Source organism: Porites lutea, chromosome 11, assembly GCF_958299795.1.
Source record: "Porites lutea chromosome 11, jaPorLute2.1, whole genome shotgun sequence".
Classification (NCBI taxonomy): domain Eukaryota; kingdom Metazoa; phylum Cnidaria; class Anthozoa; order Scleractinia; family Poritidae; genus Porites; species Porites lutea.
In genome coordinates this window covers 22491931-22564019 of record NC_133211.1, presented here as the reverse complement: position 1 = coordinate 22564019, position 72089 = coordinate 22491931, and the positions used below count along the sequence as shown (strand labels likewise).

Below are 72089 nucleotides of genomic sequence, written 5' to 3'. Positions count from 1 at the left end.
AAATGCTGAAAATGGTATTCAGCATCTGTTATTACACAATAAAACCAGTTTTAGCAAGAAGAGTTTGGATGACTAGCTAGATTCCAGCATAGAGTCCCCAATTCTTGGAGTTCGAATGAATAATTTACTATTTAGGTTCCGCGCTTTTAGAATCAGTCAGGGTTTTGCGGAAAGCAATACTTAGCTTTACAGGAAAGTTATTCGGTAGCGACTCAACTTCCAACCTTGCTCAGGCTAGAATTAGTCTTTACAATGGCTGCTAAAACATAGCAAAATTTTTACGCTTTGCCATTAAGAATAATATTAAAATGCTAGTCAAGAAAAAGAAATATTACTCTCTTTCGGGAGCCGATGTAATTGTTCCTCGGTTCACCAACTTTCAATCACTGTTAGTGTTGGTCTTCAGCGATATTCCGTGGTAATATCCGAACTTAAAATTACTTAATAGGTAAAGTATCAAAGTGAAAAAACTTTCGCTTCACCTCGTTTTTGAATTCTCGATAGGTCTCCATGATAACTTCTCTGTTTGCTGCTGGCGAATATGCAGGCGTGAACTCAGAGTTAATGTATTGTAAAGGCTGTCAGTGCCTCAGTGCTTTCAAAGACGCGATTCTTAGAACGGGGGATTATTTTGCAAGTGCGACGCAATTTAACAAAATAATTACATTTCAGGAAAAAAAAGGGACAAAAATTCATTCCGTTCAGGCCGGCAGGTGTTTTCCAGACAGTTTATGAATAATTACAGAAAAGAAATCTGGGCTTTAGTCCAACTGATTCGTCGCATAGAGCCGATTTCAAATGTAAGCCATTTGTGGGTATTGTCTTAATGTGGGCCTTTTTCACCCTGCAAGTGATCGATGGTCTGCTAAAACCGAAGCTTTTAGCAGAACGTTTCATACGCAAGTGTGTACAGCACTTTACTGCCATATACTAACAAGATCAAATTCATTGTTTATTCATTTTTTTGAAGAGTATGCATTCATACTGTTTTAGGGATCCATTATGGAGGGATTCTGCAATTTTATGGAATAAAAATATATTCGAAAGTAATCCTTGTTAAAAAGTTGTTAAAAATTCGTATTTAAACACGCTTTTAATTACAAGTCAGTGATCCAACATTATTTTGCGAATTAAAACCTTGAGAATGGAGGCTATTACTGTAGTTCAAGAGCAACAACGCTTTTATCTTTTGTTTCCTTCCCTTTTTTGGAAGTGTACCAGGGTGATAAAAAGATAAACACATCGCGAATAAACATCATTGACCGTTCGGTTAATAAGGCGGCCTGGGGTCCGTCGGTGGACAATATCCTCCAAAGTGGGATTGACTGGTATAAGTATTCCTTCGTACAGTGCTCCGGCCGTCTGTTTCACTATATCAGACGAAAAGGTACTCTTCAAAGGTTGAAGAACACCAGCAGATGTTAACGAAATAGTGAGAAAAATTGAAACCCAAATCCAGTAAGCAGGTGCTTGTAAAAATATCCACAAGCTAAAGTTGAAAGCTAGAGCTTCAAATACTACGTTTACTTAATTATAACGTACTTTTTACCAGTAAATCGAACTCCCTTAAGCGACCTCTCTTAAAACGTTGATAACCAGCAGGATCCTCGTCCAAGGATTTTGCTGTTAATTTAATACTTTTAAAACAACGCCAAGATTCACTAAACGCTTTTAGATATGGCCGCTTACAGCGTTCAACTGTCTTTTTCTTCTATCAAACCGCTTAGGTATGAAAGATTTTCAAGTGAAAGTTTTTTGAACATTTCTTCTTGTTCGGATTGTGAGGAACTTACTGGGATTTATTTTGCTTATCTAAAAAAAAACAATATAGTGTACGTTGTTCCTTAAGGTAGCAACTGAAAAAGCTCAATATTCATATTCATCTACAGAACTAAGGTACTGTCAATAAACACGGCAGTTACCATGTCAACATTTTGAGTCGCTGCTTGTCACCTACAACGATAAAGTAATTTGCGTCCTTCGTTGTATTAAATTAGTATTTTGAACGACTGGCTATGGTCAGATTGACCACTTCTTTGCCCCTAGAATTCTTTTACTCTTCTTCTTGATCTCATAGGAGACGCTGATTTACACGATAAGTGCCCGTTTATTCATTAAGCCTTCTCGAATTTTAAATCAGGTATTTGCATTATGGCGGTGATTTCTTGATGTCCAATTATTTTTCCCTTTCGCCTTGGCTAGCAAAGTATAAACATTTTCATTTTCCCTCTTAGGAATGTCTTCGTCACAAAATTTTATCTAACTGTACAATTTCGATTCATTCAATCGTTTTCGCTGCATTTGATGAGTTGGGACCGCCGGCTAACATATGGCCGCAGTCCAATCAAAAAGCAAACTAAGATAAAACTTAAAAGTTGTACAGTGACAGTCAGTTAACACGCGCGATCCGAAATTCATTGAAAGATAACGTTGAAATAAATTGAACTTACCAAAATTTGCTTTCAATTCACAGCTGACTACTTGGCACCTACAAACGCTGAAGAAAGACTACCTTAAAAACAGAATTTAGCCACCCCTTACGAAAGAGAGTGGGTAAAAAATGACTCAAATGTGCACCTGAACATTATTTTGTTTTAACACGCCAAAGACTTGAAAAAACGTGTTATATAACCCTTTTGCTTATCACTTGTTAATATATTTACCCTAATGTCACGGATATTTTTGTCGGAACAGCACTTTGAAGGTGGATTTGAATAATGTTTCTTATTTTCGTTGTTTCTTTACACCATCAAAACATGCCAGTTTAATACGAACCCGTTACGGCATTTGTGGTAAGAAAAAAAGGAAACGGCTATAAAAAATTGATAGTACAAAAAAAGCTTGCTTGGACGTTCTTAACATAGTGTCGTGTCTTTAAGCATCGAGACTTTATTTGGCCTCGCGTAGATAATAACTGTGCGCAGTTATTTTTATTCCACTTCGCAGTCTTTTGATTTTTCAATTTAAATCTGGAGTTGACAGATTTATTAGCATTTACGGTCATCAAAGCTTTGTCTTGGCTTTGACTAATGTTTTAGCAGAGCAATAAAACTAAAACTATAATGTCATAACTAATTTAAAAGTTTAAGAATTTAACATAGTGAAATAAAACTGTATATGGAATATTTTGAGGTTGAAAAAAAGTCTTTGAATTCCATTCTTTGGCTGTGACTCGCCAAAATTTCGTTATAGTCTTTGCCTTAATGTTTACAAATAAAACGAAACCAAACCAAACCTTTTCCTTTTTTAAGGATTTTAAACAACTTTTTAATAATTCTGGTTGTCGTCTATAAGCTAAATAGGATAAGACAATCTGATCTTATGATGGTAAAGCGGACCTTTTCCCACTTTAAGTGTTTGTAAGTTAATCCGTTTATTTGGGCCACGTGTGGATGTCTAATCTTCTGGGATGGTGTGTCTAGGGCAATTGTTGGGGGACAAGGGTAAAATGAAAAGGTATGTGTAGCATGGGGTTTGTTAAAACTAGGCATACTAAAATTTTCTGCGTGCAACATTCCGGTTTTGGTGCAAGAAGAGAAGAGTTGTAAGGCGGAAAGCACCCTAATATACCACACTGCGAAAAAACTATCACGTTCACGTATTAGTTGCCGGCGTTTTGGCAGGCGATTTATGTAAGCCTGATTGTTGCAATGTATTCTAGCTGAGCGACAACGACTTTTGATAGGATATGATCACGCGAAGCTGAAGTTAGTTGCTGTCACGATTTTGAAAATGAAGAAATGATCGTCGCAGTAAACGCAATTTATGCAATTGCGTAAAGAAGCCTGAAAAAAAAAATTCAGGACTTCAACGGGATTTGAACCCGTGACCTCGCGATACGGGTGCGATGCTCTACCAACTGAGCTATGAAGCCACTGACGTTGGGAGCAGGTCAATTGTGGGTTCAAATGTTCCCATGAAAGAAATGAGTGTTAATGATATATGAAATATATATATATATATGTCACGATTTTGTTGCAAAAAGTGCTGCTATTCACCTTTATATTTAGTTTCCACAACTTTTCGCAACCTGCAACAGCCTAATTTGCTGCAATAGGTTTGATTCGTGGGTGGTAAAACGCGAAACATCGCTTTTTAACTCGTTTTGCCGCATTGTTGCAAAATTATGGCAAGTTACATGTTTTTGTTGCCCTTAATTTAGCTGGCCGCAGTTTTACAGTGAATATTAGCCTCACGAGCTAGAGGTTAGAAGTTTTACGATAGATAATTTGCATGAGATCTACAGATTCACCTGAGACATCCATTTATTTATTTATTTATTATTTATCATTTATTTATCATTTTGCAAGCTCGTGCAAAAAGGTTTCTATTAGGTGTTTATGTTTTTTTTTACGGCTTTGTTATTCAGGTACTTTCGTCCTCCCCCTTTCTCATCATCTTGCATCATCTTGGTGATAAAATGTGAGAAACTGAGTACGTATCACAACCTCGGAAAATCGTCGGTGGCTAAGTTAGTAGAAAACCTCCGAATATCATAGACGGATATTCAGACCTTTTTAGCCTTTCTCGAGCTTTAGAAATTATTAGGCAATATTTGCTCCTTCGAACAGTTATATTACAGGAAAACGTCGTTTGGTGCCCCTGATTATGAGGTAAAAGTTATTGAGATTCCCTACACGACTGACGCCCCTGATTCCTTTTTGTAACCACAATAATTTATAATGTTGGTCAAAGCATAGATAGATTGAGCCATAACTTGTTACTGAAAGACTCTTAGTCATTTACTGAAACACTTTAGAGGAAAAGCGGACATCGCCTGAGCCAAAAAAAGACAAAAAAAAGTTTGGAACCGTAAATAAAGACAAAATTACATGTTACTATATTACCATAGTAACACGTGACCATTGTGGTTACCAGCTCTTAACGAGCACGTTTTCTTTTCAAAATTCAAGGAAACATAGTTAAATTATATTATACGTTTTTAAAAACAAGTTATTAATGAAATGCTTATTGAAACACTAGTTTTTCTAAGAGCATCTTTTACAAAGTTAACCCCAACACAATCTCTGGAGCATTTTTTTCCTTTATGTATCACCGTCTGAGGTCCAATACTTGTATTTTAAATCTTACTAGTTCATTATCAGATTTGAAAAGTCTTAAAATAATGCTCACAATTTTCAAATTTGTGACGAAATGACTTTCCGTTGCCTGACTCGACAGTTCTATTTCCCTCTCACTTCAATTCTTGGCTGAGTTCGCTATTGTCCACAGTTTAGCTGTTAACACTTTTAAAATAAAATCTGTTTTCGAAGCGAGCGGTTATGTTATGTCTAATTGTGACCACGTACGTGCGGAAAGACTCAGGTGAAAAAGTATGCAACTGTCTCTTATCATTACCTTCCTGTTTTGCTATGTGTTTCCTTGAGAGAAATGTTATGTAATTTCTTAAAGTTCAACTTTATCATTTTAAGATTGAACCTTATTTAATGCGTTTCCTTTCAAAACTCTTTCAGGTCGGTCAGTTCTGTTGGGGTTAGATTTTTCGCATCAATGAGCAAGACCACAGTAAGCTGTTATACAGTGAAAATTATCAATAATTTTTTTCCTCAAGTTTTTCATTAACGTTTCAAAACAGTAGCCTTGTCTAACTTGCGATTTTCTCGTAGAATCGTTCCTTATTTACACAAGATGAGCTTAAAAACGCCTGGAATAATGCAGTTAGGCAACGAAATATATCGATTATTGAATTCTATTTTTGTTTTCATACCTTCAGGATTTTTTGGCTAAGTTTCTTCAACATTTCTCTTCGCATTTCCGTGCCAAATCACGAACGTTGTCAAATCTGTTTAACTTGTACAAGCAAGGACATAATTGCCAAGCTTTTCAGTCGAGTCCAGAAGTCTCGGAGCAACAGTTATGATATTTAGATATGTCTGCAATTAATTAAGTCTTAAAAGAATCGTCCAATAGTATCTTAAATAAGAATATTTTGACCCCCGCGTACCACGCATTGTCCTATCTCCTCTGAGCCTGTAATTTCGCAAGTTCGGGCTAAAAATAGCAAATAAAAGCTGTTTTATTTAGAAAAGAAATAATATTATAATAAGAGATCTGAAAACTAGAACCTAGCTAGATTTCCCGCTGTTTGGCTGATAGACGGTGTAGCAAAACAATTTATCTTTCTAAAGTAATTTTCGCAACTCTGTCGGATCAGTACCTTTTTTTAAACATTATCGGTCAGAGACTATGACGAGAATTTTGAGGAATATACAGAAAATTCAAGTCAAGCCGATTGGAACTAACTAACATATTGCGTTGACAAAAAATTCTGGACGACTAAGCCTAGAACAGCGATCAAAAAGTGATGAACTGCTCGATTGTTTCGTCTTCGAGTGATTAGTAACTTTCACGGGGGATCAAAAAAGACAAAAATATGGGAAAGTAGACAGTGATTGACTTAGCCGGACCGCTATTTGAAATAGTCTTTTTATGGAAGTTTCCTGTCATTCATAGTGATAGTCACGGAAGCGATGAGTATAAAATATTAAAGTCAAACTTTATTATGTCTTCCACTAAATAGAAAACTGCGCGTGAATAAATATGTAATCATCTAAAAATTTGTCAGAACTTAATATATTGATAAAACAAGAACATGCACAGTCGGTTTTTCCTTTCATTTTCCTGGCAGATTACTTTTACATTATTTAACTTGCACGATAGTAGAAGAAAAGAAATTAAGCTGTCTGATTTCTTTGTAGGGCAATTGACTGAGATCGCCGATGAGCATAAATCAAATACATTTTTCATTTTTCATACATAATTAAACATAACATAAATGTATTGAAACGATGCTATTCAAGGTGCTTTACATGAGGTCTTTTTAAATTCCGGTAAAAATTTTGCTCTTTATCCCTTTATTTTTGTTTTTTCAATAACTATAATTTTATTCCGTGCAACACACAAAAAAGTTTCAGTTCAGACTCGATCATGTTCATTTTAAAACATAGTGTCCTTATGGCCGAGCGTTGAAAATGGCAACTGGCAAACGTAATAAATGGCGGAAAATATTGATTTTCTTTCACGTTTAAAGTATAAAAGGTAATGTTTTCCTACTTTAATGATTAAAAGAAATGTGAAAGACTGCGTTCCCATATCGTTCACTAAAATTTCATCCACAGTGCCAATGGACTTCTACTTAATTCCAAAAATAGCCGGTCATAAAAACATTGGAATGTTGCGTCGGTCAAAATAATTGATGCTTACCCAGTACCCATCTCATGGTGCACTTTACGTACGTTCACATGACACTTACATGTGCTTCTATATGTACGGAAGTCCCAATAAACACGTAGTGATAGTCCCCTGCTCAGCGCGATCGGAAGCCCAAGATCGAAACAACGTAGCTTCAAATTTTGAAGAGATTTGGATGCTCTCCGGAAAAAATACCGGCCTAATAGCTAGTATTATCAAAGAATATCAAACAGACACTATCTCAAATATTCTCCCAAGTTTTCGTTTACGAGATAAAATCATTCAGGTCAAGTCTCGGTGATGCCTCAAGTGGTTGGTCAATGGTTTTTGGAGCAATTTACCCCGAAGCAACACCGTCGAACTTTATTCATTCTCCATGGTTTTGGAGTATGATTTTTCCCAAAACAACACTATCGAACGTAAAAACGTCGTGGCAAAGTTTTTGGTTTTTAGCCCACACATTACACAATCCAATTCAACTCAATCGTTACAGCCAAAAACACTTTTCAACAATCTTCTTGTACTAGTGTTCACGCTAGACCACTGAGGCCAGTATTACTGAACTGATCAATATTGTTACAAACTCGAAGCAGCATTTTCGTGACGTACTGACTGTTCTCACCAGCTAGGAATTTTTTGTTCATTTGAAACATGGATCAAAGGCTGCGAATTACGTCACGACTCTGAAGGAGACATACTAAATCAGTCCATGAGAGAAAATGAGCTTATCTTGATTTCTATAATTAATGGAAAGTGCAAAATTCAAATTCAATGCTGTCTGTATAACGGAGATTTTCACTGGATTTTAATTATCCCCTATTCCTACAATGAAATTTTTGAATAATTAAAAGCGTTGAATTCTTAACTGAACAGTTGAATGAAATTGTGCCAGAGATTTTAAACTTAAAGAACAATAGAAGTTCATTCCAGGTTTAAGGTGGATTAAAATTTTCGCTATCTATGGCCAGTTTTATTTATTTATTTATTTATTCAAAATCAGTTTCTCCGTTTCCATAATTGGCTCAAATAGCCCGACAAATTTTTCAGAACCAATGCAACTAGTTTTGACCAACTTTTGGAAGATGTTTCCTGATATCAATACAAGTGTCCTATGCCTGGCATACCGTATGTGCTGGCCGTGCAACGTTCCGTTTTTTGCTTATCAGACCTATTGTTGTTTGTTCATCGTTCTTGTTGTCTTCGCTGCTTAAGGCGATGATGTTATACGGGACGAATCGCAACGACGTTTTTTAGCGCAATACAGCGTTGCAATGTTGAAACGATTTTGCAACCATTCAAAACAATGTCACAACAATGCTGTAATGCTGTGTTGCGCTAAAAATCGTTGTTGCAAATCGTCCCGTGTAACATCTCCTTTAGCATTACACGATTTCATATTTTGTTTGAGCAAACTATAAATATTATCGAGAGCTTCGCCTTGAGCCCTAGCTAAATCTATATATTAATCATAACTGGCAGCGTTACGATGGTACCCTTTCTGGTGACGCATTTTCTAAATATATAATCAAATAACAATAATAACATGAAATAAAGGACTCTTGCCCAAAATTAGCCACATGAGGAACAAAGAAGCTAAATAAAAATTTTAAAATGTACAGTCGCTAAATCAGTGTACTTTCTATGAGGAAAAGTACCGCAAAACATTAGATTTGCCCTGACTATTTTGCGTAAGATAAATTCATTGGCCAAACAAAACTGGTAATTCCTATATTTGATGCATCCATTTTCTTTATTATGATTTAACTTTATTGTGTATTTTCCGGAAAGTAAATTTGGTTGTTAACCAAACATTAGTTCCCAAAATTTTCCAATCCGGATGAGGGTTATTTTTGAATTAAATAATCTGAACGTAGAATTTCCCGGCCAGTTGAATTTTAGAAAAAAGGTTTTTATAGAATCAAAGTACATTAGTCTTAGAATCCCGGCGCTTCCTTGATTAATACCTTGAAGCATTTCCAAGAACTTTAATTCACTTGTGTTTTAGCTTTATGAAACTGATTACAAATTTAAATTTGAGGCGAACAAAAGTCCTTTGCAACATTTTTTACCTTGAAACACAGGCCGATTCATTGAGCGTTTTTCTTCAGGGAGTTTTTTCATCTGTATCTTGGCTTGTTGATCAAGATAAAAAATCATTTCTGCCAAACCTTTTTGATGAACTGGGGCAAACGAAAAAGCAAACTTCAAATGTAGTTTTTAAATTTTCGCAATGATTGAGTTTTATTCATCATTATGGCCTATAAAAACTATGAAGGGATCGGCGGATGCATTTTTATAAAAAATGTCTCGCATGAGTAGCTAATGGCTTTAAAACCGCTGGGTGTTTTTATGTGGCCACTTTTCAACTTGATTCATTTGCGGAAACATCTTGTTTTTTTGTTGTTGGAAAGATATGTATGTCTTATAAGTTACTGTTTACTTTAGTCATAATCCTTTTCATTTTTTATTGTAAAAATTTAGCGACATAGACAACTACGAAACATTTTTTGAATCTAGTCGTCTTGGCCCCCGAGTTATTTCAAGGAATAAGTTATTTCAGTTCTAATTGTCGATACCGTATTTCAAATGTGTCAAGCAGTTTCTTTCTTTAATACATTTTCGTATCGCAACGAAGTACAATAATTCATACGTACGACGCTGCACGACAGTACGTTAAAAATGTAAAAACATATTTTCCCCTTTTTTAACCAAAAAAAGTGATTGAGCATCATAATACCTAAATAACCGAACCTGCAGCAGGACTAGCTCAGTCGGTAGGGAGCGCTCGACTCGCGGGAGGTCACTGACCGGTTCAATCCCCGGAGCTAGACCCATATTCAGGGTCTTTCAAAAAACAACTGAGAAATGAAAGTACTGCGTTTTCCCTGCAATTGCCTAGACCTTCGCGTGGCTCGGATCGGCACCACGTAAAATAGAATTGAAAAAAAAAAAAAAGGAATTGGAATTTCGTACGAAATTCATTGATTTTCAACTAATAAAAGGACGTTTTTTAAGGTGAAAAGTGAGTTTTATGTTCACCTTCCTTCAACGTTTGCAGTTTCGAATTGCCTTTTCGATATTGCTGATCAAAATATTCTTAAAGATCGAGCGCATTTTTTCTTACTTACGTTTAGATGATGAATTTGCTTCCATATCTTATGATAGGTGGCCATTTTAGCGCGTCATGTTTTATATTTCAAGACTGAACTAAATGCACTGATTTCATGGAAGTGTACGCCTTAATATCTCAGCCTTGTTGTGGTACGCACTTCTCTTGCAAATGTACGGCTGCATTGATTGTGCTGTTTGAGTGGCTTCTATTCGATGTGCACAAAATGTTGTCACTTTAATTATTTGAGTTTTGTAATCAGTAAAGTCAGTTTGGCAGCTGCAAGGATTGATTTCATCCGGAAATTTCGACAGGCACTATTGTGAACGTATCTTTCTCTGTTTTCTTAATATTTTTTTTTCCTTGCGCTTGCAGCTGTCCCCAGTATAAGCCTTCTGAGTCCCGGCCCGGGATTTAATTGGGGCTAAAAACAACACCCATAATGAGGACCAAGCTCGGTATCGAGGTCATGTAACCTATCAACAACGTAGAGAGACTGCGCATGCCACAGTATAGGGAGCTTAAGCACCAACGCTGGCGACGGTTACGAAAACTTCACTTAAAAACTGAGTTCGCTCTGCTTCAAACTTTATCGCGCTTATTCCATATCGTTCAGTTTGTTAAATGTTGGCAAATTTTTCGGCAGTTGAATTCTAATAGACTGAATTGAAGTTCAGGAAAAGAAAAAGAAGGTCGTTGGCCTGTGTCCACGTCCTCTTCAAAAGGAGAAATTAAATTAGGCAGTTTCACGTCGTAGTCGTGCAACGACGGCAATGAAATGTACAAAAAAGCCTGCTTTCCGTGCAAAGTTGTTGTGTGGCTTATCTAAACCCCGTTCTCTCTCGTCGCCGTCGTCTTTGCCTGGTTAGAATTAGGTTAGTCTATGAAAAGCTTGTTCTCTTTAATAGTCACCAGGGTTATATGCTTCTGTAGTCACCGTGTGATTGTTGTTTAAGGCTGAGCTTAACTCAGAAGTAAGATGGTGGCTTATATGCCTGCGACGATCAGAGAGAGTTGAGTGCTGCTCAATCCGTACCCGTAGTTGGCTAAAGGGAATAGAAGATCCTTTAACATCTAGTGCGGACATTAAAAAGTTCAATTGATGCATGATGTGTGCGCCGGAGACCTTTGTTTACGTCGCCTTTGTCCACCCTTTCGTACCTACTCCGTTCATTTTCCAAGTAGCTTACCGCCTTCCTGATTGATTATAAGCCTCACCCGCATCATGCTTCAACTGGAATTAGGGAGTTGAAGACTGATGTCACTACGGCTAAGGCAATGAGAACGTCAAAAAGGACTAGGTTAGATTACCAAAACAACAACTTTCAGTGGTGGATCCAGGGGAGGGGCCCGGCGGGGCCGCCCGCCCCCCTTATTTTTAGACGAAAATGAGGCCCGAAGGGCCGAAAAAATTTTTTTTGAGGCCGGGCCCCAACCTTATCTCAGGGTCTGGATGACAGGCCCCCCCCCCCCCCCACTATCTGAAAGTCTGGATCCGCCACTGACTTTGTAAGTGCACAACTCAATGTGTTCCTTTTTTTGCCCTCACTGTACGACCACGACGTAAATTCTCTAATTTCCCATTTTATCGCCATCGTGAACATACGACGACGAATTTCCGCTCTATAAGAGTTCGCCTACTTTCAATCAATCATTTATTTTAACACGTTACTTCTAGGAGCTAAAAAACTCGTTCAAAATACGAACATGTATTAATAAAATCTATAATGATTACTGACAGATGATATTATAAACATATTCTATCTTAAAAACAACGCAATAAATATATAACAAGTTAAAAATAAAAACATAAAACATAAAAAGTAGCTAAAACCTACTAAAAAGCAGCTAAAACCTACTTAAACGCCATAAACTAAAAACGTGACAGGAAGACAATAAGACACGCTCTAAAAAGCTACTTGCAGTTTATACTTTTGAACTCTGCATTTGCATCACTTGAAAAGACGTACTTGAGAGGGCAAACTGTTCCATAACTTAGTAAATAAATAAGTCAAAGAATTCTTTTAAATTTAAGATTAAAATTACCGTAGTTAATTCCAAATTCACGCCCTCGCCTCTTATCCCGTATGGTGTATGGCTATATTTAAAAAGGTTTCCATTATAAGTAGGTCACGTACCACTGAAGCATTTAAAAGGAAGTATTAACGCCTATTATGTAAGGATTTCATGTGAACCGTACTGAGCCCGATTAACGTTCTTAAAATATAACAGTTGCCATCTTCGAGACGGTTACGTTGACCTGTACCCATGCCTGCAGATAAAGGACTGCAGTATTCTAGATGAGGTAATATAATTGCTTTACAAAGTTTTGTCATTGCATCATGGGGAAGAAAACGCCTTATTTTTCTCGGCGCGGAGGCCTTCGCGCGTAGGCTTTCTTTAGTTTATCTGACATGAGTTCTTTATTGGCGAGGTCCTTGTCCAGAGTAAGAATGATCATCATAGTCACAGGGTCCGACGGATAATGCATGAGACAAAGTGAGCCAGTTGGGAAAATCGCGCTGAAGTTTCAAAGAACACGAGGTCCCTCTTTAGGTGACGTTTTCGCTTCCTTTGCGTTCGTGGTATAGTAAACTCCCTATTGACTTTTGTGCTATGGCCACTATGACAAACTCCTTGCCTGGTCCTTAATCATAATTAAACAGTAGGCAAATAGCCTAGAGTTTGGATCATGATGTCGGTTATAACGATGATGATAGTGTAGATGATGATGATGATGATGGTGATGATGATGACGATGACGAGGATGATGATGAAGACAAATGATGATGATGATGAATGAGATAAGTAACTTCCTCAAAAATTGAAGAATCAGGGTTTGTGACTTCGATCAAAGACTAACAAACTACGCTGTACAATACAGACAACAGACAGATAGACCGACCAAGCAATTTGTTGCTTGCAGGACCTTCCTTGACAACGGGACTTTTATGCTGATGAGGTCACCCTGGTAAAATAACATTACTGTTATATTTAAATAAAAATCTCTGGTTTAGGCAGCGTTGAGGGAAAAAGAAAAAAAAAGACTATTCAGTGTAGATAAATAGCTGAAATAGTAATTACGCTGGGTGATGTTGCTAGGAAAGTGGCAAGGCTAGGGAAGGTAAAATGTTATTATGAAGGTACCAATGTACCAGTAAGAGGCGCGTTAAAGCGTATTCAACCTAGATTGGCTTGGCTTTAACACTTGACTCTGATGAGACTCACATGTAGAAATGATGTGTACGTTTTGAATACTGATACGCCATTTCTGCCATTTATTTTGCTAGATTCTGAGTCTCAAAAAAAAAAGAGATTTTCCAGGTTTGTGTAAATGTTGTCAGGTCATGGCATCGTTTTCTTTTACCCCCTTCTTGTTTTCCTCACTACCAAATCTTGAAGGAACGTTTTTGACACTTTGATACTTTTTCGGCCATACCATCTCAACCTCAGAGCTCCTTTTTCCCCTTTGTCGTAAGGAATCTTCAGAACTTACCGGTGAGCCGTTGCATCAAAAATGGCTACTATGTTTACCTTAGAGATGTGGACTGCAGTCGATATGAAGTATTGACGCTACTTTATCTCCAAAGCGCGTATATTTATACTTTGCAGACCACCCTTTCGCAGGCATATAGGAATTTACAAAGTTATGTTTTTGTCTTTCTAGAATCGCGTGAAGCTTACCAGCGCGTTATCTGTTTGCGCAGACCACGCAGAGATTTTTCCTTTTTAAGCATTGTACTTATAATAAATGGCCTCTGGGCGTATTTGTATGTATTATATAGAACGTATTATATATTCCTCATATTTATATCGTAAGATAGCCGTCTGCAGTATCACAGAATTATAGCTTGGTCGGCCCGGTTCAGTTTAGAAGGACCTTAATTATCTTCTGGCGGATGGGCGAATACAGTAACTGCGTTTTTTGGTGAATAAGATACTAAAGGTCAAATAGCCTTTTCCGAAATAATGTAAGAAGTGGACGAAAATTGGAAGATAAAGTGAAAATAAGTGCATTACTGTAAATGTTTAACAGATGAAAGGGAGAGAATGACAGTTCTGTAGGAAACTTGAAAGGAATTAGACAAGAGCAATTATTGAGATTGCCAATAGTTTTTAAAATTGAACTATTCAGTGGATTGAGCAGGACCGTAACAAGACAAAAATTCTTACTGAAGCAATTAACATATACCAACAACTGTTAAAACTTTCAAATTTTTCACATTTTAAATCTGCTTGCTATGGGTCTATTAGTAGACCCTTTTGCAATTTGTTTTACGATATTTTACAAAAAGGTTTTTTAATTTAAAATTTGGACTTCAGACACTTCAAGCAGACTCGGGATGGAACAGCAGGTGCAATTAAAATAATTCATCAAAGTATCATCATCTTGAAGCGACATTTTTAGCCTTCTAAAAAGCGATTTAATAAATCAAATGAAGATGTTAAGTTCACTAAACATGTGTTTAATTTCCTCTAAAACTGATATAAACGTTTCGACTTTCAGAGGCCGGAGAGGAAAAGACAAGTCGAGATGGGACTGATCTGCTCTCTTCCCCGTCTTTTAGACTTCTAGCAACGATCGCCCTCTTACAGCGAATGTTAGATCAAACAAGTCAGCTGGGTTTTATACGCCATGTTTTGCCGAACACTTTCTATTTACACCAAGCTCGACGAGCAGTTTAACTCTAGTCATCATGCTGTCCAGATCTTTGGAGTTATCGCCTTAAAATAATGACATCTCGGACTATTGCTCACACGCGCTTGGAATATACAGATATGTCATTTATTATTTGAACTGTTTCCCCTCCGGCGATATCTGTGTTAAGTGTTAATCCGCGTTTTCGCGATTTATATCGTGATTTAGCTGTCCCATCACACCTGTTCCTCAAAAGTGATTTCCCAAAGTTTATCATTAATTGATGTTATCCACGTTTTAAGCTGAAGTGCTGTCACATAATAAACTAGTAAATATCCTCATTAAGGCGTACTTAAGATTTTAATTGCTGAGCAACGTATAGTAAACGTAGTAATGAAGGAAAGTAAAACAAAGTGTGAAAATAATGATAATTTTGAAATAGTTTCAGCCAGGTGTGATTCACAGGCATGGTTTGAATCCAGAGAAGGCGGCAAGGAGTGGCTGCTTAAGATTGTTCAGGCCTAAAACAGGCACAGATAAGCCTAGTTTAATTACAAAGGACTGATAAAAATCAGTTAAAGAACTTAAGTTTAAGACTTACGATGATTTTCAAAGTCAGAAAAACAAATCAACACGCCGGATATTAATAAGCCATAAGCAGATTTACGGTAAAGACAACCTTACATGTTTCACAACCCTACAAAACCTGTCATAAGAAACCGAGTCATTCAAACCAACTTTTCCGCTCCGATTTCATTATTTCAGAGATTAGGTGCCTGTAACGGTCCAATTAAACCCTTGGCCAGCTCCACACCTTTTCGCGGACTAGAAACTTATTTAATAGCAGGTTATTTGCAAACAAGAGCTCATGCGGTTCTGTTGATTGTTATAAAATATAAGAAATAGCGTCTTAGAATCACACAATTTTTGCCTAAGACTAAAACACCGCTTGTAATTATCACACTCTACCCTGGACCTACTAAGAACATAACCCGTAACAAACAGGAATAAATTGTCCTCGAGAATTTAAGAAAGTCTCGCGACACGAAATTACAGTTCTATGCATGATAATTGCTCCTTCGAATCTATCTGCTTAAAGAAAAAGGTTTTCTTTGAATTTTGTAAACAAATACAATCTAAACGTTAAGGAGAATTTGGCAAATTAATAAGGTCGAAATCTTTTTTTGGTGCGGAGATCTTATGTTCGTGCATTGGTGTAACGATTACCAAGCGCTAGCTTTGTAAATTACTTTTAACCTGCAGATTGTATACTTCAACACAGATGTTCTAATGCATGTTCGCTTTTTTAATATAGAAAGACAGAAGTTACCTGCAGAAGCTGTATTTATCTAAAATTTTTATATTTCCGCTAATCTCAAAGATTTTATATCCCTTTGTTTGTCACCTTGGCAACCCCAAAAATGCCTGACGAGGAAAAAACGTTCTTCCATGATCCACAAGTAAATACCTACGCAAACAGCGGTCTTTTTGTCGTCTTGAATTTAAAATGACAGTGAAATCTGTTTTCTTTTCTTCCTTTTTTAAATCGAAGGCAACGGCAATATTAATATTTAATAGCTATATGTATTTAAACTAACGATTGTGATAAATCTTTGCCGAATTGAATTGAGGAGACGTAAAATGTTGCTGAGGACGTGCCAGTTTTAATTTAGTACATTTTAATGTCCGTTTTTATCACACTGTACCTTCATGTTTTAAAATTCAAGACGCTATGCTTTATTTTAAATGGTTGTTTTATTTTCTCCTCGAATTTGCATTTGGTAAACACCTAATTCGACACGGGAAATATTGCCATTGTGTTCCACAACGCCTCCGCTTTAACATATATGCCTATTCTTCTACCCCAAAAACGAGAGTAATAAATTAAAGCCTCTTTCTCCAAAGTCTCATGCATCGCTTATGGTTGCCGCATCTTTGAAAAGGGCAGTGTATAAATCTCTAACGGCGGAAGGCTCTATATAGCATCGGTGCTCATTATGGAAACATTAAAGAACACGGACATGACATTAGCTTTGAAAGATGGTACTCAAAACTTGCCTCTTTTAAATAAAGTGAATTGGTCATTCGCGTTGTCGCTTCTTTTTTTTTTTTGTAGAAACACAGCGATGAGTCCGTTTTGTATTCCTTCTTTTATCATTATTATTATTATAACTGCGACTTGCTCCTTCAATTAGCTAGTTGTTGTAGCATTAAACATTTGCCGAAAATTAACGAGCAGGCCCACGAAAACTTTATTCACTTTTTTTTTACTTGGGTTTACGGCTGTGATACGCGGGGATGATAAGTGCGAATTTCTGCGAACCGTGGCATGAGCCGCAGATCGAGATACTGGTATCAAGACAATCAGAAATTACCGCGGAAATTGCATTTCTAACGCCATGCATCGCCGCTTTAAATTTGTCATCCTTGCAGACCGCTCATAACAACCACGAGATTCACCCTTTCCTTCAAATCATTGTATTTCCTTTTCAGGTATAAATAACGCACGTTTTATAGCAGGTATCGCTTTATATGAATAAGGCACGGACGAAAGTCGATTTAAACGCAAATTGGTGAGTAGCTCGCGAATATAAACTTACTATGACGGCGATGAGCTAGAAGAGCATCCCTGATAAAATGAATTTTCCAGAATTCTACTTTCGGTAAAATGTCAAATTTTTTCTAGTCTTTACTTACCCCGATTTCAATTCCAATGCGACGGCTTCAAAAAACTTTTGAAATAATAACCTGTCTGTGTATAATCTTCAAGTAAAGTAACATCTCCAGGTTCAGTTCGCGGTGTCAATAAATTCTTGATTTTTGTCTCCTTTAATTCGGTAGCCTTTGTGCAATAGTCTCGATACTTCCTCTTTTCTTAGCTGACTTAAAGAACAGAACACTTGTAAAACAACTACAGTATTTGTCAGTTAGGCGCTCCGTTGCAAAACACCTGAAATACAGAAGAAAATATAATATGGCCTCGCTTGGAAGCCCGGCGTCTTCATAGAATTGCTAATATGTTACCAAGGAAACAGAATTCGTTGTCTTTCTTTTTTTTTTTCCTTTTTATTTCCCGATTATCTCCGCGATGTCAATATGCCACTGTGGAATAATAATAATATCCTGTCGCTGATAAATAACTTTCCTTCTTAGACGTGAGTTATATTAATTTACCAATCTTTAGAAGTCGAAAAACGAAATTCAATGCAATATGAATCATTTCGCAGCTGTCATTTCTTTGATCGCGTTTTAAAATCCCCCTTTAGAGGACTGAAGATGTTAGTTTGAGACTTGACATCACTGTTTGAATTCGCTTATTTACACAGCAGTAACTAAAGGCAAAATAAAAGAAAAATGGTAATTTCCTTTGTTAAGGAAACTACTAGAACAGCATTTGCTGTATGCTTTTTCCTCAGATTGCGAATGCACTCTTTCGATTTTATTATCATCTTGTATGCAAGCGCGTGGACAGGTTTTCAAGTTTTTTTTTTTAATCGAGAGGCAATTATTTATTAATGCCACTATCAGGGGAGTTCCCACAAATATTTAGTTATTAACTAACTCTTTTTCTGTTAGCCGGTAACATTATCATACAGGGTATTTCAGGGACAAAGTTAAAACATTGTTTTAGTATAGATTACTGATTTACGCCTCTCTGTGTGGGAGAGAAGACGAAACGTGATATATATAATTTTTTTAGTGAGAAATTAAACTACAATACTTTAACCTTCCCCGCTCAGAATTTTTTTACTTTTGTTTTGAAAGGCTCCTAAACCATCTACAATATCTTAATGAGAAGTGCACATGCATTTGCCTCTGTTTTCCCGGCCCCATGTAGGGTGATCCAATCCAGTCTTTTTGGAATCTGAATTCCAGGCTGTAAACTCCGGATCCCTGTACAGGACTCCACATTCCAATCGTTAGAAGGATTCCGGATCCCTTGAGCTGAATTCCCTGGATTACGGATTCCACATTCGCTGGACAAATCACTAACCAGCCGATAACGTAATTGGTTCCTCTAAGAAGGAATCATCCACTAGATGGTGGCTTACTCGGTGGATCGATAGCGCTATTCAGCTTCTGAACAACCGGGACTCCGTCCAGGTAATGAAGCTTTGTGACGAGACTAAGAAGTTACACACAGGAATAACTGTTTCCTCTTCAATCCTAAGTACAGGTCGACTAGCATTTGTAGATTGTTTTGTTCCCCGTAGAGGTGTACGCACTCACTAGGGAAGTTTGGGTGGAGTTGTGCCGCCCGGGCCTTCAGGCCCTGTCCTGTTCAAGGCAGACAAAAATTGTTCATTTCCAGGCTAACGTTATCGACGGATCTTTACGAACCCTTATGCAATAAGTAAAGATCGTTTTAACGTAGCTTTACACTACTTTTCTCACGTGTCGTAAAGTGCTCTCTTTAAACATCTTTTACGGCAGCTTTACGGGCAGCTTTACTGGTTCGACTTTACGCACCTTTACATGATAGTGTAAACTTGCGTAAGGCTTTACCTCTGAACTTTACGGAACTTTAAGAAATCAGCTAAAGTTCGGTAAATTTCACTTTTCGTGCTGTGGCCATCCAGACGCTCTGAACTTGGCCTCCCAATGAGGACGCTCGTAGGGTTCCGAAGCGCTTGACGAAGCCCTAAGAACTTCTGGGTGGGAGGCCACTCTGAACTGGGTTTTAACCTATTCTTCACAGAAGCACACGTAACCGCCCGTGCGGATCCACATTTCTGTGTAACGCTTGTGACGTCATCAGTTTAGACGGTCATGGTCAAATTTGTCATTCACCTTTTGCAGGGTGAAAAGATCTTTCAAACCATACCACGATTCAGTCAAGGAGGCCCAAGAGATAGACGAACAAAACATGCAACGTTGACCTGAAAATCTCCATGAAAAGATTGTTCCACCATCCACTTACCTTTCCTTGCATCTAATCCTAAGAACCTAAAAGCTTTGCCTAAAACTTTTCCCACCGAAATGTCTACTAAATGCCTAGCCACAGAAAAAGATGAGGCAAGAAAAGTGAAAGAAGAGGGAAAGAGGGAAAGCGAAAAGAATAAGTCAAAGCTATCTGCGCATGCCCAAACTTAGAAAGCTAACTGATTTTGCATCTGGATCAGAGTGTTGCAAAGTGCACGACATATAAACGGTTTTGTGGTAGGTTTTAGCTCTTTATAGCCAGAGATGGCGATGAAACGATTCTACAAGTTTCAAAACGTATTTTTTTTGCAAAAACAGGGTTAAGGATAAGTAAAAAAGCGCTATGAGGGTCTTTAAATGATGTTAACTGTCAACTAGTTGGTGTCATATTTAAAGAAACAAATCACCGGGCATGAATTTGAGCCATGGGCTGTTGAACGCAATTTCCTTCTCACGGGTGAATAGAGATTGTTATCTAACAAACCGACTGCTTTTGTGAACGTTACAATTTCATATCAGCTGATATCTAGATCTCATCTTGGCGAGTCACAGCGCTGGCTGACATCTCCGGCAGCGTGCATGGCGATTGGTTGAAAATTGCTTCAAGAAACATAACCAGAAGTTGTTAAGAGAAATATTTTGTGAGATAACCTGAGAAGGAGTCTTGACATTTAGTTAAAATGCAGAGTCTGATTATTACATCCTGAGTAAGTTTTTGACGGTGAGTTTTTTCACGAACCGAATTCGGCTTATTATAGAACGGTCCAAGTGAGGTTATAATAGAAAAGGATAGAAATTATAGAGACTATAACTATATAACTATAATTTGGCGGATTGCAGGACATAGGAAGAGCATAAACAGAAGTCTTTTCATTCTCGAGTTGTATAAATTGTACAAAACGTACAGCCTCATATCTCTCACTGCTACAAAGGTTTAGCGCATGTTTGAAGACATAAATTAAAGGAACATCTAATCTAAATTTGAATGGTGTAACTTTCAAAAAAACATCTTGCAGCCATTACCACAATAAGACCCAATAACATACCAATTTCGTTCATTTTCTTAAAGGGTTTCACTTAGGAAAAAAAGTTATTTTTCGTGCCCCAAGACAAATTGAGTTGACCCTAGCTAATAATACTGCGTTGTATACACGATGATTTTTTATTTCTTAGATATTGTCAGTACTAATTATCTACTAGCACTGCTCCGCAAGAACCTAAGCAATTGGTTTGCAGTCTAACAACAATGCCGACAGAATACGGAGAGATTAGGTACCACGCTGTATTTAACTTTTTCTTACACAAATCGCTCGACAGGTCAGTAAAGTAAAATCTTTCAAGAAAAGGAGACTCGGAAAAGGGCCAGAAATTAATATCGTCGGGAAGTGTCTTCGAAGTTTCCCAGTAAACATTGTTTACTATAGAAGCAAATATATGATAAAATTATGTTGGCTATGTTGAAGAACACATTCAATTCCATTTCAGATAGATTCAACACAATGCGAATTTAAACAGCTGCTTGAGTATTGTCTGATTCGTCTTCTTTTAAACTTGCATGCAACCTTAAACTTAATATGACAAGTTATGTTCTTCATTAACGACCTTAACGGTTCTTCTTTTCGTTATATCCCATATTGTCCTGCCTTATGATTGCAGTTAAATGGTACTTCAATTCTTTTAAAGCTCTCGGAAATGTTGGAACGATCGACGCAATTACTATGAAAAAACGGTGTCCATTTTCATCTAAACGCCTTTCAATAGATTCCCTTGATTTAGTGTACAGAGGCAAATGGGCCGGGGACATCTGCAGAGCGGACGTCAAAAGACAAACATGCCGTATTTCTATAGATTACAAAATTTTAATTCGGCGGGAATACTATCTGGCTGTCCTGTAATTTCGATCTTATTTACGTTAACCAACTCTTAGTGATTATTATTAATTATTATTCTGATTCTTTTTACTACAGGGATAGTTTTTGTTTTCGCTGATGGTCACTATCTGAAAGTTTTATAGTTATCTTTTGATTGACGTCGCCTCTATTATGCCACCTTCTGCTCAGTCAATAAGGGTTTTGTCGACTTTTGAAATCTTCTTCTACGCACTGTAAAGTGGTCCATTTTCAGCTAATTTAGTTAAAAGGCATCTTTCATTTGAGGTAAACCTTTTAATTCACATTGTTCTCGTTTTTAAGAAATTTACTAAAAGAATTAAACTCTCAAAATCTGTTCTTAGCTGGGACGAGTTTCATCTCTTCCTCCTATATTTAAGGCTCATTTCTGAGCCGTAACGTGTCGCTTTCAAAACTGCATGACATTACTCAAGTAACTGCATCAAACTAACCTCAGTTAACTTGAGTTTATCAAAGACTGTTAGTCCGAACGTTGATTCTTTTGCTAGCAAAGTGTAATTAAAAACAATTTATTATTCGCTCAACCTTAACTAGAATTCTGTTTATCAATAAAACCATATACCGTCGACTATAAGACGAACACTTAGTGCCGGTCCCAAAGGTGTCCGTGTTAGAGAGAGTTGACTGTGTAGCCTCGTGTATACATTATCATTTTATCATGCTGATCTCTATTGGCTTTCAACGATGTTCTACATGCGTGTTTCCGTTCTTCTGTCCTACACTGCAACCAGCCTCCTACAAATGAAAAGATCATCGACTTGTCCTAAGCTGGTCAGCTCCGGCAATCATGCAATGGTTTCCAAGTCATAACGTGAAATTTCCTTTTTCTGGTTGGCAGGTAGCACTGTAACCAGCAAATTTAAGCCTCGGGTACCTTATAACTTCAAGGTACCCTGAGCGGAAGGTTTTCCATAGACTATGGGGGTCGACTAAGAGTTAAGTACCGTCCAGTAGTTCACAGCTATTTTCATGTGGGAGTAGACGGCTGTAGCCATATGTAAAATAGCTCTCAATTCAGTGTATCTTATAGACGAACGTGAAGGATTAAAGAACGTTTCACTCCCGAAAAGAAATTTTCTCCGTGATTTTATTTCTTAATTTTTCTACACAGAAAAAGAGCGGAATCCAAATAGGTGACGACTTCAAGAGAAAGGAGTGGCTGAAATAATATGATTATTGGCTCTTAAAATGATGTTTAATCTTAAAAATAAAATAAAAAAGATCAAAATCTAGCCTACTGCTAACAGGTTGTCTGCATAACGTACCCGTAATCATGTGTAATATGTCAGCTGTCGTTAAGCCCTATTTTATTGAAATTGTTAATTTTTCCCAGAAAACAGGAAATGATTAGAAGGTTTTAATTTTGTGGTTTTCATGACAATCTGAGTATTATGACGAGAACTGTATTATTACTAAAGCAAACTATAATATTATTAATGCATTTTTTTCTCAATATCAACATTTTGTTGTTTCAGTTTGGCTTATGATGAGGAATGCTTGGGACTGGTCTTGCATAATTATCGTTGTACTCTTCTCAGCTCTAAATGGTTAGTAGGGACCGATATGCTCTTGGGTTTACCTTTGGAAAATTATTTATTGGCTCTCTCTAACTTTGGCACAGAGGATAATGAGCTGAATCAAAATTTTGCACAAATAAATCACTCATCGTCTTTAACAGTTTAAAGTAATAATTTTGTGTTTATAAGTCACTTGATATGTCACGAGACCATTTTTCAAAAAAATCTTAAATGATTGGCAAATTGGTGGCAGGTGTAAGAAAAGAAATCAAGCAATAACATTTTTCTCATTGCAATTAAATATTTCGAACTCTTCACGTTTGGAATGACTGTCCATTGCAGCTCAGAAAAAATCATGAGGGAAAAAAATATTTGAAATACTAATTGAACATTAACTGCAAAGGACCGCAAACGAATATGCTGCAGAACGTATGATCAGAAGACCTGATCAGCAAAAATATACCAAGCCGTGAGACAATTGAGAATGCGGCCACGCTGATCGTACTACGTGAAACTTAACTTTGCAAGACATCAACACGACACCAAAAGAACCCAAAACAGAACGGGGCTGGAGCCGCTGACAGCTTTCGGTGTCGTGTTTATTGTTTGTGAAGATAATTTTCACATAGTACGATCAGCATTGCAGAATTCTCAATTGTCTATCATATCAAATTCCCTAATTTAATCTTGAATTTAATATTTAAAGCTTTAATTTTAAACTTCGTGTACATTCATTCCGGACGTAGAAAGTAAGGTATACTCACCCTCTTTCAGAAACGCCAATTTATTTATCCAAACAAAGTAATTCGCCACCAATTCGCCAATTTGCTTCATTTTCAATATTTGGTCACGTAACATGTCACGTGACCATAAATAAACTTTTAAGGCACAAGAAGACCTCAAGATTTACTTTTGGAGAACTAGGTATCCTAACGACAGCTATTGCCAATCAATCGTATGCTCCGAACGCCCCTTTTATTACAGTTGATCCATTTACAACAGCAATAAAACATGCTAAAGAATGGAAACTTATAAATTTTCCTCGCTAAACGTCTTAGTCCTTTCTCAAGGTATGTTTTTCGTGTTTGTTAGGATGGCCGATTATTCTGACGAGGAATACAGATTATTCAACCAATCTGCACAATTCCACTTCATTGCAATGCACGACAAACTCCTCGTCAAACATCACGTGGTATCACGACAATCACACCGTCCAAAGCAGTGCGTATTACACAATCAACAGTGATGACAAAATGAGTATGCTGATAGTTAAAGACATCAACTGCCAACAGGCAGGAAATTACACATGTGTGGCGACGAATAAGTATGGTAGTGACCAGCGACAATTCACCATTACCATATTTGGTAAGAATATGATAGCTGGGTATTATCCACTGATCATGACACATAATTATTCACAATATTTCAGCAAAGGATCTCAAACTGTGATGTTCTTTAGAACAAGAAGGCTATGTCGCTATGACTATTCACCACTTGCACATCTCACATAACACACCCTGTTTGCTCCCTCAAATTTTGCATAACCTTTGTTTTTCATTTCTCCTGGGTATTACGGCCCTCCCAAGAGAAATTGAAAACAATGCTTCTATAAAATTTCGTGGGGGAAAAAAAGGTGCATTTTGGGAGATGTGCAAGTGGCGAATGAGTTCTGACTTTTTTACAACCAGATTTACCACGGCCTCCCTCAAATCTTGTGGTGGATCCGCAAACAAAACAAATCACATGGAAGAACGTCCCTGGTTATAAGTGCCTTCCAGAATCACACTTCGTTGTACAATACAAGAAGTATTCTTCGACAAAGTGGAATAACGCTGGCTATTTTGACAACAGAACATTCGACCTCAAGAATGCTACCAAAGGGGAGAAGTATCATGTCCAGATATACGCCATCAACGTTGTTGGAAAAAGCCAAATAAAGAGTGTTGTCTTCTGGACAAACAGTAAGCTTAATTGATTTAGGTTTTTCCTTGTCCCAAGTTGTCACTGCAATTACTTAGCAATGCCGACATTAAAACTGAATAACGATTTACATTCTTCAAAAACTGAATGAGTGAATAGTCTTTTCCAATAAAATGTTTTCAAAATACCGTTGGACGATTTGGGGGCAGAACAAAATAGCATCGACAAACACCTACGATGCGATTCAGGCCCGTTGAGGGCTTAGTATCCAGCCTTTGACTGGACGTGAGGCTGAGTTGACCTTATTTTGATACAAACATCTTTCCTTTTATTACGGAAATTATGCTTTAAAAAAAAGTTGGCATAAAGAAAAACAACGTGATTTACATAATAAAGCAGATAGGGCTGTATCAAAACGAGGTCAACTCCAACCTCGTTTTCACTTGTAACTGTGCTAGGCCATTGTGAATTGCTCGAGTCTGATCGGACAATAGGAGCCATCGTGAAAGTTAGAGATCATAATTATGTAACATATGAAACCCCGATCAGCCTAACTTCGCTTCGGCTTCTCCGATCGCTGTATTTTTAATTGTTCATAGATCAGGCCCTGACCTTTTGGAAATGGAATTTTTTTTCTTATACAAGTTCACATGTAACGTTTTTGAGTCGTTTTCTCCCGTCCACATGAAACGCTAAAACGGTGGAAATACGATAGCACCCCTTACAGAGCATGCGTAATACTAGTCGAATAGTGTTAGCATTAGGTAACATCGGCTAAAGCCAGATTGTTTCTTTCAGTAAAATTAAATGAGGAACAACTTAAAGCCAACTTTACTGTGTAATATAAAATAAAATAGATAAATAGAACTGGGATGTTTTGAACCCGAGACACTAGCTTCAAAACTTACATCCATATTCGCTACACCATCGAGGACAACTTCGTTCCCAGGGTTCTCTCCTACCCGCCCTACGGAGCGAGAGAGAGAGAGAGAGAGAGAGAGAGAGAGACTAGACGGGAAGGAGAAAGAACCTGGGAACGAGGTTGCATCGAGGACTATCTACCTATTCCAGTAATTTTTAAAATATACATGTACTTGTGGCGTATCCCATCATCATATTTGAAACCTCGCCGTTTTCAGTTGAGTGCTTAACCCTGGACACTACAGATCAGTGTTTAATTCCTTTTCAGTAATTCTACAAGGTTAGTGGGGTTCTGCTATGCTATTGGATCGTTACGTTAAGAGAATAATGTGTTGTGTAAATCTCATAAGGTGTCCAATCTGGTTTCAACTGATGTTACGTAAGGCTAACCGTCGTATACGATTAGTACGACATCATCGTTTTCAAAAATCTCCATTTCTATATCAAACATGGTTTAAATTGTTCAAAAAAAAAAAAAGAAAGTCAGAATTCACATTCTTTTAAGCCAATGTTTGATGATTTTGATAAGAAAATCACATAATTTATTTGTTCTCATTTTTCTAACTAGTTAAGCCAACAGATACTTATCTAGAAGTCAATGGTACAGCCGTCCAAGACGCACAAAAGATATTTGTAAGCAAAGGGCAACGAGTGAGGGTGCGTTGCCTCGTAACAGCAGAACCAAAGCCTAGATTCGTATGGCGCATTCCCGGCTCTGTGTTTAAGCTAATATTCTATAGAAACCTCCTGGTCAGTGGCATAAAATGGCAGGCGTCGCTCGGCATCAATAGCATGAGCTGCAGTTTGTCTGGTACATATTCCTGTATGCCGTACAATGCACTAGGATATGGGTCGAGACCAACCATTACGTTTGAAGTCTTAGGTTGGTTTTTCTTAGTTTTTTTGCTCTTGTTGTCAATTTTGCGCCTTATATCTATCATCATCATCAATTATTTTCACACAAATTAAATGCCCACAGTACCTACGCCTTTAAAACTTTTAGTATATCATACGATAAAAAAAATACAAACAAGCATCACTTAATACATTTAAAGTTGAACGTTTAAGACCGCCTCAAAGGCAAAATAACAGAAAAAAATTACTTGAATGAAGTTAACATTAAGTTAAACATCACAGGCTCGTTTACGCGATTCGATTTGTCGGGTGTTCTATTGGCGGCCAATTCACGGGTCGATCTTTCGACCATAAGGAAAAAGACAAACTGAAGACCAAAAATTGATCCAATTCTTGCGTCTGCCTTATTTTATTTCGTATTACGATAAGGCGAAAAATTTTTAGTGTACTGTGTAAATTGGCTTTAAAGTACATTTCTTGACTTAATATCTCCTGTTTACAGAGCCTGATCCACCGAAAACGTTTGTTGTTGTTTTCGCGAACATCACCACGGTACAAATTTCATGGTCAGCTGACAAGTGCAACGGAATTAGAAAGCCTAGCAGTCTTTTCGTTCGATATAGAAAAGAGGGTTACAGTGCATGGATTGAAGATCATTACAACAATCCTCCGCAGTCAATATTTCTTACTGGAAAGTTTCAGTACGAAACAGTGTACGAGTTTAGTTCTCGCCTGGGGTACAAAAACAGGATCGGTGTGTACAGTCGCCCCCTAAAACTTCGATCTCCAGGTAAAGTCATCAAATTTCGAGGTCAGCTATTATCATTCTAATTGTTGTCTGAGTGCGGTAAGACCCTTACTGAATTTTGTTTTGTACTCAGGGGATCGACCGCCGCCTGGTTAGCTCAGTTGGGAGAGCGCAGGTCTGCCGAGCGGGAGGTCGCGGGTTCAAACACCGGCCGGACCAACACTCAGGGTCTTTAAATAACTGAGAACAAAGTGCTGCCTTTGTAATGATATCTGCAAATGGTTAGACTTTCAAGTCTTCTCGGATAAGGACGAAAAACCGTAGGTCCGGTCTCACAGCACTTTCACTGATCTGTTCTTGTGGGACGTAAAAGAACCTACATCACTATTCGAAAAGATTAGGGGTCGTAGACCCCGGTGGTGTGGCCAACCACCGGTTGTGGGTGTGGGATTGGGCAGGGATGGCACCTTGCATGGGACCTATGAGTCCCGTTCGTGCACATTCCCTCTGGGCAGGCCTGTGTCCAGAAAAGCTGGTAAATAGATAAATAAATAAATAAATAGATAAACGAACGTCCGCAGTTGTCTGGGATGCTTTACTTTTCCAAATGCTCATCTCGAACAAGCTCTCCCCCGGGGGTACTCACTCAAAAGGCCTTTACGGGAAGGCTTTGCCTAAAAAGGTACCTTTTTCAGGCTTCAGGTATAAAAAAGGGTAGGGAATCAAATCAAATCAAATCACTGGTTTATTGTCCCTTTTGCAGTCGGAAGACTGAATTGTAAAATACCTTACAAGTTGTGATAGATATATAGAGGATATTACACGGTGGCGCGAAGATATGAATTTTATTTTCGAGTGGCAAAACAATATTTTACGAACGAGCGCAGCGAGTGGGTAAAATATTGTTTTTGCCGCGAGAAAATAAAATTCATGCCTTTAAGCCGCCGTGTAATGTTCTTTTTATTATATAGACAAAAAGACATCGATAAAATCATAGAAGGAAATGACCGAAATTATGTCATCGATAAACTCACGTGTGAGATTATGGAAAACAAACCACTCGGGTCCCGGATGTTGTTTTTATGAATTTTACAAGTGGTATATTTTCCAGTAAAACACTTGTGTCAATATAATAAATACTAATACGCTACATTGATTGACAAGATTAATATTTAACACTAACCAAAATTTGAGAAACGTTCAGTCCTTGTGGCCATGGGCCTGCTAGAACTCCCTGATCTTAGACACACTGGTAGATATAGGTGCCACTCTGTTGTGTATTAGTGGGTAAAGCGGGTTACCTGGCCGAACCTTACCTATAAATTTGATACAGATAATAGACTGTCCGACGGTCAGAAAGAGTGGATAATGCAGCTCTGTCAAGTGCTGTTCCATACGATAATGGAAAGGGCCCTTTTTTGAATTAGTTAAGGTATATGAAAGGTTAGGGAAATCTGTAACTTCGGTCTGTAAAAATACCCAAAAGGACAAACAGATGCACTTTATGGCTGTGAAAAGATCGTGGAAACGCTCTGATTTTGTGATTTATTCATATCTCAAACTGACAGTGCGTATACAGCAGCCTCCCTGAATAAAACTTTGTTTAGTACCCCCACTTCGGGTACAAGCCACCAGAAGCCGACTGTAGATGTCTACAAGTCAAAGAGTAGATCACTTAATCAGCTGAACACAATGCTTTGTTTGTTTTTAAATAGAGCTGAAGGAATCCTTCTATATGGTGACAATAAAGATACTCAGCGAAGCTTACAGGGAGCAACTGAGAGACCAGCGGTCGATGGAATTTATAAAGTTGCGCAAACAAATCAGTGAACTGGTATGATACTATTTAATAAATAGGGTACAAATGCTGATTCAGTCTATTTACGAATTCCTATGGTGACGGTCCCTTAAAGAGCGGCTCCGACGATTATTTACCACTTATACAAACCCACTGCACCGAGGTGGAAATTTTTTTGCATAAACATATTAAAAACTATGAAATTTGATGTGGTTGGGAGGACGACCCGCTACGATGTACATCCAAATCAGCTGAACAGACTAAAAAGAGTAGAAAAATTGCAAAAAAAAAAAAAAACTACAACAAATTACGGCCCATATTTTCTGAAACGCCCCAAACGGAATGGCTCGAATTAAACATTAACTTTCAGACCAGAACTTCCGGATTTCCCATGTAAATGCATGGTAAGTACGTACGTATCCGTCCCCGCGAGATTCGCCGGGAATTTCGTCGGAAAAGGGGAGCAACACTCATCCCGGGGAATGAGATTGTGAAAACGAAACGGAATTTGTTGATCTTAGGAAGTGGGTTTGTATAATTTTTGTTTTAGTGAACCAACATCAAGTAAGAAATGTAAAAAAAAAACTTTTAAAAGTAACATATTTTCGGGACCACGATATGCGATAGGCAGCGGATCAAAGCTGACGAAATTACGGAATTGAGGTAAAAATTTGGTTAGGATGACTGGTTCAGCGAACTCTGTTGGCGTGGCGTGGCTTTTAAGCCTTGGAAATGTGTACGGTACATTTTTCTTTAAATGATGTAAAAAAACAAACAAACAATTACTGAACACACATCACTTTTAAGATTTGAACTCAGTTTTAATTTGGTAGCTCTTGGAAGGATCAGTTAAACCCTTGTCTTGGCAAGAACATGAAAAATACAGACAACAGGGCCGCTGTTAAACGTTTTTATTATATAGACGCGAGTGTTTTACTGGAAAATATACCACTCGTAAAATTCATAAAAACTACATCCGGGACCCGAGTGGTTTATTTTCCATAATCTCACACGTGAGTTTATCGATGACATAATTTCGGTCATTTCCATCCATTATTTTATCGATGTTTTTTTGTCTATATAATAAAAAGTACATTACACGGCGGCTTGAAGCTATGAATTTTATTTTCTCGTGGCAAAAACAATATTTCACTCACTCGCTGCGCTCGTTCGTAAAATATTGTTTTGCCACTCGAAAATAAAACTCATATCTTCGCGCCACCGTGTAATATCCTCTATATATTAAATTTCAGCGGCCCTCTGTAAGTCAAGTACGGCCCGCCTGCATGGAAAAAATGCCCGGTGTAAATTTCAAAGAAAAAAGGGGTGAGCCCTATTTAGTCTATTTAGCAACTGGCTTCAGGTCACAAGCACCTGGGGGTCTTAACCATTACATGAAAAAAAAAAAGGAAATTAACGTTGGAAAATTAAATTTTTCGCGTCTTTTTGTTTAGGAAGCTTTAGAAGTTATGGAGTCAGTGCTCTTTTTATTTTAGTCTCTTCAGAAGACTTGTCTACACTCGTGGGTCGATCGTTCCATTAAGAGATCATATTTAATTGCTAAATGTTTGTGGATGGAATTTTCAGCCGAATGTTTGACTATATAAATTGTAAGCATGGTCCACCATTGATGGTCAACTCCGAGACAGAAGCCCCAGAGCCTTTATAGCCATCTTGGGAAAACGAATTGGAAAGATCGTGCCATACAATACAATAACTTTATTACCTCTCCTGAGATAATTTACAAAGGAATAATAACCATTTATTTGCAAGATTTTCACGGTTAAATCTAGTAAGCAACAAGGAACGCATTTTTAAGTACAATATACCATTCTAAACTTCGTACGTGAAAAGTTCGAGGGGCTCAAGTCAAGATTGCATGGTTTAACCCGATCTAAAGTGACTTTCAATCCCAAAACTGGGATTTCGATCAGCCAGGAGGAATGTTAAAAGGTGGCGGCTATCTATTTCCCTTGATGTAACTGTAACTGTGATTTTTGAAATAGGTGCCAACAACACTTTAATTGGATATCCCTGCTGACTGCACTTGATTTCGTCGTAACCGTAGGACTCTTTTAAAAGCTGCGCGATACTCGCGGTTTCTTATACAGTAAATCAACGGATTAAATAAAGAGTTGCAGAACACAATAGACAGAGATATCGCTTCCTGTAAAAATACCATCACAGATGTGCCGATGCGAGGTGACAAAACAACTCTCATAAACATATGAGGGAGAGTGGTGGACAACGCTGCCCCAAGAACGAGCCTTGTAGTCTTCAAAGCTTTGTTTTCTCTTAAAAACGTTTCCTTGGCTTTCGGAGAAAGTTGCTGTGCCCTAATTTTCCGTATTTGCTTTTGGGCCTCATGATAAACAGCAACGTGGCAAAAGACTAAAATACATAAACTTAAAATTAAAACTAGGATGCGAAAAATTGAAAAACTCACACTAAGACTTGAATTTTGTGGAAATATCAAATTCAATTGTGTTACACCAAGTGCATAAAACCAAGCTGCCAGTATCCCTCCGAATAATCGGTGTTTGGTAAAGATATCATTGTAATTATAGGGATATTTTATTGCTATATAACGCTCTATGCTCATTAACGTCAAAATCTGCGTTGATGCGATGACTGGTGGAACGTAGAAGAATATATCGTTATTTTCGATGAAGCAGTTCATCTTGGTTGTTAGTCGATATGTCTGCTTGATAATGAAGACTGGCTGCCCCAATGCACCTGTCAAAATGTCAGCTCCGGCCAAATTGGCCAACAAAGTGTTGTACTTATTTCTCAGACGAGGTGTTTTTATGACAACGATTATCACCAGAACGTTTAAACATATGCTAAATGGAAGCACGAGTGAATTGGCAATAATCACTGATATAAATGCAGCTGATGTTTCGCTGTTAAGATAGCTTGGTTGCCATCCTTGCATACCCAGCTTTTTATGTGAATCACAACCGCTGTGTACTTTTGATGACTCGACGGAAAAGTTCATTTCTAATTCCAAACAAGATGTTGTTTCTAACAGACTGGTTTGCAAGGATCTTTGTTTTAGCCGGTGGCAGCAAAACCATAAACCCAAGAAATCGACGCGAAGACGATCGATAATTCGACTGAACGAGTTAAGTTGGAGTCTGTCACTTTTATCGCATTTTAACAAAACCTGGTAATAAAAGAACTCATTATCGTCTCCTTGGTAACTAGAACAGCTGCAATATGAAGAGAAATGACAATCATGTAGCTATAAAAAAGTGACTGGAAAGAGTTTACATTTGAACAAAGTAGTTTCAAATGGCTTTCTCTTAAAATTGTATTTCCACTAATATTTCGTAAGTTATATTAAGGGATTAGTGTACGTTTTGCTTCTAATCACAACCATTTCCACAGATTATAATCCAGCAAACCTGGAAAACCAACAAATTTATTAAATCAATAATTATTCGCAATTAACTGCACTCTTGAATTTTCAATGAAGAAAACCCAATGTCATCTGCCATGCATGTGCAATTAAATCAAAAGCCAATTGACGTATCTGACCTTTATGTTAAATTTCACTCTTTTTTCAGCTTTACTGTCTGCGTTGTAAGTTAATCAAAATTTAAAAAATTGTCAAGGCACTTCTGTTGGTAATTGTTGTGATATTATTGCGTTCAACGAAGGAGAACACAGTCTATTCTTCAAGGCGCGGTTACCAATTTCGTAGCGCGGCTACAGAGCATCAGTAGAGGCGCTGTCTGTCAGATTCTTCACACTCCTTTGGTTGGTCACATATTTGTACCGTTTTCGTCGCCATTTTGAACTTCACGCTATGACGTAATGCGCACGCACAAACTCATTGCCACGGGGTCAATTGCTTCTCCAACGCAAAGTGCTCCAAAGCAAAGTGTGACGAGGACCACAGCTGTTTCTCTTGATTTCGAGGTCCAGAGTTTTTGATGTAAGATTATGAATCATTTTGTACATTTCACAGGACGATAAGATAGTCATATGGACTCTGGACTCTCTTTTAACTTTTCTCAGCACACGACTCCCAATCTCATGGTTTGTAGCGAAATATCATTCTGAAATGAAATGTTTCTTTGGTCAGTAAAAACGGAAATGTTTACTCACTGTTGCTGAATCGTAATTGATTCTCCCCATGTGAAACCCCGAGAATTGCAGTGTAAAACCTTCAGCAAGAGACTTCGCGACGGTTTTGCGAGACACCTGTCGGCCATAATGTTCTTCAAATGCGACGAAGTGAGTTAACGTACAGATTTTACTGCCAATTAAAACCCTGCTTGTTTTCCTCGAATATATCTATCAATTCTTCATAAAGTTTAAACAGCGTCCACCGGCATAGTAGGCCATTTGTACTAAGAGGTCATGTGACATCGTTTTAATGAAAATGCCGGAAAGTTAGTAACGATTTTGCTTTCGAAAAATGATTAGTGGGTCATGTCTTAAACAAAATAATAGTGATTTGGTTTTTCAAACCCGCACCATTTTCTTAAAATGATTAACATCGTAGCAGGTCACCAAAATGTGATTTTTAAAATTATGAATTATGCTCTACTTTCGAGATCGGCGCGGCACAGCCATTCTTGTGTTTGAACAGAGGCCTTATGCCGATAGCTCTTTATGGCGCCCCAAAAACTATATATTGTGTGAATATAGCCTTAATAACTACTTGATAGCAAAAAAAACAAACAAACCAGCAGACAAGCAGACAAACAGACAATCCACTTCAACCTAAAACCTTCAGAAGTAAACGCCGGCTTAATATTGTGATTCCCACATAAGTTCAGTAACATCTGTAAACCTGGAGAAGAATGGTATGGCCAGCCGAAATATTGTCAGTATAAAAAACAAGACACGTTGTTTTAAATCAGCTTTGCAGTAGTCTTTGGACTTCTCGTTCTTGGTTCCGGCTTAAACCCTTTTTGTGCTTGTTGAGTGACATAAAGTACTCTTAAAACGTTTTTAGTACTCCTCACTCGATATGTAAATGTTTTATACTTATTATTGTTTCAGTTTTTGAGAGCTATTTCCCATCTTCCTGAACCCAAGGAGGTAGCTTTAGTTTCATTTCAGGGGTAAGTCTGCTTTATATTGTTTTACGTTAAGTTATCGATAAGATAACCTCTTTATATTTGTGGTAAACTTAGACATCGCCGGCGGTTGAGAACGATTTTTTGCCGTCTTCTGGTAACCATTAAAACAATTGGGTGATTCTCTTATGGTTGAATACAGTTGATCATGGTATGTTGCGCCGCTGTGGCTTGCAGGGTAAATTTCTAGACTGGTTTAATGCCTACCTAGAAAACCGTACCCAGGCTGTAATCGATGATGGTGCATCTGGGTCACGCCCTTAGATTGTAAAGTTCCCCGGGGATCTATCCTGGCCCCGCTACTGTATTTGATGAATGCCCCACTTGGGGGAATCTCTACGCAAGCATGAGTTGACAATTCATCTATATACAGATAGCAAATCTGTGTACACTACTTTTTAGTTGTCAGGGCAAGTGATCGGGGAAATATGATAACATCATCCCGATCACTCTGTTTTAAAAGAACTGTACTGGCTGCTGGCAAGTACTATCTCATCATTTAAATGTAAACAAAATTTATCAACTGCTTTCTTGATTGAGTTATAAAGTAAAGAGTTATATTAAGCTGGCAAGTACACTGGGCTCTTCTTTTTTTGTTTTTTGTTGTTTGTTTTCTCTTTTTTGTACAATGGTTATCATATTTATTATAAGTAGTAATGGAAAAATTATCAGCATTAATTGAAAAGAGTATCAGTATTTAGTAAAATTAACTTTTAACAGCTTAGAACTCCCAAGTATAAGAGCTATGGAATACAATATTTTTTCTTATTAATGACGAAAGCAGAAGATCTACGTTGAAATGTGGCTTGAATTTACCTGAAATGAAATATAAAGAGAAATGTCAAATTTCATTGGTTGGAAAGATTGTACTACGATATTGAAAAGATTCTGCTGTTAAGAAGTCAAATTGCCTCGTTCATTTTCTCTAGGTTTGGAACTCTCTCAGTACCAACGAGAGGAACAGTTAATCGCTATCAAGTTTTAAGCGAATTATGTACCAGACTGCGAGTTTTATTTTGACCGATTTATGTTTGATTTTTAAAAAGATAATTTTGGATATTGTTGTAGAATAAGTATATATACGTATGATTATATCTTTTACCTAATAACACCGTCCGTCAGTTTGTTTTTTTTTTCCCCTTTTTCGTTATCATTTGTAAATCAACTCTGAAATCAGTAACGCAGACTGTTAGCACTGTTCTTAAGATGACAACTGACTGTGAAACCTCGTTTTAGACCGCAAAACCTTGTTGCACGCTTCCAGCTCAGAATTCCTTACTTCGAAAACTTACAGCTTCAAGTGAGACTACGAACATTTATAACCGGAAACAACAGGCAGAATAGATCTCTGCTTATAGACCTTGACTCCTTTACAGTAATCCAAGAACCAGGTAAAGTTAAACTAAACTTTTATTGTTAGTTACATTTTTTTAAAAGTTTTGGCATTGTGAGACTCTTTTGAATCGAAACACAGGCTAACAGCGGGAGTCGTCCAGGAAGGAATATACCTGGGATAGAAAATCATCGGCAAAAATTTTGAAGACCACAACGGGTTTATTGTGCTACGCTCGTCATACAGTGAATACTAAATCATTATCACAAAAACGCTCGCTGCCTGCTTTGTTAGCTATGAGACTCTTAGATAACACGTGGAGTGTAGAGGGAGAACAAATACGAGCCTCATGGCTTGCCACACGAGTTAATCAGATAATATTTGGCATTTTTCTACAAAATGTGGAGGGTTTGCCTGTGAAGGGTTTCTAGTTAAATTTTGGTGAACTGAGTGGACAGTTATATATGTCTCGAAGTAATCACATCAACTAAAATTCATGCAAATGAAACGTCTATTTTGTCTTCCAATAGACCTTACCAACGTCACTATAACAACACATTTTTCGGAACAAGCTGGTACTAAGATGGCTGCCTACTGCTCGGCGATCGGACCTTCTGCTTTGACATTTTCATGGAAATGGAACCACGTGACCTTGAAGTCTTCCTACTGGGTGAAAATCGAACAGCATAACAGTACATGCTCAGTATTAACAATAAGAATGATGGGAAAGGCAGACTCTGGAAGTTACACTTGCAATGTCAGGTTGGAAGATAAATTTGTATCATCGTCAGCATCACATAATTATTATCATCATCGTCATCACCATTCTTGCATTAACATGAACTTGTTGCTTAGTTGTCACGGTAGGACTGTTAAACATTGTTCAGTTTAAGCTTGTTAATGCGCAAGTGATACAAAATGTTGCATTTGCACCTTTCGATGAAATTTCAATCAATTATAGCCACCCGAGTGACTCGTAAAGTGAGAATATTCTGAAAACAACGAGACGAGCAAATCAAAGCACTGTCGCTCGTGTGGTAACCAGCAACATTTTTCTTAGATGTCAGACGAAACATAAAAATAGCACCTCGCTATCCGTTATTTTTTGCCTCAGTGCATTTGTGTTAAGCATGGTCGTTGCGCACTTCGGGACACGTTGATCACACGACAAAAATTACATCATCTGTCCAAGCTAAAGAAATTGCACGTGTACCCTGCCTTATATGCTCCATTTATAAATCAAGGCAGCTTCAATTGACTCAAATTTGGGGTGCTTTAATTATAATTTGTCGTACTTACTGACTCTCTCTCTTTTACTTATACAAGTGTGAGAACTGTGCGACTAGGCTAACTCTTCTCCACTAGGCAGTACATTCATATGTGTTTTTTGTGGCTAAAATCGACACCGAACTGATTGGAAATGACTTAAGGGAGCAAAGTCAAGAAATGTATCAAAATTCAATCAGTGGACACTGCCATCAAACTGAGTCAAACAAGAATAACCGTTCAGAACCTTAAAAGAAAGTATGAATAACACAGCCTGGAAAACATGGATGGATGGATGGATGGACGGTCCATCCGCGCCAGCTAGCTTAATGTATGTAAAGTCTGGCAAACTTGGAGAAGATTGAAACGGATTGCAATTGTGGTTTTTGAAAACGACTTGGCCTAAACGTTTTCCATAGTTCGTTTTTATTGTTTGTAACATGTGAAATAATGAATGGGAGACATATTTTTTAACACGACGCTGTGATCTTGTCATTCATAAGGGGGTGAAGTTATCACTTTGAAATGATGCCTGCTTAAAATTATGAACAAAATGAACTGGCCAGACGTGAAACAGCCCCTTCAATGATGGACCACCATTTCATCCAGGAATCACTGTTAGGTTCTTAGATGTTTGAAAACAGTGTCAAGCTCCGGGCGCGCTGGTATGGGGCTCCTACTGCTACTTTGAATTCCTGATTTCCTTAACAACCTTAACCTTCCTTTACGGAATAACGAATAAAAAGCTAATAATTCTCGACGTCTTTGGAAAATTTTTTAAAGTGATAACTTTCCTTATTTCAGTATATCTAAGTCAAGTCGACACGAAACGGTATTCGTGAATGTTTCTGAGCCACCTGAAGTAAGAATCAGACCTCTTGTAAGGACATCGTTTCAAGGTAGGTTAATGTATCAACGACAACGGACGTGGATGAAATAATCAGATTCTAGCCTGCAGTGCAGGCGTTTTCTTTGAGCGCGCAATTTGCTCGCGAAAGCGCCATGTTGAAACTTCCCGCAGAGAGGAGGAGATGGGGCAAGTCAAAGGGAGCGGAAAGAGGGCGTTTTCTCCCCTCCAACTCCCCCTCCCCCTCCCCCTATCCTTCTTTCGCCCTCGCACCTACCGTAAGGGTTACTATTTCTACTCTCCCCAATCTTCCACCGTCATAAAATTAAAGATGGCGGCTACAACAATATTACGAACACGAACACGTTATTCTAGAAATAAAATTTGTTGACAAAGTGAAAGAAAAAGAATAGATAGCAACATTTATTTGCAACATAGCTCTGTTCATTCTTTTAAAAAATAGTTTCTCTTATTTGGCTCTAAGCAGATGTCATTTTTATCGGCCCAGTGATGCAACGGTCATGGAGCCGCCAAAAATGGTGGTTGCCGGAAGAAAGCGAATATTCACTTTTTTAAAACCAAGAGAGCTAGGATAATATTTTTTTGTTGCTTAAACGACCACAAGTTGGCAGCCAGTACCCTGTTGATGAATTTGATGTAAAGAAAAAAATAGATACAAGACTATCCGTAAAGCTACACTAAAATCAGGATAGATCCAAGATCGGAGGCGTCAACAGCAACTTTTTTGTTCACCCAAATAACTAAAGCCCGATTTATTAATTTTTACGGTACGGTAGCCGTGAAGGTTGATGATTAGCAACTTGATAGTTTGCGCGCAGTAAATGGAAGTAACAGTTGCACTGAATTGCTGAAAGTTTAGGAATAAATTATCATCTGCTTTCTCCTTAGGAGAAAGTTACACATTTCATTGTTATTTGTTACGTGGTAACATCTCAAGTCTTAAGGTCTTCTGGTACGAAAGGAAGAAAAACAGTCAAGAAAAACTCATCAGCGGCAACAATGATTCACTAACGCTTACAGTTCAAGGAAACATGCCAGAGGATGAACGGAGTCACGTGTTGTACTACAGATGCGATGTCAGAAACTCCGATGGAACTAGTTCCAGTCCTTCAGCAAAACTTGTTATACTACGTAAAGGTAAAATAAAAAGAAAGTTTCGCAGTTTCAGGATTAAGGTGACCAAAATAGAAATTCAATACATGAAATTCCCTTCTTTCATCAGTTTATAGAATATTACAAGACAAATAACAGAGAGAATGTGAGAATGTTGCAAAATAATGAAGTTTCATTTTACTTGGCAGACCATCGATTTAAAGCCAAGAGGCGATGGAGGGGCTTTCTTATTACGTTTCTGGTTTTCATTGGGGAGATGAAAGGGTACTTTCAAGGAAACCACCCGAAATGCAACCAAACAAGCTAGATGATATTTTTCAACTTTGCTGAAACGTTAACTATAAACTCACAAAACGCCTTGCTATTTTTAACCTTAATATTTTGTAAAGATGAACGTGATTCGACTTTGGTGCTTACTTGCGTATTCTCTTCTAAACACAAGTGAATACGGAGCCTCGGTTTTATTAAGTGTAGCACAGATTGGTTGACTGCACAAGGTATTACTAATTAAAACGAAATTTGTACTGGAGTTAAAGTTTGTTCGATCGGAGTTTTTTTTTTTTTTTTTTTCAGTTTCGAAATAGAATCAGTAAGTAAAATAAGAGATGCCCTCCATGGTTTCTCGTGGTTTGATGCTTTGTGTATTTGTCTTTGTGTTTGTTGTTGTTTTTGATTATTTGTTTGTTTGTTTGTTTTTTTTGTCATACCCAAGGAGCAGTATTTTGTCCTAGTGAATCATTTTCTGGAATCACTTGGTCAATGACGGCCCCTGGAATGAGTGACATTCAAAGATGTCCTAATGCTACTGGTAAGGTAACAGTACAATACAAGAAACTGTAATGAGATGTGATGAACTGTGATGAACTGTAATGTAATGAGATGCCTTGATCTTTATTTACCTTATCTTTATTTATGCTAGATTTTTATAAGAAAAGCTTAAAATTCTTTTGAAAGGTAATTTATATAGAGGACCAACTTGCAACAAAAATCTTCCTTTAGTTTGTTATCTTTCCTAAAAGTTTTTTGTTTCCTTGGTTTTCTTTCCAATACAGGTCTTTCGGTAAGATCTTGTGTCATCACCGACTCTAAAAAAGCCGTATGGGGCCAAGTCGACTTCTCAGATTGCATGAACCTTGAAATCAGGAAAATATATGCTGACGTGAGTAGAAACGTAAACTATTTATTCATTTATTTATTTATTTATCTATAAACTTCGCCAAAAGGCCTGAATCACTCATAGAGCAAGCTCCACTACGAGGTCCAGAAAAAAGAGAAAAGAAAATTAGTAATACAACTAACAAGAATGACAATACTTTAGAAACGACAAAAAAAACGGAAATGCAAAACCAGAATTGGGGAGGACATCGATAAAAAATGAACAACACATACGATCGAGCAAGCTGTTCAGTAGCCGACTAGTGTCATCGACATCACAAACAGACTTAGTGAGATACAAGTAGTTACTAAAAAGATCTTTCTTAAAGTAGGCTACTGAACAGTCAGTGTTCCAGAGGTGGGCTGGTAAGGTATTCCATCAGATTCTTGGGGCTCTACAGTAAAAACTGTTCTCAAAGGTGACGGTGTCGGCCCTAATCGGATTCAACATCTCTTACTTTTTTTATACAAGGTTTCATAAATTGAGCTTTATAGTCAAGCACGTAGCCTGTTCATGGACCTCTTGTTTTCTTTTTAGAGATTGTTGAGCGCGCTTATGAGATAAAAATCGTTGGAAAGAGAAACGTCTGTGGACAGACTAGATTGTCAGCAAGAGGGATAAGTTTATTTCATAGCGGGAGGAGTCCCTAACGAGATGCTCATAAAAATCCATGTAATTTTCACTACTTAAAATGAAATCATGCTTGCCAATCCGTGGGTGTAATCATGCTTGTTGCTTACGATTTTTTTTCCTTGTCTTCTCCAAAGGTTGTAGCATTTACAGATGGATACGCAGTGAACACGACATTGAGTTCCATACTCCAGGACTTAGAAAACATAACGGCAACCTACAGTGTTCCTAAAGGAAATAAATCAAGTCAGATGTACCAAAGAGATATGAAGACTTCTGTAGATGCTTTGACGAGGCTGATAAAATACAACGCTGTAAACAAAGACAAAGCCCTCAGCAATCAAAAAGATATCAACAACCTGGTGAAGGCTTCTAGCAATCTGCTGAGAATAAGCAATTTACCCGCTTGGAAAAATTCGCTTGAGGTAAAGACAATTCATTTTCATTGACTTTTAGGAGCTATGTCACGATTTTTTGGTATATTTTAAAACCCTAAAAACATATTTTGATTTAAGGATGTCCGAAGCTATTTATAATCGCTTTGGTTATGTTTTTGGAGCGCGTTTTTCGGCACGAACGATTTAACCGATTTCTAATATTTTTGGCATCCTTAGTAAAGAATGGGGGTGTGACTTTAAGAAAATGTTATTTTACATTTTCTTGTAGGTTACAAAACGCGCGAGATATCGGCATCTTTTTAAAACCGCATTTTTACAAAGAATGTCATTCAATAACTTCGAAATCCCACGACAGATTTTTCTCCAACTTCAGCAAATAAGTCTCAGAGCTGTCTAGTTTTATAACTGCAAGTTTCAAGTCAATCGAGACTGTACAAAATGCTGGTCAAATTTAACCTTAAAATGCAACGCTAACACATTTTATGAAAATTGACGCACAAATAGGGGATGCGTGCCGACAGACTATCTTCTATCTGCATGCAAGGATATTCTTACCCAAAGCCTTATTGCAAGAAACTGAGTAATCAGAAATTCACGGCAAATACAGTTCGCAATACAAGAAGAACAACTTTATGCTGAAACTCCTGTGACCAAAAACCAGTCATGCCTTTTTTTCCCTTTGATATAATTATCTTTTATCTCTCTTTTAAAGTTTCAGTTATGAAAAAGATGAGTGAGAATACTTACTCACAACTCAGCTTTGACTAAACAATAGGGAACTAACCATGACAGTATAGAGCCCCTTTAACAACAAGACTGATATATTGTTTGAAACGAAGTATGAAAGCAGTTATACTCATGTTTTATGAGAACAATTAAGAGAGAGAAGTTCCCTTATTCTACTTGCGCTGTTCTTGGGAAAAATAATCCAAAAATTCGTAGCAAATAGTGATGATCGTCGCTAATTGCCTTTGTGTTGTGAGATGTCAATCATATCACGGATTAAAAATTGTAACCATTAAAATTTCAGACGTTTTCCCTTTTTATGTCAATAAATTTCCCGCTTTTATATTTTCATAAGCGCTCGACAATGTCTAAAAAACTAAAAAAACACACATTATACATACTCAAGGCTGCACTTGAAAAAGGCACAGTTATAACCGTCTTTAAAGGGGACGTTTAGAAAACACAGTAGCAAAATTTCATGGACACATGATTTCAGTAGTAAGCTTTTGTGGTTTCTACTTTTTTCTCATTACGTCGTAGGTTGAAGGTGACTTAGCGTACCAGATGGTATCGGCACTTGATGAATACGGACACCATTCTACGAGCAAGATAACAGAAATTCACATAAATACTGAAAACATTGCTTTGTTGGCAGTCAAGGTTCCTGCAAACAGTTCTGTGAGTTGAAAATGCACAGTAGATCTAATACAATTTAAAAACCTCATAAAAAAGACCATGAAACACTGACAAGTTTGAATTTCCTGTTTCAGCAAGCGTCGTTTAAATAAAGTTTTGATATTGTATTAGTTCAACCACTGAGTTTTTTAAAGCATGTAACATATCGTTCCTTTCAATATTTGTCAATATAATCTATGCCAGCACTATCTCCTTGATTTAACTTATATAGGTTGCTCGTATGATTTCGTTCTTATGTTTAGTACTTGTTTTCATGACTGGTTTATATCCTGTAGGCGTCTACAAAAGGCCTGAAGATGACCCATGGACAAAGTTCCATTGATCTTCCGCCGACTCTCTTCGGCCAAACAAATTACTCGGTCACAGTAGTGGGTGTGTACTTTAATACTCTGGATCAGGTTCTGAAAAGCTCAGATACATGTGTTACCATTACGTCTGGTACTTCTTTGATAAATGACTCTAACTGGTCATTTGACTCAAGAGTGGCATCAATCACAATGAGGCCCCGCCCACCTGAAGTTATCGCACCACTATTTAAATTGGTTCTAGAGAAACGCAAGGTACTGGAATATTAACTTTGTTTCTAGGGGAAAAAGTCAAAGATGATGAAGCTTTTGATATAGTAGTGAGGATCAGATAAACTGAGAATACTCTATTTTTGCTGGCCTATATAGTTTGAGAATCTGGTCTCTGTGTTCCTTCTATGTTTTGAAGCGTTCACAATTTTCTGTTAATTTTGATTTGAGATATATTTGGTGATCCCCAATGAAACATTACATAAAAGAAAGTCGTGCTTAGGGTGGTTAGAGCTCGATATACATGCATACACTTTTTGGAAAATGTGCAAAACATAAGCTAGACAAAGTGTTTAGAATACCAAGGCAAAAATGGACTAGCGTTTCCCCCAAGAAGAGTTCAAAATGTTCCTCATCCTTGAATTTTCCATTGCAACTGTCTGCTTAAAAATTATTAGAAACTGCAATTAATAGATATTCGTGATAATTTTGTTCTCTTCCAGGTTACTTATACTGAAGGGGAGAAAATATGCGTATTCATTAATATTAGCGAATCAAACATAAAAGCACAAAAGAACGTTTGGTCGTCACGTGGGTGCGCATTGGTGACCTCGCAAACAAGCAGAACAACTACAACTTGCGCCTGCAATCACATGACGTTATTCGCAGTGCTGATGGACAGCGGCGGGAACAAGGTAAGTCCCAAGTTAGTCAGGATGCCGCAGCTTTCTTAAAAAGAAAGTCAATTAGTCTCGGTGATACTGCAGGGAAATCAAGTTGGCAACTAATGAAATGGATTCGAGTAAACCATCAAATCTGAAGTCATTGTAAACAAAAGCATTTAGTCTCAATAAATTTGAGAACTCTTTGCCCCGTACATTGCCCAGTTCGTAGAAGGCCGATTAGTACAAACTCACAGAGCTAAAATTTTAACCCCAAAATGTTTTTTTTAGGACTTAAAGGCTGCTTATAGCCTGTCATCCTTGATTAACATATAACAGCGTTAGTCTTAGAAAAGGCTCAGAGATATTTCGTCAAATGTATACGTGTTTATGTTCCTTTCCTAAATTAACCTTCAGTTAAAGTTACCCCCACTCAGGCCAGATATATGCGTTCAAACGGTAATCCATACATCAACATCTTATTCTGTCCTTTCATCACTTTCCCTTCTTCTTTGATCTTTGGTGATTACTATTCAATTCTAGATAACAGATGCCAGCCACCGAACCGCTCTCTCCTGGATCTCTGTAGTTGGCTGTTTTTTGTCTTTGGTAGGAATAATGGTCACCTTGTTTGTCACGTTCCTTTTCTGGAAGAAGTTGCGCTCTCCAAGAACCGTTGTTCTTGTCAATCTCTGCGTTGCCATAGCGGTAACAGACGTGCTCATCATTACCATGGAGACTGCCGAAATAGAAAACCAGGTTGGTTTTGCAAAGCTAGTAATCACTGATTGGCATTGCCTTGTCTTTTGAAAAGGTTGGAAATAAACTTGCTTCTAGACTAAAAGCCGGGATCATTTCTGGCAGGACTTTTACCAATTGCAAACTCTTGAAAGCCTAACCTGAGGGTCTCCGATAGGGTTCTTCAATCCCGCGAGAATCCCGATGGTTACTTTCGGGATCCCGCATCCCATGTACACTTTCATTTCCGAATATCGGCCTTCAAATGGCAAATTCCGCAACCAGAAAAACTTATTGCGGACCCTCTAGCCAGCCCAGACGGGGAAGGGAAAATCGAGAGGGTGCGAATGCTAAGGGTACACAAGGAAGGCTGAACGAGGGCAGGGAAACTTTGCTTCCAATTCCTTTCTCGTGTCCCTCTTCCCTCTCGTACTCGTACGTTGTTGCTCAGTTCCGTCTCTACCCTTCTCTTTAGAAACATTTGCCACGAAGTTTAAGATAACGCTTGTACGTTGTACATAGAGTCTGTACAGTTACACAGGCCAGTAACCTAACAGATTTTTTTCACACAGTAAGCAAATTAAGCCAGATTTTTCTTCTTTTAATGTTAAATCATGTTGCAGTTAGTTAGTTTGCTTGTTTGTTTGTTTGTTTTCTTTTTTTTTTCACTCTAAGGGACCAAGAATCCGGTTTGCTTTAACGCCCAAACTACTGAATTTTTTCTTACAGACCAGTTGTACGGTGCTAGCAGTATTCCTTCACTTCTTTATTCTGTCCATTTTCTGTTGGATGTTATCTGAGGGCATACAGCTGTATTTCTCCCTAGTCAAAGTTATTGGAGTCACATACTTTATAAACATCAAATTTTTCTACAGTCTGGGCTGGGGTAAGCTTTATTGTTTAGTTAATGTTTCAGTACAGGTCCAACAAAAACTTTCTTTTTTAATCAATATTTTGATTTCAAAAAGTCTTAAACTCAAGTGAATTGTTCAATAATATTAAAACCGTTCTATGCGCTAAAAAGCAAAAAGAAAAACTTGATTCAATATTAGCTTATACTTATGGTTAAAGTTTGAAGAAAACTCAAAACCTGTTCTCAGTTTCCAAGTCCATTATTAATCATTTTTCCAGGTTTTCCAGCTCTAGTCGTGTCAGCTTCCTTGGCAGCTACACAAGGTCGAGGGTACGCTGATATAAACACGTGCTGGCTGAGTCCACACAATCACGTGCTTTGGGCATTTGTGGCGCCGGCACTTCTCATTGTCAGCGTAAGTTAAAACAATTTTAAGAATTTTTGACAAATGGATATAGGATACAGAACATGGATGTTCTAATATTCCTCCCGAAATTCTCTATAAACAGCCGGAATATTGAAAAGCTTTATTTCGACAGTCCTCTCAAGCAACACGAAAATAATCACAAAGAACAAAAGTCGAACTCGAAGTGCGAGGTCAAGTCCGGAAAGGTCATTTTTTTTTCAATTACAAATAAAGGCTAATTGTAACAAAAATCTCCTCCAAAACTTCTCACATAAACTCAGAGCCATAGGGAGCCATGCTTAGCGGCCTGGCCTTATAGGTTACGTTATTCTACCTGACCTCAAATGGCCGGGAGCTATTGCAAAAGAACGCTTAACAGAACAGTGGCTAAAAAAAGTAATGTCATGTTTCTATTCCTGATTAAGAAATAATGCATTTTCATTTCCGACTTGTCCCTAAGGCAGTATTTTTTGTTGACAGTAGCAATCTAATAATTTGTCTTATTCTAGGGAAACATGGTGGTCTTTGCACTAGTTATCCACAGTATGCTATCAACCCATCGACTGAGAAACGAACCCCTGGCAAGAAGATTCCAGCGCGGGCTCAAAGCATCTTTTGTGCTTTTACCTCTCCTAGGAATTTCCTGGTCATTTGGTGTTTTGACAATGTCGTCAGACAAAATCATCTTCAATTACTTATTTACGATCTTTAACTCATTGCAAGGACTTCTTATATTTGTTTTCCATTGCATCTTAAACAAGCAGGTACTTGTCATGTTCTCGTCAAGACTTACGCGAAAACTCCCAAATAAACCATAGGAAAAAACAAGGATCTCTAATATAAGAAGGTAGCTTCACCTGATATTTAGGCTGATCTCGAGATTGGTTTAAAAAACCCCGATGTGCTTCGTCTTTTCAATTCGCTTTTCTTGGTGTTTGGATAAAGGATGAAACACTCCAGCTCGTGTTTAATATAATGTTTTTCGTCCTTTCTAAAATTTCGAACCTGTCGTGGCATCATATTTGTTTTATAGAACATTTTTAGTAATCTATGATCGGCTTCGTTGTAAGGCAATCCTTATTGATCGCGGTTACATGCATAGGGACTAATTTGAACGAAAAGGAGCCATTATTCGGAGGCCGCAAGTAAGAGAAGCGAAAAGAGGGCTGTGTGTTTTGAAAATAACCTACATGTAGAATATAAGCGAAGCGCACTGTCTTTTCTATCCTGTGAATTCCCCTAATTGTCTTAATTTGGATTTTAGATTAGAGATGCTATATCTGAGCGTAAAAGGAAGCGAGCATGGTTCGTAACAGAAGCTATGACGGCTCCTACGAACAGGAAACTCAGTGCTACAGCAGACTCTACATATGGTAACAGTTATTTTGCTGCCTGCCGAGATTTTGCTGCGCGATGTAGCCTTCTGAGCCTTGTCGTACTGAAACATGGTGCCTTCTAGGGGCGGTTTCTTTTTTCATGATCACTGCAAGTAAAACTTGATTACTTGTAAATCAGGAAGACTTTTTAGGCAGGGTTAAGTTGCACAGCCATTGTCAGTCTTTTGTCTATGTAGCTAACCTATTCATCATTAAGAAAAAACAGCTTGCAATGGCTCAGAATGGCTTACAGTCTCTCATGTTTAAACATCATCATTACACTTATTCACTCGCATCATTCCTGGTTGTGATATTTCATAGGCACCAGCAGTCGAGTCAGTAGCGCAACTGGTCTCAGGCTTTTTACCCTTCAACTCTTTAAATCGGAAATTTGTCCCTCGCCTCAACCTTCACCAGTGATGACCAGCACTCACAACGAGACATCCCTTACATCAGCCCAGGTAACCCCGGACAAACTACGAACAGGACGCGCCTTGTTAATACGAAAGGAAGACAGGCAAAGTGTGCAGGAAAATCAAGGTACGAGGAAGACATTAAAACACGACATGAAATAAGGAAGAAATTAAAATTTATAGTTTTCAGAGAATAAATATAATAATGCACTCTTAAGGTTCCTGCATATAAATAGGGTAAATGTTTTTGCCATTTACTTGTTTGTTGCATTGCGGTATTGAGGTATTTTTACCAAATTTGAAGTAAAAAGTAAAAGCATAAATTTTGCGTATTTTGCTAAAATGGGTATAATTTACAAAAACATGGCATGATTTTAGGAATATACGAGCACTGCTAGCAGCATATAATGCCACAATTTTTCGAGCTCAATCTATCAAAGTCTAATCATGATGGATAAGACGCACGTATTGCGGTCTACTATAGTGCCTAAACTATAGACTTACCGAATTGTTGTATATTAACCAACAGGCGAGAAGAAGGAGGCGGGGAGCACGAAAGACGAAGAAAGCCGGGAAGTGTTCGATGACAAGGCCGCATCAGGCTTTAATACGCATGCGGCTTATACTGACGATAAAGACCTAACAAGCTCAGAGTCGTCACTAGAATCTATTGAATTTAGAACATTGAAGAACTCCGTAGTAAGTTCTGGCTTGTTGTAGTTGCTATATAGCTCAGTCGGTAGAGCGCTTAACTGCCGAGCGGGAGATCGCGGGTTCGATTCCCGGGGTTGGACCAATACTCAGGGTCTTAAAGTAACTGAAAACCTTTGCCCTGCAAACGGGTAGACCTTCGCATGGCTCCGAGGACCACGTAAAATGGTGGTGCCCTCTCCACTAGGAGACGTTAAAAATAGTGTCCCCAATTAGTACTTTCGTGCTTATACATTGACACTCAAATGAAGTGCTTTTTCTGCGGAATTACTTGTTCGTTATATTTCTCCCAGAATAGAAAGAATAGAAATCTGGTGCCTGCACAACATGAGGCACTGGAAATTACTTCATGTGAACTTTTAAGCTTAGTCAGTGGGAAATAGAGACCGATATTGTCTTTCTCTTTAATTTTTGGCGCGAATTTTCAGCGTTACTTCGAGTGAACGTTATATTTCTTTACATTTCAAATTAAAAATCTTCTAGTGCCAGATCTCAGTGCCTAAATGGCTGCCGCGGTTTAAAGATATTCCGATAGAAGAAGAAAGGGAACTAAAAGACACTGCATTAAAACTAAACACGCAATAGAGCGCGATTATTATAGTCAGGTATCTTAGTGCAAAATATAGGCCGGATCGTTACAGACGTGACAAAAGTGTCAAATTTGGCATAGAGCTTCCTTAGCACCTGCCGATCAATACTTGAGGGGGGTGCCCGTTACAAATGGTCCTAAGTACAGATAAAAGGGGGGGGGGGGTTAACTTTCACCTATAATAACAGATTGGGTTCCCTGTGGTGAGTACTCTTCTTGTTTTATTTGGCTAAAAAATATTTATTTCAAATTTTTAAGTTTTTTATCTGGTAATGTTTAGTTGTTGTTACACTATTCAAAATAGTTTTTACATGTACATAATACTGATTAGTACCCAGTCTCCACACGGTAAGTGTGGCCATGTTCACTGTGCGGACTGTGCGGCTATCAGTGTCACTTTTAAGACTTGCCAGTGATAATATCATTACATATCAATTTAAACAGATCACAAAACCAGCTTTCAAAGATGTCATACAATAACATAAAACCCAAATGTATCACATCCTAAACGACAGAATCGTTAGATTTTGACATGCCACGTGAACGACCTCATGAACCATAACTGACAACGCGCCCACTTTGTAATTGTGCAGCTAAGATTAGTTTATAATTTGCTGTCCTGTCCTTGAGATAATGATTAAAACATATTAACCTCGTCCTCAGGGGGAAAAGGAGGAGCAAGGGTGGCACAGTTGGTTAGTGAGCAGCCTTCGGTGCGCGAGGTCCCGAGTTCGATCCCCGGTGTCAAAACGTCCTTATTTCAACTTCTCTCCTTTATGTGTAGCTTTGACTAGCTTTAAATACCCTTAAAACGGAGCAAAAAAAGGAGCAAAAGGAGCGCACCGTCGACCTCAAGTTTATCAGTTATTACTACTGTCACGAGTTATTGACGTAAAATAGGGTCGCTTAACCTTTTTCTACCTTTTTATTAAGCCCTGGGGACGAGGTTGTAAAACATGCCTCTCCAGGAATTTTTAACACTCTTTAGTTTTTACACATTTGCATTTACAAAGCAGTGTATGAGGTCCCTGCATGCCTAGACACCTGTAAGGAGCTCACTCACTTCAGAGCCCTCGCACCAGAGTGTTAATGGTAGGTCTATACGATCTTTCAAAAAAAGGAAGGTCGTCGAGTGCGTTACAATTTACAAACAAACTAACTTCAGAGGAGCTGAAAGTTACAGGAACATGGCCTCTTTTAGCCAACCAACGATGCATCATTTATGAAAATCAATGTAATTTGTTTCATGCAATTAGGCAAATACCCCGTGGTTACGAAATCTTCCTCAAGAGCAATTCAGTTACCAACTTTTCACAAAATAATGCTGTGGAAAATTATAGAAAATACCAAAAAAAGCAAGGTTCAACAATAATTATGGCCTGGTCCATTATAATAATGGAGTGGTCATGATAAAGAAGCCCATCAGCCCCAACTTTGACCACTCAAACAGATTTCTGACAGATTACATACCGCAAAACCTTACATTCACTTATGCCTAGTTGCCGCACCAGGAGCCTAGAAATCAGCTCCTGGTCACACCTTGTTTTTATTGCTGAATATCAGTCTAAAGAGCTTCACGAAATATTTTGTTAGTAGCGGTGTTTTGAACATGATTGAAATTTAGGAGATGGTGACAAAAACGAACACAAAGAAAGTCATCACAAAACGAGACGCATGAAGCAACCGCAATGTAATGCACCTATCAATGTAATGCCGGCGGGGGGGAGGCTGGGCATAGGGCGGGGATTTGACTTTTTTCAAAAATTTGCAATCAAATTCCCTGCCCACGGGCAAATCATTCCAGTCAAATGCAACCAAATTTCCCCACCCCAGGCTGGACATTGCTGTCAATCCCAAGGCAGAACCTACGAAAGACACAATAAAAATATCTCCAAATAAAACTCTGCAATCTTTTATAAACGTTGCTGTATCACCAAAGATACCTGTTCCTGTTACAGCTGCAATTATACGTTTTAACCATAACCCGTGTTACACTGCGTAGAATACATAAACCTTTAGGAGAAAGTCCACATTTTGTAAGTCTAAATTTACCGTTCTTAGTGAAGGGTACAAAGAAAGTCAGTTTTATAAGTTTACAGTGATTGTAGCGAATGAGCCATACACTAATCAATTGTACTTGCAAAAATCGACTTGGCTTCTCTTTACTTCCGTTTACTTTGATAGCACAGTATATTAAGAGGTTCAATTGATCAAAAACACGCTAAAACAAACAAAATTTGAAGACAAAACAGTGAAATCCACTCAGCCTTCGCTTGTTCTCATTGGCCTCCATGACTTCCTGATATTTTCAAACCGTATGGCGCAAGTGTGAAGCGTGGAAGCGGGAAACATATGTTCGGTCTCAGTCTTTTTCGTCCAACTCGGCAGTCAAATATCTCCACGTCGGGCGAAGAAAGATTCAAATATCCCTTTCCCCGAGAGAACAAGATCAGTCAAATGCCCCACCCCAGGGACAACAAAGACAATCAAATCCCCACCCCATGCCCTGCCTCCCACCCCGCCGGCATTAAATTGATAGGTGCATAATATTGGTGTTACACCGATATAATGGCTCCTTTGGCTGCTATGCTGACGTTGTTGACGATAGAAGTAGTATTACAGCTTGTCCCGGGTTAGGTATACCGTTCATTACCAGTTTCACGGTTCCTGAGACTTAGGGCCTGTTAACATAAAGGTGGGGGACCCCAGGTAGGTAAGGTAACCTGCTTAGGTGGGGTAAAAAAAATAACCCTCCTTTACGTGTAATCTTACAACCCCGCCATCCTGGGGTGCACTTACTCAAGATTATTAAATGGTCGCTAAGCACATAAACAAGAAAAATGCTGGCAAACCACGTCTACGCTCACTTGCTGCTCTTGCTGCAACCTTCAGTGTTGTGGCTTTCTACCTTTAATAATTATGTGAAGCCACCCGGCGCCAAAGTGAATTTTGCGCGAATTTGATGTATCACGAATCCAACCCCGACTAGCCTGGGTTACCTCACCTTGAAACGTCCACATGGCAAAATTTGACCTCAGCTGAGAGGGTTACCTATTGTGGAAGACCGGGCTACCCACCTTCAAGGGTCACCCCACCTATCATGTAAACGTGATCAAATTAAAATGAGAGATTATATGGACAGGCGGGTTACCCCACCTAAGTGGGTTACCATGCTTGCCTGGGGTCCCCCTCCTCCATGTAAACAGGCCCTAAGAGTTGGCCCGGCCCCCTTTCTACAGTTTCAGCAGTTAAACCATTCACCATTTATCATTTGAGTCAATCTTGTACCACTTGAGTCTCACTTTTAGGACTTGATAAGCTGTTATTATTTTTGGACATGAGTGCTTCAGTACCAAATGTAGAGGCTTCATGATAAACTGTGCTGTTTTTTGAAGCTTGGGCTAACTTGTTTCTTTTTTTCGTTTATGAGACCAGATTATTTTTTGTTTGTTTTTGCTTTGTAAAGCTTAGACAAACGGCGGGAATTGTAAATGATATGACTTGTGCCACGATGCTTGCTTCTCTGTCAAAACATGCACGTGCGTCCAACAGATAAAGAGAGACTGAAGGCATCCAGGCCTATGTTAAAATTGTTAAGCTGAAAAATTAATTACCTCCTTTGGAAAGAACCATTTTGGGTTCGGTCATTTCGTTATTTTCTCTTCATGAACAGCTGTCATAAATCCCTGATAATATGTGATGCAACAGACTCTTTAACAATTTCTTTTTTTCTGAAATTCTGTGTGTGAATCGCTATCCCATACACTTTCTTTAGCTTAAAGTGACATGTAATGACAAGTAATACTTGATAAATAAGGCTTAAGCCAGACAATAAGGCCTCCTCTGATTGAAATACATTAGAAAAGGAGAAGAGAACCCCAGAAGCTGAGTACTTGCAAGTTATGAAGCAAAGACGAGGCCATCTTAGAAATGACTTATGAAAATGTGGGCGGACTGTGGACTTGCTTTCAGGGCACAGTAATAATCAACTTAATTATACAATCAATGAGCTAATAATGGATGGGAATGCCAGATGTTCGAGTGAAATTGTTGTTTACAACATGAGAAGAGCATTCTGAGTGATTTAAGGTATTAAATAACAATTTTCAATCAAAACACCACAGGGACCCCAGCAGGTGAAATTTACAATAATTCAATTCTGTTTAGCACGCTTCAGTGGCATATTTGCATTGGGCACCCCCTCTAATATTCATGGTACTGCAATAAGCTATCGCTGTGCAAAGTTTGGTGCTTTTGTCAACTCTGTAACGATCCTGACCTTAAGAGACCTAACTATTAACAGCAAAAAGGATTCTATGATTTTTCGATTCAACAAACAAGTCAATAACCTAAGACTGTAGCCTGGGCAGCTGGCGAGTTCACTCCGGTTCCCTCTCATGGCTCTACATTTGTTTACATGATACCACCACAAAATGTCATGCCCTCGCGAGTCACCCCGGCGTGAGTTCACCCCGGTTGTTGTACCGGGGCGGGAATTTCACTCCGGTACGAGATCTTGCAACAGTATCGTGTAAACGCGAAACGACCACACGTTTCGGTTTGAAATCGGTCTGCCGGTGGACTGGATCGGGTAGCGCATGCGTAGTGTTTGCGATTTTGAATCACACGTATACTTTATTTACATGAAGTGTACCTTCAAATAATGAGATATGAAATGACCCAGTTATCATGTAAACGGGATATAAAATCAAAAAGTCATCCCGGTATGAGACTCGCGCCGATGCGAGTTTTCTCATGTAAACACCCCCTAACTATAGGCTTTTATAAGCCTATGTTTTCCGCCAACAAGGATTTATCATGCCTGTGGACATGTTTTTATTGCATGAAAGTGACACCGGTCCTCCTGTTGTCACTATTTTTCCAATTCTAAATTAATTAATGAAATCTCTGTGCAAATATTGATTTCTTCAAACTGCATGTCAAATGTTTTGATCCCTTATCGTTACTTTAATTGAGGTGGGTGCAAAAAAAAAAACAACTGATAAACGTGGAAGTCGAAGCTGCGTTTTGCTGTGATTAACGAACATAAATTCGTGTTTGATGACACTGAACTCATTTACGTTTTCATTAATTGCCTTAGACCTGTTAGTGATTAATTTCGTGGGAATATTTTGCAAAGAGGAGTTTACTTTAAGTTTACGTTTTAAGTTTGTTCAATACATTTTGCGAACGTTCGTTTTTAAATATAAAAAATATTCCCTGTGCTGCATAAACCACGAGCCAAGTGTTCAAAATCATGCAATCCACTAGTTTTATTAGCACGGACTATCAAGAGAAGTAGATCTGGCTTTTTTCGCCCGGTGTGAAAAGAAGTATATAACGTGCATACTATGTAGGAAAGATGACGCAGTCTGTTTTTCTCGAAGCGTCGTGAGCATATTAAGGACAACAACAACTCGCCACATGGTAAGTTTCATCGATTTTTATTTCCTTTCAGTTTCTAGCAAATGTCCAGACGTAAACTTCGACCCATATGTTCTAGATATTCAGTATGAAACCCGTACGTGACGCAAACAGTGAGCCTGGGTAAACTGTGCGGCACGGTATAGTGCAAATTGCTTTAGAGTACTACATATTATTTTGAAAAACATGAACTTAACAGACGCCAACCGTGAAAAGAGTTTAAAAAAATAAAATCCGAAATGCTGGTGACGTACTCTAGATTTTTAATCTTTGCGTCTCAGCCTTAACTTCAGGGACACTGCGGTCGAGTGAGGAAAAAACCACGACAAGCGTCGTACCTTACACAAAAACTTGGGTTGAAACCAAATTTAGCCAGAAGCGCAATGTGTCAATGTGTCGATCCCTTATGAAAAGTTCATTTGTCCGTAATTCTGTAGTTAAGAATCTGAAGATTTTTCCTTAATCTAAACTTCGGATTATGTTTCATCACAGTTTAAATCATATCCGCAATACGTCACAGCTCACGATCATACGATCGTGACTATTTCTTGCGTGTTCATTCGAGTTAATAATCGAAGTATTTTCCGGGCAAAACTTTCCAAACTTTTCCACGAAATCAAACAAGCACCGAAGTTTTCTTCTTTTACGACTGTGTTTACTACTTCCGCAAACAACATCGACGTGCATGGCTGCAGCGCTCTAATTTTTAATGACTGGACAATAAAACTCTTTGTTGAAGTGACAGAACAGCCATATGACATTTCAGCGTTTAATTTCCAATTTCTTTCAATTATATTCTTTACCTTTACTCATCCAAGAGAGAGTCATTCATCACAACTATACGCAGCAAAAAGTACCAAAAATACCTGACAGAGAGATTTAATAAGGAAAGAAAGAGTAAATGATCCTTAGGACTGCCCAGAATTCCTGCTCTGACACAGTAGAATAGTTTTTTCGAAATATCGGTGTAAGCCAAATTCTTCCCAATTGATTTCCGTTACATATTATGCCTGATTTCAGTTCTGGTCTTTGAATGGCGTCTAGACCTTAGTGGTGTGAGGACTCCATTCTTGAAGGGGAACCAAAGAGAAGCCACGAAATTCATGGCAGCGTTGAGAGGTCCTCTTTAATTTTAAATTTGTCACATACGAAGACCGTTTATGAAAGTTTAAGCTAGGCTTCATGAGCGACGCCAAACTACGATCTCAATGAACAGTTCATTTCTTCCTGCATTGATAAACTGCCGTCCACGGTTTACGTTGGATCCGGAATACTCTGACTTACGCTTGCTCTTGTGACGGTTAAAACCAAGTTTGAGAACAATCAAACCGGAAGAAATCTTTAAACTGTTAAGTAGGGACTCCTTTAATCTTCAGATTTCCGTTGATCAATTTGCAATTTGCAATTTTTCTTTTGTTGATCAACCAATTTGCACTAACTTAGATTTAATTTAGCTCCGGAATCAAAACTGATTCAGTCATAAAATCCAGTCAAAAACAAATAAGGGTAAAAGCGTGTGTCAGTGTCATAAGCTACAAATTTTTGGTATTCTTGACATTTTTTGCGTCTTGATATTTGCACAAGAGCGGTCATCAATCTCCTGTTATACAAGGACGTGCAGAAGACGTCATACACGATCGCCGGTCACGATACCCCTTTCAGTAACTGGCTTTTCTTTTGAGTCACTTTAAAATTTGTTCGCGGTTTGGCATTGTATTTCCTTTTGACCTCTGGCCTTCTTGAGGAATTTAAAAAAACAATAAGCACAGAAAATCCATCAAAACAAAAGTAATTGACTCATCAATATATTGCTCACGGAAATAATCAGCCACATTTTTCCCTTGTCTGATATTGGGGAATTACAAAGTCGTCACAAACAAACTGTACACTGTTCGAACTGACAAATGCAAAGGGCGAGCGTTTAGACAATTCATGAATTGTTCACTTTGATTTTAAAAAGCTTTAAGGATAAAAAGAAAACAGCAGAGGGGTTAATCCTCTCTTGAAAAACATATGATAAGGCCTGGCAGGTAGTCCATGAACAGTATTTTTTTCGTCGTAACAAACACTGTTCGAGAACTCAGCCGAACAAGACAGTGAAAACGATCAAAAACAGAAAACTGCAGAGCTTTTAATAATAAGTATATATAGTCACGATTGTACAAAGACATAAGTGTTCATACTCTGGTTTCTAAATTCTTTTTAATATTGCGGCGTTAATCCCTTCTTTGAGTAATTGTTTCAGTCAGTAATAAAAGATCAAAGGGTACTAACTAAACAAATTACTTCATTAACTGGTTTTACTTGGAGCATTAAACATGACGCAAGGTATAGCGTCCCTGTAGTTCAGGTTTGTTCACGCAAAACTCATTCACAGCGAAGGTGTTCTGTGAAGATTTCGTACTTGAGATCGACCGCACGGAAGCTGACCTTGGTTTTGTCATCTTTTTGTGGTCTTTGCTGAAGCAACAGCAGATCAAATCCTTGAAGGAGAATCGAAACTGCTTGCTGTAGAAGCAGTAAATGATAGGATTCATACCTGCCTGCATGAAAATCATCATTTGACTTAATCTCCAGATCATGTCTCCATTGTAAACGTAGAAGTATCGCAGAGCGCGTATAACCATGAAGGGGCCGTAGCAGACAAAAAACACGAGTGTTACCACCGCTAACATCTTGGTAATTTTACGCTGCTTAAGTCCTTCTCTGTTGTCTGACATAATAGAGTTTCTCGTCTTGACGTGCTTCGACAAAAGTCGAAATATTTGGGAGTGCGCCCAGATCATAAACGTCAGAGGCAAAATAAAGAGGAACCCCGCTTGGACAGCATAATAGGTCTGCCTTCCTAGGTCTCCAATGTTTTCATTGACGCATAATGACTTTCCCGTATCCTCCTCTTTCTTTATGTAGTAAGCGTGCAGCAGTGGTGTGCAAGTAGCTATTCCGAGTACCCAAATTATTATTGGTATAACAATTCGGTGCGTAGTCCGTTGTGCCCGCGCTAGAACGGGCGAGGAGACAGCCTTTAACCTCTCACGACTAATGGCCACCAGTGTCAAAATGGACACTGTATAGCTAGCCTCGATGAGAAAACTTTGAATCTTGCACACTGGATTCCCACCAAACCAGTCTCCATCGTGTATAAAGGCAATCAAGTCAAATATCGAAAGCAGCGTAAACATGAGATCCGCACTAGCAAGGCTGGCGATAAAGCACAAGAGAACCGATGTCGTGACTTTGTAAGTCTTATAGCACGTTATTAGCGCTAAGGTGTTGCCCACGAAAGCTAGGGAAAAGACGGTCGCGTAAAGGCAGTAGAAAACGTTTTTCATAAGAGGAGACATGTTGCTATTTTCTTCTGTAGGTCCACCATCGGAGGAGTTTGCTCCTCCGCCAAAAGTTTCGTTCGGAGCGTTCATCGCTGTGTCCTCGCTTCGAGTACGTGATAGTTTCTAACCTGTCACGCTTTTGAAAACACTTTTATATCACACGATATCCGGAAGTGACTGATATATGTAAATTTGTTCCAAGGAATGTTTCTGAAACGTGCGCTTGTGCTTCCTTTCTGGTTATTACAAACCCACATCTGTTAAGCCTCTTACTGTGTGAACAAGATAACTGCTTGGATCTTGATTAACCAGTTGTTCCCAAATAGCGCTGATCAACTCAGATTATACATTTCCAAATAAACTCCTAACCTACACTTTTAAATTTATTTAATAAATTTGCAATTAACAAAATTTTGACAACAGTATGTCAATGAAAGTAAGAAACGCACCTTCCGTTTTAGCTGTTGTTCATCTCAATTTTCTGATAAGGAAACACGTTCGAGGACGAGAATTGTCGCTTGACTGGAAAGGAAAACAAATTGTTTTAGTAGCAATTAATTTGAAGTCGATGACAGCTGTTTAATTAACAAACTCAGCAAGGTGTACGTGCGGTCCGAGTAGTTAAATTTCGCCTTTGAAAAGAAACTGACAAACATTTCCACATGAAGGTACACATTGTCAATTAAAATATTTACATTGAATAATAATAGGAAGTCATAACTGCGTTTTAAAATTTGAAAACGCTGACGCCATATTTAGACGAAATCAGTGCGAAACCAACAAGGGATCTTTGCGCTCTTTTAGTCAAAATGAAGGTATCTATAAGTTTAAGAGTTGGTCGTTCATTCTGGTATTTTCGTCGTCAGTGATTCGACATTCATGTTAGGGCAACGGTATTCTATATGTCATTGACAAGTGTTCGTCGATTATCTCAGTTGAGTCCAAGAACTGAGCAGATTACCAATTACCTTGCTTGAAACTCGCTACGAATACAGCCTCTCTCGTCCCTCCGTGTCGATAGAGACGTTTCAGCAAAGACGACGAGCTAAGCCCAAGAGACGACTGTAATCTCAAACTAAAAGCAAGCTAAAAAAAAACTTTTTTATTTCAGCTAATTAAACTTGGCAGCCTCGTCCAGAGGTGATTTGATTCACTTAAAGAATGAAAATAGAAAACAGATGCCCCTTTCAAGCAATTAAGTCAGTAAAAAATCTGTTCACATAGATCAACAGCCGAAAATCGAGTTTTTAATTCCCCTCCTTCAGTTTTATGTTCAGTTTTATGTTAAGGACGGACCATTAGAAAAGTTACGGGTGGGGGTGGGGACTTTTTGAGCCTCAGGAATTTTTTTTGTTAATTAATTCCTTGTATGAATTTTTTAGGCGTTAGCATGAATTTTTTTTAGGGTTAATTGGCGTGCATGAATTTTTTTCATTTAATTTTCCCTTCCGCGAATATTTTTTTTGTACTTCACCGCCCCCCCCCCTCCCCCCCATAAGTTTTCTAATGGTCCGTCCCCTATCTTCTTGTCCTGGTATTAGCGCCATACAGATCCCTTTGATTCGCTCATTTTTGACGTCAGTAATAAGATGACTGCTTTGAATTACAATTTTCCGCAAGTTTGATAAATAACGCGCATGGAGAGATGCCTACCAGAGAAGTCGTTGTTTATAGGAAATTCTGTACTTATTTAGTCATTACTCAGTTCGTGTCTTCAAGTTCACCCTACACCGGCAAAATGCTTTTAGTGTAGAGTTTTGAAGAAGAGATCAAACAAATCCGGCACCAGGAAGCACTAAAACATAATAACTTTTTGGTGATTTTTGCTTGCATAGCAAATTCAAAAACCAAGGTTTAATCTATGGCCACCCCTGCCATCCGTTGCAACCGGCCCGACAGGAAACAGTTTCGATGCCAAGATATAATCTTAAGTTACAAAACTGGACGTTATTTTTGGAATTCAGTTGATGGAAAGTCACGTTTTAGCCTTTCAAAAAGATAGCAGATAGTGTGAATAGACTGTCCCTTCAGTAAATCGTATTGGCTACGCGTACGTTAAAACAGTGAGATATCAATTTAAAGAGCATCACTTAATTAAAAGTGAGTTTAAAGCACAGGTATAATCACTTACCGTTGTCGAATGAGCAGTAAAACTCAGACCGTATAAAACCTAGGGAAAATAAAGCAGACAGCTAGTGTGGCATTTTAGGGTTTTATTTTCACCCTGAAAAAGTTGATAAGCGCATAGCTTGTATAAAGCTTCCTCGGTTTCTCTTCACTGCACTTTCAAGTTTCGTTCAGAAATAGTACATGCTCTCAAAGCTTGGGTAGTGACAGAAGAAACCCAATCTATTATTAAACCCAACAGGCTCGTACTTAAACGGAAAAAGTGTTTAACAAGTGGAAAGATGCTCCATGTTGGTGTCCTTCACATTTTGCCTTTGATTTACCTTTTCATCGGTCTTTTAACATCAGTATTTAATAATCTCACGTCGTGTAAAAGTCGCTTTCTTGTACAATCTCAAAGTATACTTAAACTAAACTAGTCTTACTAGACTAAACATGCAGACGAATATGTGCCTTTAGAATCCAAAACTAAGAAAATGTGAATGTTCTCCTGTCTATAATCTAGAATTTGAGATAAGAAACTAGCGCCTCTAAAATAACAATAACAACTACAACTACTGTCACTAATAACCAACGATTAGCCCTTTACGAACAAATTACCGGCAAAAAGTTTACAACAAAAGAATAAATTAACTAGACTAGGCAAAAACCTATATAGGAGAAACAAAACGACTTCCAATAATTAATTTCAAAATTGCATCCTCTGGGAGACTGCAGGATGCCCAAGGATAACAGGTTAGCACCCAGATACTCAGGACTTCCGTTCAAATTATTTGTGTATCACGTACTCAATTCATACTGGATACTCTTTCAGCTGAAGGAAGTACAAAGTGAAGACTCTCCTCAGTGCTGAACTTCATACCAAGTGCTACGACACTTTCTGTCAATAACAAAAGTATCATAACAAGCTCTCTTCGACAAAGTAGAAATATCGACAGGGGCACCCAACGAGAATATAGCTCAAAACCACCTAAACATAGCATTGGTGAACGTATTTTAGTATTTAAACGGTAGATATAGGCATATTTTTATCCCCTAAAATTTTTTTATCTGTTTGGATTTCCTAGCTGAAAGTCTAGTGATCCGAAAACTATAGGGATCAAACGGCTTACCTTTTCGAAAATTTCAGCCAGAAAAAAGACTCCCGAAAATTCTAGGTTACCTTTTTAGGGTAAAAATCCGTTAAAAATGTGCAATTATATCATTTTTTAGATGTTCGAAAATCCTAGGATGGCCGTTTTCACACTAGAGAAGGATTAGGGTGCTTAAGCAACAACGACGACGAGAGCTACGGGAGCAGCAAAATTAAAAAGGTCAAAAAGCGAACTTAAGGGAAAACTCTTTGAAATTCTGGAAAAAAGAGGACGATTATATTAGAATTTCTGATATTAGAGTGCAATTCTCAAAATCTTAACATTGTGTATACTTCGGGTTTTTAACTACAGTCTGCCTTCCGTCTTACTCTGGCTATATATAAACCTTACGGCAAACTAGATTGCTTATTTATTTAATAGCCCTCGCTAATTGCGGGCTCAAGCTTTGTAGCGCGCGCAGCGGAGCACCATGGGTAAGAAAATTTGGTAATCTATGCATCCAAGAAGTTTTGGTTCTTAGAAAATCGTCCGTACGGGGAACAGAGGTCTTTTTTGCATGAACATGCGCGACCGCTGAACAAGCGATGTGCATGGAGGCTCACCACAGGGTCTGCCTTCATCAAAATGGCGCGTCTCAAAGCTATCACTGACCGTCGGTGGCAATGGTTACTTTTCTACAGACCAGGACGATTTTATGACTGCCAAATCACGAGAGTTTGTTACACAACTCATAATTTCAAAGCCCTTGCCCTCTTTGAGCTGAGGGAAGCCGATTGGATGGCCATCGTCGCCTGGCATATCACTAGTAAGCTTCTCCACGACTTCCTCCTCGTTTTCATCAACACAAAATTTGATCTTTTTTAGGCCAAGGCCAGCCTGCTGCAAGATCTGGTTTTCCGAGGAAGACGGCACTCTGCATGCTTGTCGATCTGCTAAACACACAAATTGAACTGTCCATGTGCGTCGGGATGGGTTTTTCCTCTTAGCAGACTTTGAGGTTCCAGAACCTTTTTCACGGCGGCTGCTGTACAACTGAAAAAGCCTCCTTCTTTCCTAGATCAACTGCTGAGCTTGAGAAGAGCCGACAAAGCTCGTGGAAGCCACATTTGTTTGCCTTTCTCCATCAGCGAACTGTTTGCAATTTTCTTTGAGGCGGACGCGGTCCGCTAAAGTCTCTACACCCAGACGCATCAGACAGCTGTCTGACATCGCCAGAATAACGTGTGGGTCGATTTTCTCATCTGCAAATCGCTTGGAAAGCGTTGAAAGCCCAAATTCTTGAAGGATGGACTCCATTTTGTTCCAAAATGGCGGGATCAAAGAAAACGAGGGAACTTGGAAACTAACATTCCTGCGATGCATTGTGGGTGTATCAATACGCATTGCATTGCTCATCAAACTTTTTGTACTGCTCATAACATTACTGCTGAAGGTCAATGCCGCATTAAGGTCCACAAGCAGTCAACCGTAGTGAACGTAATGCCAAACGATAAGAAAATGAACCACATATAACGAAGTTTTGACAACACATAGTAAAACGTGCACTGTACATATCGACAAAAGCACACGATATAATGAAAAATACACTACGTATATCACAGTAGGCACGCAATATATTTGTTAATGGACTCCGTATATAAGGAAAATATGTCAATATATTCTTTGATGGACCGCTCATAAAGCTATGAGTACTAGATATAATGGTGTCTCGAAAGCATATAATACTCATCGGAAGACATGTGACAGTGTCGGCGTTCCATAATTTTATATCAGTTTTGTTTAGTAAACCATAGATATTAACTAGAGCTTCGCTTTTAGCCATGGCTAAATCTATATATTACTTTACTAAAAATAAACTTGTTTTTGTTGTTTGTTGTTGTTAAGGTGATGTTACACGAAACGATTCGCAACGACTATTTTTAGCGGAACACAGGGTTGTAACATTGTTTCGAATGGTTACAACGTTGCTGCAACATTGCAACGCTGTGTTTCGCCAAAAATCGTCGTTGCGAATCGTCCCGTGTAACATCACCTTTAAAGGCAATAGGTTACATAAGCAAAACAACAACTTTGCACGTACATCACTCTTTTTGAACATTTCTTAGCCGTCAATGCACGACTACAACGTGAAAGTGTCTAATTTCGCGTTCTGTTGAGGACGGGAACACAAAAACACAACGTTCTTTTTCTTTTCATGAACTTTTATAAAAATCCTTCAGTATTCAACTCCAAAAAAGTTTACCCACATATGACAAATTAAACGAGATGGAATAAGCGCTATAAAGTTTGAGGCAGCGCGAATTCACTTTTTTATTGGTGTTTTCGTGGCAGTCGCCGTCATTGTTTCCTAAACTCCCTTTTATCCGTCTGAGACGGATAGTCCATCTTCAAAATCCGTCAGGATAAAGGCGGACTGCCTATCCAAAATTAAGACCGTTCCATTTTCAAATTAAGACGCATTCTCTGTCTGACGCAAATTATGCCGCCAATGAGAGATTTCAATCATACGTTTAGTAGCATATTAACACTTGTTTTTATTTTTCTTAGGCAAGAATATATGATGAATTAGGGTACACTATTGAGAGGAACGCATGTGCCGCGGAGTGCTGTGAACCTCTTCAACGACATCCTACTCACTGCACAAAATCTTCTCTTATATGTAAGAAAAGCTCTAGGATTTGACGAAGAGAGCGGCTACAAAAAAGAACAGGCTATAGCTGATCTATCAAGAAAGGCAGACCAGGTGATTACCATATTAGCTTCATGTCACAAAGACAGAACGTTTACATCTCTGTCAAATGGCACGTCCATAAGACCATCGATTTCTGGACAGCACAAGAAATCAATGCCTAGTCACCCTAGTAACCCAAGTCTAGTCACCCTAGTCACCTTTGTCGCCCAAGTCACCATATTCACCCTAGTGGCGAAGAAATTTATGACCGCTCGAAGAGAGAGAACTTTTTAATCTTTGGAAGGTTAAGATAAAAGGACATTAAGCCCGCACTACGCACTGGCGACACAAAGTCGTTAAACGGACACAGTCAGCTGATGCACTTGCGCATTACATACCACTTCTTGGCTGATTTGCATGTCACAAGACGCTCTCACGGGAAATTAGATCGCTTTGACAGCAAAAACAGCTAAGAGTATCAAAGTTAGGATATATCTTGCCGTCGACGTCGGAGCTATGTGTGCAAAAGAATACAGTCAACTCCCTTTATAGCGGACACTGTGGTGACCTTAAGTTAGTGTCCTCTGTAGCGAGAGTCCGTAATAGCGAGAGTTTATTTCAGTCAAACGTCTGTAATTTATTTTTGCCCGGAATTTATCTGCTGTCCGTTATAGCGGGGTGTCCGCAAGGCGTGAGTTGACTGTATCCAGATTATCAAAAAAACCAAATGTGCGCAAATGGCTCTCATTACGAGTTCACGAACAACAATTATGTGTTTCACAAGTCACGAAACAGATATTTACGTTTTCAGGCTCCTCAAAAATAGAGGTCGTACAAAAACGTTACGTTAGTCCCATTTTGTAAAACAGAGTGCTTTGATTATATTTTAGGAAGTTAGCTAGAGTTTTATCAACCTTATGAAAAACACTGCGCGGCTATACATTTCTTAGGGAAGCCAGCTGTAGGTGGGTCTGAGCGCAGCTGAAGTGTGAAGATACATCAAAAGACTCCAAAGTGAAGTTAAATCAAGCCACCAGATGCTAGTTAAGGTCGTTTGGCTAAATCCATGATTTAGTATTTTCTTCGATTGATCTTCAGTGTAAGTGTAAACAATCGAGGATTTTGTCAGTTCAGGTTTCATGGAGTGCACTTCAATCATGATTCACGGAACAGGTTTTCTGTACAACAAAATTCACGGACACGAAAAGTGGTCGATCACGGCGTCACGAAAATAAGCTTGCCCCCCCCCCCCCCCCCTTCCTTCTTGGATATGTACATCTTCAACCCATTGTCATCATTATATGACGTCATAGTGCTGATTAAATGAATTAGTTTACCTTATTATAGGAAATTAACGCTTTATGAAATTAACGCGAATATTTTCGAGTTAATTTCCGCGCTGTTAAATAAGTTGCCCGTTAATTTCAGCGACGTTCATTACAATTATTTTTCCCCCAAATCTGTGACACACTCCAGACATTCTTGACGCAGCCAAACTCTCCCTTTTTGTCCAACTGGTGTGTAGGAATTTTCCTGAACTATACGTTTAGGGACAAGTGGGCGATCCTTGTTTGTATTTCCAGGTTTACAGTGTTAAAACAAAATTTGTTCCTGTTCTCATCAAATTCTTGGCATTTTTGGGGGATAGCATACGCGTTTAGCATTTCGCGTTAATTTGCTTTATTGGGAAGTAAATTTACCTTCAAGTCGCGTTAATTTAAGTTGCGTTAATTTGAAATACGTAAATGAACTCGTCAACGAAGAAGAAAAGTCTACAAGTGTTTGGATACAAAACAAACAAATGCTGCTATTCGAAGTGACTCACTGTAGTCTGAAATACTTAAATATGGATCTTACAACATCCACAACAAATCAAGTAAGTAGTTAGATACATTTGGCAAAGATTATAAATACAAAAAAACACTTCATAAACACTTCTCGCTAGTTACGAAGTGTTCGAATCGACTCAATCTAGTCTGAAATACCTTACTATGGATCTTAAAATATCCTCAAAAACTTAGGTAGGTGATGAGAGAACACAGCAAAGACAATACAAACAAAAAATACTCCTTACTACTTGCTTAGTGTTCGAGTTGACTACCTCTCGTCTAACATACTTAGTTGTGGATTTCAAAAGATCTACAGAAACTCAAGTAATTAAACACTCATCCAAAAACGTTTCAATCTATTCAGCAAGGCCTATAGATACAAAAAAATACTACTAACTAATTATTAAATTTCTTAAAAGTCTCTAGTCTAAAATACTTAATTCATAACAACATAATAAATCGACTAGGTGATGGAAAAAAGATGACAAAACTCGTCAGCAAGACCAGTAAATACAAAAAAATACCACTTACTAGTCAACGAGTATTGCAATTGACTCAATCGATTCTAGCCTGAAATATTTAATTCTGGGTCTTAAAGAGATCCACAAAAATTCAAGGAAGTAATTAAATGCACTTTAAAAAGTTTATTATTTATATAACACAGCGAAGCCTATAGATTAATAAAAATGTTACTTTCTAGTACTAATTACTATGCACCTAAAGTGCTTCACTCTAGTATAAAATACTCAATTTGAATTTGAAAAAATTTAACTAAAATTAAGTTGATGATTGCAAAAGGTGAACAAAGAATTGGGCGGAATCGCAAAGCGACGAGGCCGAATTCGAGAATATACTAAGTTATCTCCCGACGCGCCAATATAATGCGGTATTGGCGACTCAAAATCGCAATTAGTTTTGTATTGCGATCCAATCATTTCAAACCGAATCACTTCGCGCGTGATCGAAATATCAGTTCTTACTTATTGAAGCTTACGTGAGCAACCCACGGCAGTGCCGCGATGTCAATTTCAAATTTTTAAACAATCATCAATGTCAATTTCAAATTTTCAACTAATCAGAGACCGAACAGTGAGACGATAATACCGCGTTACATTAATGTCTCTCTGGTAAGCAAAACTATAAGAGGATCGCGATACAGACTGAAATATTTAATGCTGGATCTGAAAAAATCCACCAAAATCAGGGTACGTGGTCAAATACAAGTCAAAAACGTAAAGAACCCAAATTAATATACCACTCACTAATTACTGAACACTGGAAATCGGTCAGATTTCTGTTCAAGAAAGAAAATTAATGTTCGTTGTTCTTACCACCTAACTAAAACGCAAATGGAAGTTTGGAGGAACACGAAATGCTATGAGAGCTGTATTCTTTAAGAGAGCGGTGCGAGAAAAATGAATCAGCTTTACTTCGATATGGTCAAAAGGTAGTTATCTTTGCGGCCGCCATAATGACGTCATCAGCTTTTGCTAGTTGCATGTTACTGTCGATTTAGAGAAGTGCGGTTTATGGCACATACTTTGCTACAGAATCTTTTGTAATTAGTAGTTATGTTGAGGCCAATAGCTACTAATACTAAGACCTATTCTTAACCAATGAATTGTTCATTCCTTACACTGGACGAAAAAACGGATTTACTAATGTTTGCGAAAGGTGCAAATATGTGGTAAATTTGGAGCTCCAAATTTGCATTACATTTGCGCTGTCGGCTAAAGTGTGGGCAAATACATATATTTGCTAGATAGGTATTGATACGCAAAAGTCAAGTAAATGTAATGGTTTGATACAAATTTGATACATATTTGCAGCATGGGCAAATCTTCAACATTTCTACCAATTTACTCAAATTTACATCCTTTGCAAAAATGACAGTTTTCACTGTACTTCAAATGCAGGCAAAAATATTGCAAAACCCCTAATTTGCACTGGTGTTTGCTCTTGTTTTTCCAGGATACCAAAAGAACACTTTTGCATGTGGTTTACTCGTATTTGCCTTAAGAGCAAAAACAATAAATTTCTACACATTTGGCTGTATCATAAATTTGAATATTTGTTCATAATTATCCATATTTGCAAGGGGAGCAAATATAGTGAACGGCATAACATTTGCTGACTGTCAACGGTGATGTGCATGTGACATTTCCTATATGTTTGACTCGTTTTGTGACTAAAGTAAATTTCCAATCTCAACTGTAACATTACATTGTTACAATAAAATTTTGTACACGCTGTGAGACTCCGCCCAGAGGTCCAACCCCCTACATGCATCTTTCCTGTTAACTGTTTTATATGCACTATCATTTTAATATAAAGTAATCAGAAACCAGTTACTTTTTTTGACAATTTTACAGTCACAAATTTCTTCTGTTAGTCTTTTTACAGAACGAATCAAATTTGGTCCAAAATAAAACGTTCTGTGGATTTCAAACTCAGGGTTGTGATTATTCACTTGTATATAATTTCCTCATGGTCATTTAACCAACAAACTTAATTCAAATTAAAACCAACAATTTAACTTTAACCGGTATTTGTTGTAGTTTTGACTGCCCACCTAGAGATGACCGCATCTCGATGGTAGGCTTCCTAAAAATGACCACATTTTGAAAACCCAACAGCCAATACTACAACAAAATATGGTGAAACTGCTCACAATTTTATTTGAAAATTAACTCAGCCAACAAATTTATGAAAGGCTAATTTTTCTTACTCTGTTGTTTGCAACCCTGAGTTTGGGTTTCACTGATTTTTTTGTTGATTTTGACTTTTACTGTTCATTAAGTACTACCCATTCAATCCGAAAAAGTCATAGCATTTTTGCTGGCTAAAATTCACCTGAATCCTGGTTATTTGATCTTGGGATACAAGGAGCGGGGTTGTGGCTTCCCAAAAAAATTCTGATAAAGAGAGGGTCTTCATATACAGGAGCTATCGGTCAAATCCCACCCGACAAAGCCTCCCCCCCCCCCCCCCATAAAAATGAACAGACCCCTATTGGGTTACAGGAGCTCTGAGTTGGCCTTGGATCATGAAAAGTTTAAAGCTATAAAGAAAAAACTAAGGCGGTGAAACAAATTAACATGCAGCATTTATCCTTCCAGGCTGGGTTGCTCAAAGCTGGGTTAAGATAACCCAAGGTTCGTACGAAATATGAACTCAGATATGAAAGTTTCAAAAACAAATTGATTTGAATTCCTTTTGTCTACAATTTGGTGACTGGATACGTTAAAAAGAAAAGAACAAATTATCTGACAAAATGCCTTTGATTAAAAGGGAAAAAAAACGCGGGTTAAAATCTAACCCTGGGTCAGTGCTAATCGGTCTTTGGAACAACTGGGCCCCGGTCTTTTTTAGGGTCCAATAATTCTAAATCACATAACCACTTTAAAGTGAGTCAATGATACACAACCTGGGAATGTGTTGCATTCCTCTTCCGTCATTTGATAATAATAAAGCCTAGGGTCGTACAACGGGCAAGGATGTCCGAGTACTAAAACTAGAAATTCAAAATCATACAGTAAAAAAAAATTACTGTTCTATACCGTACAGATCGAGGGCCCACACTACCTCCCCTTTATTATACAAGTAAATACACAACAACAAATCTACTGGACAAAGGTCCAGTAGTCAGATCATTTACTGTATTTTTTGTACATCATACTAAAAAATCAAATTTGGTCCAAAATAAAAAGTTTTGTGGATTTCAAACTCAGGGTTGTGATTATTCACTTGTATATAATTTCCTCATGGTCATTTAACCAACAAACTTAATTCAAATTAAAACCAACAATTTAACTTTAACCGGTATTTGTTGTAGTTTTGACTGCCCACCTAGAGATGACCGCATCTCGATGGTAGGCTTCCTAAAAATGACCACATTTTGAAAACCCAACAGCCAATACTACAACAAAGTATGGTGAAACTGCTCACAATTTTATTTGAAAATTAACTCAGCCAACAAATTTATGAAAGGCTAATTTTTCTTACTCTGTTGTTTGCAACCCTGAGTTTGAGTTTCACTGATTTTAATGTTGATTTTGAATTTTACTGTTCATTAAGTACTACCCATTCAATCCAAAAAAGTCATAGCATTTTTGCTGACTATAATTCACCTGAATCCTGGTGATTTGATCTTGGGATACAAGGAGCCGGGTTGTGGCTTCCCAAAAAAAATTCTGATGAAGAGAGGGTCTTCATATACAGGAGCTATCGGTCAAATCCCACCCAACAAAGCCTTCCCCCCCCCCCCCCCATAAAAAATGAACAGACCACTACTGGGTTACAAGAGCTCTAAGTTGGCCTTGGATCATGAAAAGTTTAAAGCTATAAAGAAAAAACTAAGGCGGTGAAACAAATTAACATGCAGCATTTACCCTTCCAGGCTGGGTTGTTCAAAGCTGGGTTAAGATTAGCCAAGGTTAGTACGAAAAATGAATTCAGATATGAAAGTTTTAAAAACAAATTCATTTGAATAATTCCTTTTGCATACAATTTGGTGATTTGATACTTAAAAAAGAAAAGAGAAAATTATCTGACAAAATGCTTTTGATTAAAAGAAAAAAGAAACGCGGGGTTAAAATCTAACCCTGGGTTAGTGCTAATCGGTCTTTGGAACAACTGGGCCCCGGTCTTTTTTTCGGTCCAATTCTAAATCACATAACCACTTCGAAGTGAGTCAATGGTACATAACCTGGGCATGTGTTGCATTCCTCTTCTGTCATTTGATAATAGTAAAGCCTAGGGTCGCACAATGGGCAGGGATCTCCAATTACTAAAACTAAAAATTCAAAATGGCACAGTAACTGTTGTATACAGTTACAGAGGGCCCACACTACCTCCCCTTTACATAAAGTAAATACACCACAACAAATCTACTGAACAAAGGTCCAGTAGTCAGATCATTAATTTACTGTATTTTTTCTACATCATAATATTATTATTAAAAAGCTAACAATAACAAGGCCACCCACAGTACCTTAAATTTGGTCCAAAAAAAAAAGTGCTGTGCATATCAAAGTCAGGGTTGAGATTATTCACTTGTACACAATTTCCTCATGGCCATTTATTCAAGGAACTTCACATCAAAACTGACAATTTTGTTCTTACCGCTATCTTGATGGTGAGCCTCCTAAAAATAACCACATTTTGAAAGCCCAACAGCCAATACTACAACAAATGGTGAAATTGCTTTGTATTTCATATAATTTGTGAATAGAAACTCAGCACAGACATGAACGAATAATTTCTTTGCTGCTCTTTACAACCCTGATTTTGTGTTCAATATGATTTGTCTTTTTAAACTGCTCAAACAGACTGGCGAGATTTATATCAGCCTTCACTCAACAACATTAACATGGTGCATTTCTTCACGTAAACCTAAACTTCTTAGACCAACGGGGTTTACACCTTCAATATTTTTATACCCTTTTCACTAAATGAGTCGAATTTTCATAGATTTATTTAGTAAAGGAATTCACACAGTAAGATAACTTTCTGATTTTCCTTTTTAAATAGGAATATGATATTCTATAATTGCTTGACAGAAAAAAGGTTCCAGCTAAAAATTTGTTTTGAGCAGTGACAGAAGACATGAAACAGTAAATCTCAACTTTGGATCTGTCTGAAAGCATTTTCTTTGCCCTTCCACAAAATGTCTTTCTACTTTCACTCTGCCACTAACTTTTGCCATGACTTATTAATGCCAAGTGAAAACATAATATCTGAGGCATATTTCTGAATCTATATGTCAGTGCTAGTGAGCAGTGATGGACTGCTGTTTTGAAGGGGCATCCGATAGCAAGATAGCCTTTCGAAAATCAATGAGCATTGGGTGGTACATATTGTTTACCTCTGTAAGAATAATGCTGTCACTCTCTTCTCTGTGGGGAAACCTCTACGAGTGCAAATGTTCTATAGCTTCACACAATTTCAGTACATTATGTTCCCCGCAGAACACTGTGAAAGGGACATGGATTTACTTAGCAGGGCATGGCACAAAGTACAAGAAAAATAATATTGTAAAGATGCTAAAAATATAACACAAGAAAGTACACGTGAGGTTTCTTTTTTGTGACATTTACCCCAAACAGATGGGGTATTGATGGATGGGAGCATTCAGTATATAAGCTTCACTTCTGTTATCTTGTGAAGAGGAAAAATGATTACTGTAAATAAATTGACACCGACTGGAATACCCCTGTAGCATTTCTTCATGCACAGACCACAAACAGCTTCTCCATGTTGAACCTGTATTTCATTGACCTCTTTATCTTTTGGAGAGTTCAGGTGATGCAACTCAATTTCAAGAACATTGGAAATAACTCCTGTACCACTCCAGGAAAAATCTGAAACAAACGTACAAAAAAGTCACTAAACCCACTAAAAATAACTGGTAATTCTACCTTTATTGAAAATATTGTGAAATTAAATGAATTGTGTTATTTGTGTTGCCATTATCTTTAAGGACATTATAAATACACATGTGGCACATTTTAGCATTTTTG

General features: G+C 38.1%; 3 protein-coding genes, 1 long non-coding RNA gene and 1 other non-coding gene across 5 annotated transcripts in view; 1 reads left to right on the top strand and 4 right to left on the bottom strand.

Annotated features, from left to right (window-relative positions):
- The window catches only part of LOC140952245 (regulator of G-protein signaling rgs-2-like), a 13560-nt gene extending 7667 nt beyond the window's left edge, over positions 1–5893 (bottom strand). The window contains exon 1 of the mRNA XM_073401677.1: positions 5729–5893. Within this exon, the coding sequence (XP_073257778.1) occupies positions 5729–5773 (45 nt within the window). The 5' untranslated portion in view covers positions 5774–5893. The remainder of the gene's footprint in view (positions 1–5728) is intronic.
- Trnat-cgu (transfer RNA threonine (anticodon CGU)) lies at positions 3803–3874 on the bottom strand. The gene has a single exon. It is a non-coding gene; the product is annotated as a tRNA-Thr (tRNA).
- A 17386-nt stretch (positions 5894–23279) lies between the features above and the next one.
- On the top strand, positions 23280–48514 carry LOC140952308 (uncharacterized). The gene is made up of 21 exons (XM_073401731.1): positions 23280–23340; positions 24403–24675; positions 24999–25271; positions 26720–27034; positions 27509–27796; positions 36509–36740; positions 38049–38143; positions 39001–39249; positions 39938–40033; positions 40278–40384; positions 41149–41436; positions 42676–42813; positions 43107–43391; positions 43850–44041; positions 44552–44767; positions 45476–45632; positions 45878–46014; positions 46515–46769; positions 47270–47378; positions 47703–47921; positions 48324–48514. Exons 1-21 carry the CDS (start codon positions 23280–23282, stop codon positions 48512–48514), a joined length of 4176 nt encoding a protein of 1391 aa, XP_073257832.1.
- Positions 48515–56629: 8115 nt separating this feature from the next.
- LOC140952314 (galanin receptor 2b-like) lies at positions 56630–57985 on the bottom strand. Its single transcript, XM_073401736.1, has one exon. The coding sequence runs from the start codon at positions 57935–57937 to the stop codon at positions 56831–56833; it is 1107 nt and encodes a 368-aa protein (XP_073257837.1). The 5' UTR covers positions 57938–57985; the 3' UTR covers positions 56630–56830.
- Positions 57986–71294: 13309 nt separating this feature from the next.
- Positions 71295–72089, bottom strand: part of LOC140952507 (uncharacterized) — a 1336-nt gene continuing 541 nt past the window's right edge. Inside the window, exon 2 of the long non-coding RNA XR_012167359.1 lies at positions 71295–71930. This is a non-coding gene — a long non-coding RNA (uncharacterized lncRNA). The remainder of the gene's footprint in view (positions 71931–72089) is intronic.

Bases quoted from the DNA above. Each gene is read 5' to 3' on its own strand.
- LOC140952314 (XM_073401736.1), bottom strand. From the start codon at position 57,937: ATGAACGCTCCGAACGAAACTTTTGGCGGAGGAGCAAACTCCTCCGAT.
- LOC140952308 (XM_073401731.1), top strand. From the start codon at position 23,280: ATGAGGAATGCTTGGGACTGGTCTTGCATAATTATCGTTGTACTCTTC. The intron at 38,144-39,000 runs GTAGGTTAATGT...CTTTCTCCTTAG, and splicing joins TGTAAGGACATCGTTTCAAG to GAGAAAGTTACACATTTCAT. The intron at 43,392-43,849 runs GTACTGGAATAT...GTTCTCTTCCAG, and splicing joins TGGTTCTAGAGAAACGCAAG to GTTACTTATACTGAAGGGGA.